A 72089-nucleotide genomic window follows, 5' to 3' on the forward strand; every position below is an offset into this window, starting at 1 on the left:
AAAATGTAACCCCTCTGAATAGTGAACAATATTTCGGTGACCGAGAGTGTTCGCTATTCAGAGGTTTCACTGGTTAGGTGTAATATATACATATACCTATAAAAACCTAATATACCTCGACACCTCGCAAATAATTTAGAATTATGAATATATATATATTTCAGGTTCAAAGCGGATCAACAAATGTATACTATTATTTTACAATAATGATGAGTGTTTTGTTTTTTGTATCTGTCATCGTTTTGGAACAGTAAAAATGCATTCAAATGTAAACGATGAGGGTGGTTTATTATAGTTAATAATTAGATTTAGTTGGTACTTTGTAGAAGTTAGATATGCCAATAGTCAATTCATACTTTTAAAATAATTATTGTAGGTGTATTCTTAGTATTGTAACTAAATAGGTAGCACTATTCGTATTTTCTAGACATAATATCTTAGATTTTCAAATTATTCTAGTCCTTATTAAAAAATGCAATTTTAAACTTGTTTTCAATTTTTATAAATGTCATTTTTTTCCAAGTGAAAAACCTAGACAATTTCATTCAAAGTTTTTTATAAGTTGTTCATATTGCAATATTAAATATATTAAAAATAAATATTCATAGTTTGTTTTTTAAGTGTCGAAACGGATAAAAATAAATAATTTTAACGAATTATTAACGTTTTAATCGAATTATATGTGTTGTTATTATTACATACCTACTACATAATATTGGAAGGCTATATTGACATTTTTAGGAAATTTATTTTTCTTTAGCCACACAACTACACCTATATCAATGAACCACCTTCTGAATTAGATTAAAATAATAAAGTATCCCATAATGTCGAAAAAAAAACAATAATATGATAAAGCATAAAATAATACCATAAAACTATAATAGATCGCTGTAATTACATGTACCTCTAAACTACCTAATATTTGTATAGACACAAACTATATAAAGTGGTTAAAAGAAAAATTGTCAAAACTCACGTTTACGTTTAAGACATACCAAAAATACTAACGCTTGAAAATAACTTCCACCAATATATGAAAAATGTATTACCTACTTAAATAAATGTCAAACATATCCCTTAACATTGACAGAAATAATTCACCATTGAACTAATAGTATTTCTTCAAACTCATGGGATAAAGCATTTGCCAGTCACCAAAAACAATGAAGCTTATGTAATTCAATTTAAAAGACATCAAACATCATGAATTAATTTAAACTCTTATTGTAACGTCCTATGCAACTTTTACTTTATAGTTTTTACTCGTTAATGACCGTAAAAGCATGTCGTAGCTTTATAGTTGTTATGTTCTTAATATGTGTAATATAAAAGAATATAATTAATGTTCTATAATAATATACTTTATTAAGTTTACAACAACTAAGCCAGATTTTAGTATTTTACATGAGGAAACGAGCACTAATACTACATATTATTTTACATATGATGATAATAATAATAATAATCAAGAATGACGATTAGATACAATGTTACCTCACAACAATAGTCATTAATTAAAATATTTACCTATACTATATTATCTAGCAATCATTATGCACTTCGTTACCCATACAAAATGCATCCGTGTTAAATTTTGGCTGCCTAATGCTAACATTTAGCGTAACGCGTGTGGGACGTGTGGGTAAACAATATTTTAAGTTTTCTGATTTGGTTTATATAAATGATATTAATTCCGGTATATCGACTTTACGTATCTGTCCCACCCAACGTTGCTTTTATTGATCATTTATCAGCAGTATTTTTAAAATTTTTTTTTCTTGTTGAACGACTTAAATTTGATCTCTTTTTCATTTTGGACCAAAAACCAAAAACTCATAAAGTTTCAATTATGTAAACCAAAAACAACGAAAAAGTTTTATACTGTTATACTACATTAACTATTCACTAAAATATTAGTACTATAATTAGATATAATAACTAATAATTGGTAACACGGATGAAAGAAAATGTACGTATTTGTCGATTATTTAAAAAAATTAATAACTCGATTTTTTTAAACTTATAATTTATATAGAATCTGAAATATGCTTAAAACAAACCTGGTCAACGATGTAAACTCTTTCAATTGAAAAACATCAAAATAATCGGATGAGTAGGTTATATATATATAAATATATAATATAGATATAGATCATTATTTAATTTATAGTTCATTTCAATCAATAACCGAGAAAACAAAAACTATTGTTCACAACCCTTTTCTCTTTATAATCACGTCTTTCAAGTTTCAGTCATTGGAAAACTGTCAAACAATATAATATAGTATTAATAATGTATATTGCATTATGGGAACAATATTTTATTTGGATTTAGAAACTTTTATCATGCTTCACCTCAACCAATAATATTTTTATTTATCTACGACTATGTCTCGAAGCGATGATGAACATAAATATATAGTTACTTAGTAGGTAGGTATGTTTGGCGGATGTCAAGACGTCGACATTATTGATGCAGGTATTATAGTATTGGCACCAATAACGACCAACGTAACTCACTATAATACATAAGTAATGCGATATTCAGACACCAAGTTTTAATAATAGAAATAGTGTCTTTGTCATATATAGTAATAAACTAATAACAAAATATCGGAATACCTCGTGTAACCTATATAATAAAAAATACGCGTAGTCTTGAAATGAGACGAAATTAATATAATATTCTTGTTATGTACTATGATCACAGAATACCTTAAATTTAATCTATTCTGTGCTATATGGTACCATAATATGTAGGTTCTGATATGGCACATAATAAACATTATTGTTCCAATTATTGCATTGTTGTAATAATGATAACTCATGTTTATTTTGGTATATTATGTTCATTGGCCAGTTACTACGCAGTTACAGGATTCGTTATCTTATTAGTATTGCTAGTATTGGCAACCATATGAATAAATTACAATGACTTTAGGCATTGCCGCAGGCTGCAGTGGCTCTCATGCGCGAACGTGCCACAAAATTATTGAAAATATGAAGGAATAAAACATTCATACATGGTATAGTGTGTGTATACAACACAGCCACGCAGGTAATTTTATAGAACACCCAGAGATTGGGAACCACTACAAACCCTAAGGGTATAGACTATATTGGATTTGAACGTTTTTTTGCATGTAGGTACATTTGATTTGAACAGTATCTACCTAACCCGAAATGCAAAATGGGTTAGGATTTTCATACATATCTGTTTATTTATTTTGATAATTTTCCAAAGTGTATATTCTCAACGAAATAGTTACAAAAAATAGATATTGACTACAGTGGCCTTTTTTTAAATATTAATGTGATGGTGGTAGGTGGGAAATTTAGTGAGTTTCCACTCACTAGAAAATTAATTATATTCTTATTAATTTAAAAAAATATTTGGTTACGTACTTAGATGCGTTTAAAAAATAAAATAAAAACTGTTATGCATAGGTGTCTATCAAATACTTTGAGTTTCTGTTAATTTCGATAGGTATATTCTTTTACGGCAACACAGGTAATTTTACTCGGGCTTATTGGATCATCTGCGTGATCGGTTCTTGTGTGGGTATTTATAATCTCGGTATTAAATACGAGTAGTTTTATTACTCTTATTCACGCGCAATAACCATTAATTATTATTTATTTATTCATTTAAACTAGGTTAATTATAGGTATACATTATTATAGATTTATGAAATAATTTCTTATAAAATTACACGATCCCATCCCTCCGACAACCTAAACAAAATCTTACTTACACCACTGGGTATTGATGTTGAATACTCTGTTTGTATAGGGACTGCCATGCACCTCCGACCATTTCACTATGGACCAGCGACTACTACCCGGAAACAGGTCGACCACACATAATACATTTTGTACATTTTGTTTCTCAGAAATATGGCCAACGCCATCTCTCCAACAGTGTTCTCCAATAACGACGTCGAAACATCTCTACGCGATCACCGTCCGATAGCGCTGTGCGTATTGTCAGACAGCAGCTCTACTATTACTTATTATCAAAGTGGATTCTGTGCTATTGCCCATATTATTCAATCCACTTCTTGAAAACCCGGTCCTTATCAAGCAACAGCAGTGCAGTCGACGTGTGGAATAATTCAGCTGTAAGTGCCAAGTGGTTGTGGCACTAAGTTCGTGGTCGTTGTGGTCCGTCAATTTCATGTTATATAACCTATCCATAACCATACAATAATACGACCATGGTAAGTGTTTAGACTTCCTACAACTTTATTGAACACTGATAATTGATAATGATATCGGGACTGTGATAACATTATTATTAATATTATTTAACATAATAGTGTAATACTATCGGTAGTTGTAACGTTTATATTCCAAATTTTTAAACGATTTGAAATTTCATGTTTTGTTTGAATTCCTAGTTTTCCATTTTGTTTTCTATAGTTGTCTCGATTAGGTAAAGTATTATAACACGTATTTGCTTTTCTCAAAGAAAGTTTCATTGATTATATTTTTTTTTGATCTTCTTCGTTGACAGTGAATAATGTATTATATTTTTATAATCAGTGATGATAATATCTAATATGTCTTGATTAATTATTTTGATTGATAATCATTATGTTTTCAGAGTAATTGCAATGGACTCAGACGATGAAATCCCATCATTAGTGACAGCTATCACATTAGATCCGGTGCCTGTGACAATTATAACCGGTTACTTAGGGTCTGGAAAAACAACTCTTTTAAATTACATACTAACGGAACAACACAGTAAAAAAATTGCTGTCATATTGAACGAATTTGGCGAAGGTAAATCTATCGTTTTGCATTTAACACAATATTAATTGGTATTATTATTTGTCTCCTATATTATCTACTTAACTAAATATTAACACCTATATTTCATATTGCAAAAATACTTTGTACTCATTTTGCTATAGCGTTTTATTGAGGTTATAAAGTTAATTGCCTATTATTATTTTTTTAAAGGCGACACAATGGAAAAATCAATTGCTGTTGGTGAACAAGGAAATCTTTGTGAAGAATGGCTTGAACTACAAAATGGTTGCTTATGTTGTTCTGTAAAAGATAATGGTGTAAAAGCAATTGAAAACCTTATGTCAAAACGTGGAAAATTTGATTATATATTGTTAGAAACTACAGGATTAGCTGATCCTGGTAACTTAGAATATTTTAAATAAATTAGTTGATGTATAAAGTCATAAATAACTTTATTTTTTAATATTTTTAGGACCTATTGCAAAATTATTTTGGGTTGATTCTGAGCTGGGAAGTGATGTTCATTTAGATGGTGGGTAAATCAAATTTTGTACATTTATCTAAAAATCTTATAGTCAAATGAAATTAATAATAGTTATTCATTATTTATATCATAAATTTAATCTATAGATATATATAATTTATTAAAAATTGATTTCATTTAATATCTTTGAAAATAAGTTAGTTAAGAAAATAAAATAAATATTTTGCTGTGAATTTAATTAGCCAAATCAAATAAGTCAGGATTGGCATTTAATAATAATGAGTGTTTTATGCTACTATACAATATTAATATATTGTATCAATACTCAAATTATTATATCAACATAATATATGTTTGTTAAATGTTTAGTTGTTGTATGTATTCATTATATTATAGCATGTAATATTATCAATAATGTTTATTCTTGTAAAAACAAAAAATACTTGAAACTAATGGTATCTGGGTAGTGGTGCCAAATGAAATTGAAACTGGCAGTTCAAATAATTAGACCCACCCACCTCTTCTAATACTCAAATATTTTGTCAAGCATAATTTCTATAAATAAATATACCATTTTAAATAGAAAAAAAATTGTCAAGTAATATAGAAAATGATTAAATTGTTTTTTCTAATGATAATTTTTATTGATTTTTTAATATTAATTAATATTCAAATGAATTTTTTTAAATTTTTATAAATCTTTGTGCAGCTTTGCACATTAATGAAAATTGACCCACTCAGCCAATTTTCTAGGCAGTTGAATTGAATTACTTGAAGTACATGTTCGGTGCCATTGTATCTAGGTGAAACTAAGTTTTAATGGTATTTCTATTACATTTTATTACTACTGCAACATTTAATCAATATTAAAAATTAATCGTTTTAATATATTTATTTTGATGAATAATGAATGCTATTTGTAGCTTATAGTTCTTAAAATAATAAAATAATTTAAATGTATATATTTTCAGGAATAGTCTGTGTCATTGATAGCAAAAACGCCAATAAAGTAAGGTACCTAATTTTATAATTTACCACACTATATGAATACAAAAATTGAAAATTAGGTGTTCAAATTAGGGATTGAAACATATTAATTTGTATTTTGATTTATATGAAAAAAAAATGTTACTTTAATTGTTTATAATGTTATCTAAAAATTTTAATTACATTTTTTATTTTTTATTTAGTTGCAGTATCTCACATTTTTACTTTCTTGTACTACTTAACTTTTATCTATACATATTGATTTATGCAAATGGTATATCTTTAGGGGTTTAACCATATTTATGTCAAGTCATATAATATGCATTACAGAAAACTTCTTAGGCTGTTATTGAATCAACAAAATGTTATTAGTCAATTCATAGAGTGATACAAGAAATAGTAAAATGATACTTATGGGTTGATCATGAAAATCAAAATAATAAATATGTTATATGATACTATCTTTAATTTGCTAAAACCACTTTCAACAACAAATCACTTGATAGAGTATTTTCAATAGATCTTTTTTATACAGAGTACTATTTCTATGAAGAAAATCAATTTTTGTATTTTAACTGCATCTTATATCAAAATGATCATATTATACTCATCACACTGACTATTCATAAAGTCATAATATTGTCAATGCAAATTTTGTATAATAAAAGTTTATTAATTATATTTACTTGTTTACATATGAGTAGAGTAAAATAAATCATAATTTGTATTTTAATTTTGGATACGATGACTAATGATAAATAATTTAAGGATAATTTTTTGTTTATCCGCTGAGGTTCTTGAAGCATAAATAGTGTCAATATCTGCTTCTAGATAATTAAAAAATTAAATTGTAATAAATAAAAGTGTCATCAATGGCTGGCTCCTTTCTTTAACTTGCTTTTTTCTCATATAATCTTTACTTATACCAAATATTCTTATCGATTGATGTATAAAAATTGTATTTAATTAATATTAAAAAATAAATTATATTTAAATTAGTAGATATTAATTTTATAATTTAGTAAATTATATTTAATAAATAAATATATATATATTTTTTTGAGATTTATAATTTGATTTTGATTAGACAAAAATTTTAAATTATTGGTTTATGTCTCATACTTTATAATATTATGACAAGTGAATATAATTATTAAAAAATTTTATTTTTATTAAATTAATTAAAAAATATTTTAAAATATCTTGATATCATCATGTTGCTTAGTTGCTGTGATAAATACGATATGAATTTCTAATTTAATTTTCCGATTAGTTCTTATTTATTGACATTCCAATCTACAGTCTTAATATTTTCAAAGTTATTTATTTTTTCATTATTCCTTTTACTTTTTTTTATTATTATAATTTTTTTTTTTTATATTATATAAATGCAAATCTCGTTTAGAACCCTTCATTGTTTTTCAGCCTTGTCCGCATAGTTTACATAATGAGAAAACAGAAGAATTCCAATTTAGTTTTCATGCTTAAACTTATCCCATGACTTCTTGTCAAAGGTAGTTTTGTTCGTTGTGAATCTTAAAAGTGTTAAATTTTGTTTTTCAGCATCTTGGCAACAGTTTACTTGATGAACCCAACTTGGATATTATAAACCCTTCAACAAGGTTAGTTAATATAATATTCTTTAAGATATTTATATAAATAACCTGTTAATTGTATGTTTGATTTAATTTTTCCTAAATTTGTTATAAAGACTATTTAGACTTAGTTTTGGATATTATAATAATTTATTAATCGTGAATAAAAAGTAAGTAGGTACTATTATCTTTCTATAGATTAATATTATAGTTTACAAGGTAAGATTATTATCTAAGGCATCTCATATGATTTTATTAATATTATAATTCGCTTAAAATTGTAAATATCGTAAAATAACATCAGAAAACACAGGTAATATTTACTTTGAAGTTTGATTGTAGGTCAAATATTCTTTTGCTCAAAAAAATAATATTTTATTATTACACAAAATTGGAAGTATTGAACACAAATTTGTTATGTTGTACATTTGTTAGACAGAGACCACGCGTGTTTTTCACTTAATAAATACAAAATTCACTTGATTAATACATATGTAGTAAATTATATTACTATGAATTTTTCGATATTCCCGACCATTTCCAAGTATTCTCACGAATAATTTCCCGTCAAGTTACATTTCCTGAAATTACCCAACTCTATAGGTACCATCTTTCGAAAGTAATTTATTACGAAAGTTTAATTTAAAAATGATCCTAACAATCTATACTTAATTTCATTTTATTAATATAATAAAATAAATCTAAAAAACATATAAATATTTACTTTGTAAAACGCTGAATACACAGCCACTAGATATAATATAATAACTTTTTATATAGAGCTTATAACTCAATACTAAAAGGGCTTTGTATGTGGTATAATATAGGTACCTATGTATTGCATATATAACATACCTATGTGTATTGCTATATTTTATTCTTATACACTCACCTTGGGGGCTTTTATAGGTAAGTATTATAGTCTATAAGCAAGCATTCTTATTCAATTTTTCTCGGACCCTTTGGCCTTTTTATGTAGTTTCCACATGGCATATCAAAGGGATGGCGATTATTGGGTTTTGCGTGTGCGACAATGCCAATATATAAAGCAGAGTGTAGTTTATATATTACGTAATATATTTTATTAATATCCTGTATGTATAGCATCTGACAGTATAAAATTCCTAAGTTACTGCTACAAATAGAGTAGCCAACATATTTAATGGTTCGATAACGTTCATGGTCTTGATATTTGGTTTTTAAAATTTGATCACATGAACATTTTAAATAGAATAGCTGTCTTATCAATATTTATGTTAAAAAAAAAAATGAAGAGCTTTTGACTGTTTTTCTTGATTAAATCACAGCCATTAAAGTGACCGAACTCACTGTTATGGCTACCTATGTAAAATTTGAATTAAATTATCATTGGCCATGAAAAATGATTCTATGCAGAAACTGTGTATCACTAGATTTACTCGTAATTTATTTATATAATAAATATTTGTAATTAGTAAAATATATATATTGGTTGAACAAATTGTTACTAAAAATATTATATATATTATAAATAGTTTATTTTTGCTATTAACTTATAATTCATTACCTACATTACTGACGTAAGTTATTTATTAAATGTAAATAGGTTTATAATAAAATGTAGCTTGAATTAGTCACAATGCTTAGAAAATTGATTTAGTATAAATATTTATAGTAAATATTATTGGTAATAGTTGTAATACAATATTGTAATGTTTAGATTTTTTACGATTAATATTTTTTCAATCATTTCATATAATCAAAATAACAAAAATCTTTTGATTAGAAATTGTTATTTTGCATTTAAGTCTCAAATTTAATTAAAATTTAAACTTCAAATGCTTATTAAAAATTAGGAATGTACTTAGAAAAAAAAAAACTAAAAAAGTTGACAATTTAAAATGTCAATAAATCGTGGATTCGTAAACTATTTTTTTTCCTATTATTTAAACTCATAAACAACTATAAACTAAGATGTATTATTTAATTTAAGATTAAAAGGATAAAATATATACTCTACGCGTATATATAAAATAACATGCTTGACTAACTGACGGATGCATTATTGCCTAGTCAAAACCATTAAAGCTATGACTATGAAATTTGGTGAGTAATTTATTGATGTTGAAACCAACTTACTACGAAAGGATTTTAAAAAATTAATTCCCTAAAGGTGTAAAAATTAAAAACGTTAGTTTTTGCCGTTTTTGGTCGGACAAAAACTTAGCATTCATATTTTCTAATACAAATAATAAAATATCTTTTGACTTAAAAATATGTTTAGTCGTTCAGTGTATATTTAATTGAGTTTAATGAGAGCTAAATTCACGGGCATATAATTTTTCATGGTCTTTTTTAGTTTATATAATTCTATCAACTTCATTCATCACATACCAAACTATATACTCTAATAAAATAAAAAATGTTATAAGGTATTTTAGAGTTACATAAGTACCTACTTCCTGATAATAATAATTATGAATATAATTTGGAAGTAATATTTTATATTTTACTTTGTTCACTCCTATATTATTTATTTGAACGTTGTTATATATATATCTTTTTTATTGTGGCGGTTTTGTAATTGATAAAAACGGATAAATTCATTCTGATGACAAGCATAAATAGATTACGTACATGCTCTGTTGGGTTTATTATGCAAAAACGACGGGACACAGAATAATATGTCCAAATCGAATCAACGTCATGGAAACGGAGATCCGTCTCGGTATATATAATCAAATCTGCAAACCATCAGCCCTCCTCCAATTTTGTATAAAGTGAAATATCTAAACAACTTATGTTGATGTATACACATTTGTGTGTGTGTGTGTGTATTAGTGTATATTTAAATCCAATGGCAATTGAACAAACGAAACAACGTTATATAGAAGCCTGAAATCCTGGTGTATTTTCAATTTTGTGTGTATACCTATCAATGAAGAAAATAGATGACTAAAAAGAACTTCTTTAGTGCTATAAATAAATTTGTTTGTAATTTTATTTCAGACAAATTGCATTAGCTGATATTATACTCATCAATAAAATTGACTTAGTCGACAGCAGTACTTTAGAAACGTTAAAGATTAAGATTAGGTAATACTTCATTTAATTTTTATTTTAAAGATGTATCTGTATTTATCAACTTGTTTTAACCTAAAATTTAAATATCTATTTATTTTATAGATCGATTAATGGAAGTTCTGAAATTATTGAGACAACAAATAGCAGGTAAATAATCGAATGTTATTAAATAATGTAACAGAGCCCTAATCCCATTCATAAAGTTATAAGATACTGATATAATTGTATTATTTTTTCAGAATTGACCTGAATAAAATTCTTGATTTGAAATCGTATTCTTCATCTAACAGTTTAAGGTATTTAATAATCAAAACATGTATTTAATATTTTAGGATTAGATTATTTTATATAATTATATATTAGCTCTTTAAATACAGATATCATTTAAATAAAAAAGTAAACCTATTTTATTAAATTAAAACTATTGTTATATGTGACCAAAGGTTGTATTATGATTTATAACAGTTATTACTTAGATATATATATATTGATAAAACGATTAATATGATACTATTTGATTAAATATTTATCTTAATATAGTATTAATAATATCTATATATTTTCTAATATACAAGCTTTCTCATTGGCATTCGAAAGTCTCATAAGTCATAACACTGTCCCGTGGTTTTGTGAGGAAGCGTTTTTCTCGTATAATACTAGCTAATGCACTTTTATGGGCAACCATAAGACCACTTGTCCGATTATTAATAACCGTGAAATAAAGCAAGTATAATTTTTCACCCTCACCCGTAGTCCCCTTTAAACACTTCACGGCCATCTGTCAAACTCTACAAATTACCCGTTATTCTTTTTTGGAGTAGTTTTTGGTTTTATATTGATACTTTGTACACATTTTGTTTTTAATTTTTATCAAAAAATATTTATTTATCGGTACCTATATTGGCTATTTATATGTATTTATTATTATAGTTTAAATTCGTTATAAATAATGTTTGAAACTCAATTTATTTTGAATATAATTATAGTATGTGTAACCTGCAAATATATTAAGGGTGGTACTAATAGTTAAATATTTAAAAAAAAATAATTGTGATGTGTCTAAATTAAAATTCAAACGAGTTGTTTTTGAGCTTATAAACTATAAGTATATAAAAGATAATGGTCCGTGTCTATAGCTCGAGCGACAACAATCGGTATGTATTGTTTATATTTACGAAATACAAGTTAAATAAGAGATTCGATAAGACGGCGAGATGATAGATGTCGTTTGATTTGAATTCGATAGTAGCCATACTTAACTATTGGTATTTTATAGTTTCTGTAAAGTTATCTGAAAAGTAACTAATAGGGCCAATACTTAAATATATTAACATAGCATATTTGCCTTGTCCTATATGGCAAGCTAATGGGGCTATTGATTACTATGACCTAGAGTAAGGGCTATAAAAAATAGACACAGATCATTATCCTCTATACTTAAGACTTAATAATTTGGAAACTACTCGTTCAAATTATGACTTAGATATATCAAAAATTAAAAACATACGATATATATAATATATATATACCCAGAAATAAAGCGGGTTCCTATTTGAAAAACAGAATTTTGTTAAACTTTCTTTAGTAGTATAAAAAATCTAAAGTATTCGAAAATATAGTTTTCAAATATATTTAAAAATTTCAAATATCTGATTTTGAATAGCTCTATTATTATAGAAAAAAGGGAGTTGGCATCCTTGGTAAATCGGAGCGATCCTAGTTTTCGCTCATTTACTAAAACTACAACTCTTTTTACAACTCGCTACTCGCTTGCATATAGATTATATTTCCTACCACTAGTCGTTAGGGCTCAAATTAAACACTATACATTCTCAATAACGCTTATGGAAAGCTTTAGTTTCGTTTGTTGTACTAGTTGTTTGTCATTTGGTTTTCAAATACACAGATATGGGTTGAAGTTTTAATTAAGTAAAATATATGACGAAAAAAACATTATCAAAAAAGTCGCATACTCCACAGGTGGAGCAATTATTCATTATTGCTGTGCCTATATTAAATTTACAAAATATTATATTTTTATTTCTTATGTAGTCCCATAATGCAAATCATTTACCTACATAGAATTATTGTTTTTATAATTCCGTCATAAATTAACTACTCATTTTTATTCGATAAAATCAAGATTTTGTATAAAAAGAGACCTTTAAAGTTTAGTCATGAACACACATTTTTCAAAATAAACATGGATTTATTTTACAATAATGTTAGTACATTTTGGAGTATTTCTCACATAGTTGCGTATACATCGAAGTATATAGGTTTATGTTATAACTTATAAGTATCAAAATCTTACTGGAACGTAAAAATAATTGTATAGGTACATTTGAATGATATGCAGCTTAATAATTTCGGGAATTGGGAAAATAATATTTTGCATACTGTATAATGTATGTAGGTACTCAATGTATATTATTTCCCATACCAGTTGTTAATTCTATATTTTAAGCGCAAACGAGTTCCCGATTTTAAATAAGAAATTTCGACGTGTGCGCCAACTAGGTAGTTGTACCTACCTAGCTGGTGAATTACCTTGGATTTATACATTTTCTACCTATTTTAATAGTTATAGTCTTTAGGTAGGTCAGTTATTATATTTTTTTCTACTATTTGCTTTTCAGCAATCAAATATTTGTAGTTCTTCAGAAATATATCATATGTAATAGTGTTTTTGTAGGTTATACAAAATTTCCAGTACGTTTTAAAATAATATGGAAAAAAGGAAAAAAATTAAAATTAACTTCGGAAAAACAAAAATATTAACATCATTCAATTTTTGCCATTTTCCTATAATAGTATAATTGATATGATTTTAAAAATATTTTGGCTCTTTTTGTGGTATTTATTGATATTTGAAATTTCCTACTCTTTTTAAATATTATGTAGCACAATTTGTTTTTATTTATATTTACAATATTAATAATTCTACAAAAAAAAAAATCAATTTAATCATAACTATCCTTATTATTATTACATTAAAGTGTATATTATATACATTGTCAATTATATTACATTTTAGTATAAATGTCACATATTGTGTAATGACATGTAGGTATTTTATTGTTAAATTATGATATGTAATATATTAAAACTTTGTTTCTGGAATTTCAATTTTGTACGATAATATAATGAATGTTTTATTTTCAAAATTAGAATATCATATGTACCTATTCACGTAAATTTTATTTTTAAAAGAGCTGCAAATCAAAATAGTTTTATGAAATAACAAAATATTTCTTTGAGGTGGAATTTCCATTTATTTTCGTCATTTTCTGTGATAATTGATAAATGTATGATCCAGTAAAAAATTCGATACAATAGTATTCATTACAAATAAGTATGATAATATCTAAATAAATCAATATTTGTTAAAACGAATACAAATTTAGATTTTTGATAGTAAAAAAAAAAAAATATATAAATAATTTGGATTTTATCTACATTTTTTATTTACTTTACTAATAAAATTTTTTTTTTTTAAAAAAAACAAGTTTTTCTGCTGTTTTGTAGTTTTTAGTATATAAGCTAATGTACTTCGTTATTATGCAGGTACCTACTAGATATGTTAAATTTGAATTTAATTATAAATAATTGCATACGAAAAACGATTATGAGAAAATAGGGTATGTCGGCCCTTATTTTTAAGGATATTTTATAATTTATTTATATTACCTACTATTAGTAATAATGTATATCCAACTTATATTTTAAAAAAGCATCGCATATTATTACACTTAAATTAATATAAGATTTTATAGTTTTATACCTAACTATAATGTTTTTGTTTTATTGCATCGATACAAAGTAGGTAAATATTATATTATGTATCCGATGTATTTCAATTGGCGTTGATGTTAGGTACACATCTTCATGCCATGCTATATTACCTATATAATACCATACAGCTGTATGTATCAGCTTTAAAACGTATACAATACCACAGGGTGTACAGCAGCGTAACTGGAGAAGGGGGTATAGCCGGTATAGGTCGATAACATAATAAAATATATTTTACACGTAAGCATATCATAATATATATATTATAAATATATATAGGCACAACTGTATTATACATAATAATAATACGCGTGGTGGCGCGGTGCGTACACATAAATGAACTCAAGAGTGCGGAAAAGTGAACGTGGCCGTGCGTTCTCGCGCCCTAGGTTATTAATCCCTTCGCGCAACTCCTCTATACTTATATGAGTATAATTTATATATAGATATACGGGGGTGGAAAATCGCCACCCGCCGCTACCGATCTAATATCGTCACGTTATATTAAACCACCTATATATACATATAATTAACCCTTTACATGGTCTCTCCCAACCACCGTCATAGTCCACAGATCCACAGCATCAATATATATTATATATAATATTTAATACACGTGCGCCGTACATCTGCTTCGACCGAGTTATCGCGCCTTATAAATAATATTATATATAAATCCTATTTCAATATATTCACCACATTATGCATCGTAATATAATAATATATAATATAATACTTAAAATACGGTTGTTTATGTAGTTTTCATATATATATTAATAATAGGTATGTGATATTTTGTATGAATTTGTGACAGACCACGGTAGTTAAAAAATTATGTTAAAATTTCGATTTAATACATTAAAAAGAAATAACATTGTTTTTACCATAAATTTGACAAAGAAATATATTGCTAAAAAATATTTTGTGTACATTTTTGATTTTCCGATTTAGTGTTCAGATAATATTTCCGAAATAAACTTAACATAAATGTCTCTCTCGGCGTTGTTTTTTCCTTTTTTTTGGGGGGGGGGGGGGTTGAACGACCCATTTTTGATTTTCCTTTCATTCTGGACCAAAAACCAACAACTCATAAACTTTCAATAGTATGTGAACCAAATATTCTATTTAATATTTAATGAATTCCATTAATTATAATTTTGTGATTTTGATTAATTATAACAACTGGTGCACGGTTATAAGCGATAATGTGATTTTAGAGAAATGTGTGCGTTATTAATACACAATACTAGTGTGTACAGTATCGAATGGTTTTATTTTGAGAAAACTCTACGGGATTGATGTATAAAAGTGCGTGGGTTTGAATGACGACTTTTTTTGAAAGCGTGCAGTTATGACGATCATTGCTCTTGTTTTTTATTAGCTCAAAAAAATATAAAGGTATTAACTTTTCTGAATTAATTCAATAATGTAAAAAACTAAATATTAATATAGGTATTGTATTATATTATTATCATAAGTAAATCAATCGTGTTATAAACTTCACTATAAATGTATTGCTCTTTAAAAAAATATTATGTTGTGGTAGTTAATAGCGTATATTTTCCTTTTTATTATTAATTAACTTCTATTTATTTACCTTTACGATTCTGATTTAACCTTTTGTTCACATTCAAAATACAAGCATAAAAAATAAAAATATGATAAATTGCTGTCCGCAAAGTTAATTTATATTTTTAGTTACAAAAAGTCTATGACGTGTTTAAGGATATATTTTTAATTTAAAATATTTTAATATCTTTTAAATGTTGTTTAACAAACTAGTAGTTTAAATTAAACACTTTTACAGTTAATTTTAATCACAAATAACTGGTAATAAATATTTAGCTTTTACATTTTAGAAATTGTAAATTACTTTTTGAAATGTATTCAAACGGAAAATACACAGCACTAAATAGCAATCATTTATAATATTAATATTAATATTATACACACTAAAACTGTTTATATGAAATAATAATATTGATGACCCATCTGTCTGTATATCACATAAAATTGTACCAATATTATGAGGCTACCGCGTCGAAACGTGCCATAAGTGCCATAAACCCGCTTATCCCTTTCATTAAGGCATTTACGATTCATTAGATCGCAAACCCAACATTATGACTTCCAAATGTTCACGTGTACATTATTAACGAAAATAATTTATTATTATTATTATTATTATTGAATATCTCGGGCTTCCAAATAGTGAAGACACTCTTCGTAAATACGCATGAAATGTGGTAGCCGCAATAATCGTATACGATAATAAAAACACCCTATTAGTCTGCGGCTTATCTCTGATCCCTCTAAATAGTCGTGGTGGTGGTCGTATGCCCTGTAGCAGGAGGGTCTTGACTTCTCATCGGCCGCTTATTTGACCGAAACTGCCTCCGATAAACCCCATGTCATTCATTACACCGTATTGTTGTTATTCGACAATTATTACTGATTTATTTATTTTTTATGTTAAAACCAATATTGACAATAATATTTATCAATTCAAATTGTCGTTTTGTCAGACCCATCTCCCTAGCGTTCATCATATGAAACAAGAATATTTTATTGACTATGTTTACACGTGGCTTGTTTCAGGGTCGACGAAATGATAAGAAATGTGGAAAGTTTCAGAGGGAAAAGTCATATAAACCAAGTAAACGCATTTATACATGCATATATATATTATATAATAATGCATTATGATTATGTTTGGTGATGTATTTTTAATAGTTTTATGATTTCAGAACGTGTCTACTGTTACACTTGAAGTTCCCGATGGTATTTTAAGAACATCTCTGGACACTTTTGTATGTCAAATTTTATGGGAAAATATGCTAAATGATGGCCGTGGAAATACTTCAGAAATAATCAGAATGAAGGTGAGTGTTATTATGGGTGGTACCTATTTCCACTAATACTCGTTTCCACCAAAACAATTAACAGCATATAATAAATAATAAGTTAAAAGTTTATGAAAAATACTATAAAATAATAAAAAAAGATTATTATAAATATTAATAAAATCATTTTTATATTAATTTTAAAAAATAATTATAAATACCTACACTATTATACATATTAAATGTTAAGCTTTTACTGGCGCAAAGATTATTTTGGTGGAAATGTGTTTTACCCGTTATTATTATTAATATAATATGATGGTAATATTATACGGTGACCAAAATTGTACCATAAATCGTTTTATACCTATTAAAGATTCGCTAATGCTCATTAAATATTATTATAATTGTTTATATTATAATAAATAGATATTATTGAGTTGCTATTAATTCTTATTATTACATTACTATCACATTCATCGTTTCGATCAAAATTCAAAATACTAACTGTGTATACAGAAATTATATCGATATGTTTATTATATATATATAAAGATACTACAAATAGATTGGCCATTTTGAAAAACTGTTTAATCGCATTTCTTAATACACATTGCAACACCCCTCGCTTAGTTCCTATACTGCTTCACGCTTATTGGGCATCGCGCCACTATATACATATTATAGAAACTGCAGTTGCCTCATAACCGGCATTTATTGTACAAAAGAGTTCAAAGTAACAATAATTATTATTGAAACATGTTACGTATTTTTTTTAAGGGGTGTAGATACGGAGAACAATATTTTCGTTTATCGTAATAATTTCAGTCCGTATCCTATTGTACTGCGATTCGTCAACCACACGTATTGAAATGGCCGGCTGTTCTATCCTTCTATCCACGTCCGAAATCCATATCCTGCAGGGGGCTCACCCTTTTGTATACACTAACACACACACGCGCGCGCGCGTACACATATACGGGGCCTTATATTTACTAGAGAATAATGTTTGTTGCCCTTTTTTCTTCTTTATTTTTTTTTTTTTACTATCCAGCTATCTCGTCCCCTCTCTCGGCCAAACGTTTATGCACACGTTTATATTATTATATGTGTGCCCGCGATTTTTTCGTATTTAATTGTTGTAGACAGCTCCCATTGTGTGTACCTATACATATTTTCTCGTTGATAAATCCCTATTTAATTCCATACTGCAGGGCTAATCCTCGCTCCAGATGTAATCAATTGGCCGTGGATCAGGACATCAGGTAACTAGTGTACACACGCACACACATAAATATATCCCTCACCCTTGTATGACTTCATCCCCGTAAACAAATTGAGACCTTATGTATATAAATATATAATACACCGAGTGTATTATACACGCACAGGTATGGGTACCGACAAATCATTTTTCGATTTTTATCTTCCCAGCTCGTATGGCTGCCCATTGTATATCGATTGCATGATTAATATGGCTAAATATTATATTATATGAACAATATGTAATAATATAACAATGATTTCCCCAATGCATCTATCAATCTATATACTTCCAACTTATTTTATTGTTATCTGTACACTATATTATAGTATCGTCGTTATTATAACTTACAAGTACTTATGTACTTATGTGTACAAAATAATATGTAGTTTATAGTCGAAGCCCAAGCCCAAAATGGTTATGTTTTAAATGCAATTAAACAATATTGAGAGTTCTATACCTACTTTGTTTGTTCGTGATATATGTTATAGTTACCATAAAAAGTAAAACTAGCTTATAGTGGCTTATATAATAGTCTATATAAGTAGTATCTATTTTATATTTGATATTTATATTATAAATAAATATAGGATTTAATAATACTAAAAGTTTTCGTTGTCACTGGATAAGTTAAATTAAAAAATCACTAAGGTCGACCCGAATTTTTATATCTCTGAAGTTGCCAAAAAATATTCCAAAAAAAATTATCATGCTACGACCTTAACACATAGTAATATTATACTCGATGCTTTCTCTGTTTTTATTATTTCAATGAAAAATGAAATAATCAGTGAAAACATGATGGGTAATTCTTATAAATAAACCAATAAAGTCGCTCGTACACTTATCATCATGTGATTACCATTCCCTTGCTTTTACTTTTGAAAATCTCGCTGATATTAATCCTCTGATCAACCAATTTTTATTATCACCCTGTTTTCTGACTACATTACCATTAATCAATTTTATCCTTCCGCCAATATCTAATAATCGCTACTAATATATAGTTAGGATGAACATATAAATAACCTAGCTGGTTGGTAAATCAAATGGCACTTCGAAGTTAATGAAACCAAATTTTAATTTTTTAAATGTAACCTTTAATGATATTTAAATACCTAATGCATAAAAAACTAAATATTTAAGAATAACATTCGAAAAATATTTTACCTGGTCTCCACATAATATACGGGGAAAAATAATAGTACTATACAACATAAAATGCTTGCTCCATGATTATGGATAACATTAAATTTACTATCCAAATCTTCTAAACTCACCATTTAGACGGAATTTAATATTTATAAGATCATTTTCAAGCACATATGGATGTAATGGTACAAAGTATGGAATTATACCAAAAAATTCAAACATTCCATTCAAAAATCCTTGGTTTAATAACAAACACTATGTTATAGACTACAATATTTATTAATCTCAATATCATTTAGAGTTCCTATGAAAAGTATGTATCTAACTTTATTTTTTCAATATTTATTATTATTCTATTACTAATTAAAATAATAAAAATGAAAAATAATAATATTTCTTTCGAAGAATTATCTTACAGATAAACAGTTTTAAAATATATTTTATAATTATGGTACTAAAAAATATTTACGGTTTAATGCATAGACTGTTATTGATATAAATTGAATTTTATAATATGTCAATATAATCAAATAAATCATTGTATATTTTATTATATATAATAATCCTTATAACTTTAAATATTTTGACTTATCCAATTTTCTAGAACAATTTAAGAAGTAATATGAACACTGATCAATATAATTTATTCAGTAGCCATAATTATAATAGAGTTCTTAAATATTACGAAATAATATTTAACGATGGACTTAAATCTTAAACATTTTTCAAACTATAAAACGTTTTGATAAATATGTGTCTTATAACATATTATATTATAGTATAAAGACCTTAGCTTATATCTGTATTCTATCATAAATAACAATTTGTGTAGGTAATAAAATGTATTTAAAAAAATTAACAAAAATGTTTGGCGATACTAAATATTAACGTAGGTACACAAATTTGTTTAATTATATACATTGAAACCAAAAACTAATATGTTGGTGAACTATCATTTTAGTATTTTTCACAACATAAGGAACTTATATAATGTACTAAAATTAAACAACACAACGAATCAATAAATATTATGACAATAATTTAATTGATTTATTTATTGTCATCGGTTTAAAGCCTTGTATATTGCAGTTATTATTCAATATTTTATTGGGTTTAAGTTTGCGGATTACGCTGCTCCCCCAATAGCTTTGATGAACCCCACTGGATGAAAATGTCCCTTTCGAAATTGCTTTGACAGCAAAATTGTAAACAGCCATCGGTAAATAGACTTAAGGATATTTCAAAACTGTTCCTTATACTCTCACGCAAACAAATCTTGTCATTCACTCATGTTCTGTGTGCGTTTGTAAACAGATTTTCCAATACAGTATTGGCAAAACTTCAAATCAAAATACACCGACAATCCTAATTTTATATTTACGAATCTTCAGCATAAATAAACATATTATAGTCAATAATTTATTATTTTTAAAAAATGGTAGTTTATCTTTAAAATGATTAGGTATATGAATTATTTTTTAAGTATTAATAGCATATATGTATATGCTCTCTAGGTATATTTTAATAATCCAATTAGTCCAATATTTATTTTAAGAGCACATTTTAAACGAAAATTGTATTAAAATGTTTTGTGTTCAATTTTGAAAAAAAATGGGTAAGATGGATGCTGAAAAAAATATTAAAAATTAAATTCCTTGAATTTAAATTATTTTTTTTAACTATGATACATTGTTAGTTCATTTTTACATGTTTAAATTTCCATACAGCGAAGATAATAGAAATTTCCGAAAATGTTATAAAGAATGTCATAAGAATACGCTATAAATATCCTATGTATTATTATTATTATTATCTGTAGGTATATAAAATAATATAGCTCGTGTAAGCACGTTATATGGAAACGGTGTTAGAACAAGTCAGAATACTCGGGATCCGACTATCGTGTAATAATAATATCGTGTAATAATAATAAAAGGAGTTTCCAGCCAGTATGAGCCTTTGCCATCACGTAGACCCCTCTCCTCTTAATTTTCGGGTGTTACCTACAAAAACCCGTGATGGAATTCTTCCTGCCGCAAATGCCCGCATACCTTGCACTAACGGCCCATCCCTGAGGGCACATCGACATTATCGTCCCGAATTCTAACATGATCGACATTATGCGATAATATCGCGAATAACTCCAACATGGCTGTTATAAATCAACATCTCAATACGTCGAAGTGTACGTGACTCAATATGGCATTATATTTTAATATGTAAATAATTATAACCATTATAATTCGTGTTTAGTTGATATTTTATTGAGTTGATGTATCTAAAAATGATGTCATGTGCCATTAAAAAAAAAAAATTGTTCAAACGAAATTTAAAAAATAAAATTATACAAATATATTAATAACATATTTTAATAAAAGAAAGTTACGAATACGTTAAATTCTATAAATTGTTTTAATTTAATATATTTAGTGCTATAAATTAATCAATCAATAGTTTATACATGATATATAACATGATAATGCGGTTAATTAAAAATATTTATTGATATATCTTTTTAAGACTATATATATATGTGTGTATAATAACTTGTAATCTCCTTAAACAATTTTATGTCCTTAAAATATATTTATAATCTAAAAATCCCTAAGAAAATTAATTTTTTGAATTGTTGATAATAGAATTATTATTTAATAAATATTTTGTATGTATATGTGTATGTATAATATATTATGGGTTAACCAACTTGAAATTATTAATACAATTTACATATGTTGGTAGTCAAATGTTTTTGTTATGTGACATTCCCGGTTATTAATATGAATTCGACACTGTTATTTTAAAACCAGATTAAATAAACAACATGTTATAGTTAAATAATGGATAGAATCTATAATTCTTTACTTAAATATAAGTCAATTTTTTTTATATATATTTCTAGAACATAAAAATAATTAGTTTTTTATCGATTTATCTCAAACGAGTTTATATTTTTTATATAATTACTATCTTTTGAACTATAAGATAAGTGCTTTAATAGTTCAAACTTACATTTTATATCGTATATATTTGAACAAAATTCACATCATCAAATTGTAGATATATTATCGTGTAGCGTGCACAGTTCTAAATATATTATATACGTATATATATATAATAGTGAGATATTATATAACTTGAACCGGAGTAGTAAAGGGTGGTAAGACGACAGACGGCTTTCGATTTGCATTCTCCGAATGTTTTATGGGCAAGTCAGCGACAGGCCTGATAGTAATTTCGCGCCGACCAAATCTAATAAACAGACAATTCAAAGGCTCCGCACTGGTGCCGCGTAAGCCCAACAAGAATGTGCATAGTCCTCTCATAATATTTATATGAGACCCGGTCTGGGTATAGTTGTTTTTTTCCATCCGTCGTTTACGCGTCCTCGTTTTATTTCTATTTATTTTTCATTTTATGTCTTGGCCAGACATAACACACGCGTATATATTAAATTTGGTACGCTAATTTTTCCGGATACCATTGCCAAATATTTTATCATTTTCAACCCGAATGTTATTCCAACTGTCTTCGTCGTTCTGGTTCTCTATATTATTTAAACAGCAGCAGTGGATTACAGCGCTTATGCGCTTATCGTAGAGCTGATTGTGTTGCAGATGTGTGCTGAAATCAACATTATATTATTATAATTTAGTACTCAGTCACTCAGGTCTCAGACTTTGGTCACTTACTGATTTTAGTTTTGCATACATTTTCTATTTTTAACAAACAAATATGTTCTTTTCGAGATTTAGCAGTATTCATATTTTTCATTTTTACTTCGTTAGTAATAATTATTTATTTTAATGCTTATCTAATAAATTGTACGAGTGAATAAATTTCAATAGGTACTTACTTAAAAAATTCAATATACTGTATTACATTATTTTTACGTTTTTCTTCCACAGATTATTTATTTCATGATTTACATATTATATTCGTTCAAATATTATAATCCACGTGTCATTAAATGTTTGACTTCAAAAAAGGTGAATAATTAAAATATCTGTTATACTACTCATGTAAAAAAATGTTTAAAAATTAGTTTACCTAATAATTAATTAATTAAGCAGTAAAAAGAACATGAATCAATTTTAAGGTCATGTGTTCGAAAAATTTAGTGTTATCTTTATTGTTAACTACGTTATGTAGGCATACAGTGCCATATTTACGGAGTCCATAAACAAAAAAATTCTAAAATATTAATGATTATTATTTTCATGAAGAATTTTTGGAGTCAGCGATATATACACATTAATCGACTATGCAGATAAAGTATGTTATAAAAATTAAAAATTCTAACAACTATGAAGAAATAGCTTCTGAATTTGTTATTTTCGGAAACATTTTAAATCTGTTTGGTTTATAGTACATAATTACATAGGTATAAGGTATATGGCGGATTTTACTTGGGTATTGGGTGTATTTATAATTGTGATAATAATTATTAATTTAAATTTAAAATTATTAAATGGTTAATAAAATAAGTCATTACAATTAACTTTCCCCCTCCTATCCACCACAAATAATTTAAAATACACCACTAAGTATATTAAGTATTCCAAAGTTTAACATTTTAACAAATTCAAAAAATGTACCCAGAGTTGTTTTGTCGTTAAGCATGTATTAGTATAGGTATATTACTTATTATATACCGTATTACCTTATTTATCTTCTTATCAATCATTTATAACATTATTATATACGACCTTTGTTTAAAATAGGTACATATAATATATATGTCTATTAAACTATATTGTAGTAAGAATGAAGATTAATATCAGATTTTTGTTTTTGTAACTTATACTAAATAATTAATATACATATGATTTAATTCGGATCTATTCATCTATGTAATTTATTGCGTCAAGAACAGCTGGTTTGGAAAGTATATCATATGTTAACGTTACTCATTAAAAAAATACGTCAACATGACAACATATGTCCCTTATTTATTATAAATAATGTAGTAAAATTAATTTTTGTTTATTTTTTCTTACACTGTAAAATATAATATTGTTGATACTTGTATAAAATAAACAGTAATTGCGATAATACACAATACCAACTCATCGGATATGTAAAATAAAATATATATATAATCTTAATGATTTAACCATACTGATACATATTTTTTATTTAAGGTTAAGTCTTATTAATATTTATGTATTAATATCAAATTTGTCTATAAAACAAAACTAATTTCACATCCTTAATATTCGGCATCTGAAATGAATTGGTATTATTTAACTACATTTGTTACAATGTACCTATATCGTACATATAGAGCAGGTGCTTAGAATTTGCAGGATGTATAATAATATATGTCATATAAACCTATATATTATTATGTATTGTATATTATACGTTATGTACTGTACTCGTATGTATATTTCAACAATGGGTTGTCAGTATAAAAGCTTATCTCGTGTCGACGTTTGTTTTCGGTCTGTACCCGAAGAACTAACGCATATACACGTGACTGCAGCCAGAGGAAATAATAATAATAATAATAATAATAATAATAATAATAGAAGTGGAAGATGAGAAAACGTCTCGGTGCCTGAGGAAACAACAGTATGCACGTATTGCACAAACGTATACATTATAAGAAGGAGAACACACGTCTTATATATATATTATAGTATATGCATAATATATCGTGTATAGCCGCGGCGTGAAGGGATCGGTACGCAAAAAGGAGTGGTGGTGCCGGGTGACTGTTGGTAGTTTTTGAGTGCGTGAAATTCACGCTTTCCGCACGGCCAAGTCCGCTAGTGAAACAGCGGTGGCACGTGCGGACGGAATGCTTTTGTGGGACTCCTACGCCTTCGACGGGCGTCAAAATGTTTTTATTAAATTTTAAATTGCAGACTGACTTGTATGTTTTACATGCGCGCACGCCTTACATAATACGCGGTCAACGCTGCAACTTGGTCCCCAGACGTCGTTGAGCATACGCAGCGTAAAGTATATATACATCAAAATCTTTCGTTTTTTTTTATAAATATATTTTCACGTACCTCGTGGTGAGTCACGCATAAAGTTTTGTTGTTTTAAATATAATTTGGCAATAGCCAATTGTTGCATTATATTAGTAATTATAATTATAATTTATTGTATATAAATAAATAATATTTATTGTATAGGTATATAACATTTCCTTGAACTAGTTATATTTTTACAGTTATTTAACAGTATTGGTTGGTTCAATGGCAAATCCAAAAGAGGAATTATGAAGTAAAAACAGTATTTAAATTATTATATTTTACTTACAAGGTTATATATAGGTTTACTGATATACCCATATAATAATCTTAGTGGGAGAAGGAGAAAAATACAAAATAATAGAAGTACCAATATAACCACTATGTATTGTTTTCAACCCCTTTGGCAAAAATACAACAGTAGAAAATAAAAATTTTAACTATATAAAGTAATGCTTTGCTTGAACCTAAAAGTATAATATAATAACAATTTATCGCCGCTCAAAACTAATGCAGTTATCAGCAGAGATAAAAAAAATATTAATAAATGTACCTGTTTTCTAGAATTGAGAAATACAGCTAGTGATAAGAAAAATCGCCATAATATTGTATACCTATAATACGTATTTATTATAAATAAAGTATGAACAATTTTAGCTGTAGCAGCTCATCGTTGACATCACTTATCGCGTTACGTTATATTATAACGTTGCAAACAACACCCGCCACAAATATTTCTATTGCACCATAATATTATCCTATGTATTTTATGACTGCCGCCGCCGTAATAATGTACTTTTCATAGAACAATATAATATAATAATATGCATATAAATAAATATAGCATGATTTCGTTGGACGTATGTCAGTATAAAGTTACAATAATGATATATTATTCTTATCGGTGATCATTTTGGGGAAAATAAATACCTACACTAATAATAAATGTCTCAACATGACTGGATTTCATAGATAAAAATATCTAAGTAGTTTATTATTAACGACATTTTTATCAATTAATTGCTGAAATCACTTTTCGATGAAAAAATAGTGAAAACAGGATTAAACCAGGACAGTCACGGAAAACAGGACTAAATGCGTCCTGTTTAATTCCGATTTAAAAACAGGACACCAAGCTGAAAAACAGGACAATCCTGTTTAAAACAGGCCGCATGGTCACCCTAACTATAAATACTGCTCGCGCGGCATCTGTGATAATTTATAATAATATAGAAATTTGGAATTTTCTCCTTAAAATGAAACTTGGGAAAGTTCCGTGTAAATATTCTAAGAATATTTTTACAATATAAATACTACACTAAGCCATCTCTACGGTATAATTCAATCTGTTAAGTATTTTTTTTTTTTTTTTAGTCGATCTGGACATAGGACATAGGCTTACATTTGAATTAAATCGAAAACGTGTTTGCTCTAGAGTAAAATCGATTAGGTGCAGACAAAAAATTTCGAACGATCGTTAAACAGTATAATAATAGTGATTTGAAAGAAGAACACTACAAAGCTATTGAAATAATTTTTGCTTGTATATATTTTACTATAACATCATTTAACATTTTCTCGTCGCCGTGGCCGCGCGCACTTAATTTTGATAGTATAAGTCTTTCAATCGCCGCAATAACCATTGACAATTCTGCTTTCGCAGCTACTTCTATAATGTCCGATCGGATAGTTATGTATCATATTAGACCGGTTTACGACAAACCGTGCGCGTGTGCATGTGTGAAATTCATGATGGCATTAATCAAAAGCTGTCCGGGACGGCGGGACTCGCTAAACGGTGGGGCCGGGCCTTAAGCGTTTTATCGGTGTGCAATTCGGTGTTAATAATTCGTCAAAGTTTTCCGACTTGTAACTACAACACGTGGAGGCGTTACCAATCAGCCGCGGCGCCCGCCCGCGTTTCGGAGCGCCTTTGATGTTTTAATTAAACCGTGATTAACGCACGCGCCACCCACCGCCGGCCCGCGAGGCTGCTGCTCCGCGAGGGTCGGTTACACAAACAGCCAGCCGGCCGGCGGACGACTGTAGCGACTGAAACGGCCGGACGACCGGCTGAAGAATTTCAATATCAAACACTTGCTGCGAATTAAAAAACTATCTATACCCGTCGGTGGTGCTGTACAAATACCGACGAAAACAAACTGGTGTAAAACGAATTACAATATAATAATATATGTGTACTTATCGTTTATGTACGCCCGGCGGACTGCAGAGATGCAAAAGCCGCCTCGTATATTATTATTTGACGCTCTTCTATAATCCTTTTTTTTAGTTTTTTAATTTCTCCACGCGTATACATAACAATGTATATATAACACCCGGCAGAAAACCAAATCCCTTTACCCTCGGGTGCGCGAGTACACATAGTAAATTACATTTAGATTGATTTGCCGTCGCGCATTTGATCGTTCGATTTTGGACCGCATCTTTTGTTTGCTTTTTTTAATTTGATACATCGCAAGGGCGTGTGCGACGTGCGTGTTTAATATATATATGAGTTTCTAATTTCTGTATACATCGTGTGTTACAGGGTGTAATCCGATTCGAGGACGGTTCAATAGCTATGATACAAAGTGTCTACGACATGTACGAGTTCCAGGAATTGACCAAAAGTTTATCTGAAGTACCACCGGGCAGTAGAATTATTCTCATAGGTAAGTCATTTATTTCTTTATATTATAATTATTAATTTACATATTACACGATATTTATAGTTAATTTACAGTATTTACGCTACACAAGATGTTTTTATACATATTGTGTCAAACTTTTATTAATATTGAAACTGTGCATTATATATTATTTTAAATTAATTAAACTAAATTTTTATTTAAACTGTATCTATATATATATATGAAAATAAGAAAAAATAATAGTAATCATCACTCTCCTTTATAACGGGTAGTTTAAGTTAAACAAAAACACACGTCATTATAGAATACATTCATTCTCAGCTCTTCTTAAAATCTGAAATGTATACAGAGATGAAGATTCATTAAAATATTGCTATTATAGTATTATTGTATTTTTTTTTTCAGGAACATTTTTGGACAAAGACGAATTGAACTATTTACTTAATAAATGCATAGATTCTGGGAATGAATCACTATCCAGAAAATAAAATTTAAATTACGTGAATCATTGTGATTAGTGGTTGTAATTTTTATTTATACTAATAATATTTGTAAATAAAAATATATTTTGAAAAAAAAATATTAATATTATGTTGTTATTTTTAAGGAAATTATAAATATTGACATTGCACATTATTTTGACGTTCACAAATTTCAATATTACAAAATAATGGACATTTATATTGAAATAATAGTTAAATCTGTTATCATATTTTTTTGGGGTCAAATATACTATAAATAACTATGGTAAAAATGACTAATATTTATAATAAATACAACCGTCAACCAAGTTGTTATGTATTAAATCTTATACTAAATAACAGTACTAGTACCTATAATATTTTAACTATGATACTTTAGTGACAGGTACCACCTAAAATAATTGTATAGTAATTTTTTTCCGTTTAATGAATTAAAGTAGTTTAGTCGTGTGTCCTATGGTAATATATTAAAAATCCCATGTATCTTTTATTATTGGACTGAAATTCGAATGTGTAGTTTCTAAGTTAGTAAATATGCATGTGATAATTTCCATATTATATCATGGACCCTTTTGACTTTATAAGTTTGAATGACTCAAAAACCACATACTCCTTCAAATTTTGATTTGGATACATAAAATGTTCATAATAATCATCTGCCTGACAATTTACTATGTAAAAAATGTTTTTTTATTTGAAAAATAGAAATTATTATCACTACAATAAGACACACTTAAATGGTATTAGTGATCCGAGTGTTTGAAAATACGGCCCTCGTGTGTACTTATAAAACTCCAAAGATCAGGATTTGAATAAATGCACTATCAAAAAGAAAAATGGGGGATGAACATGCTTGGCGAATCGTACGTACGTATATAAATCTACTGGAATACGTCTCCAAAGACGTTGCGGTAAACGATGGAAACCAATTGTTTCGGCGACAAAGGCACTCGATCCCGTGAGAGGCGTAAAAAGCAAATAAATGACTGCGGCCCTGTGGCGTCAACGGGCGCACTATTAGTCTTTCGCGACTGGGCGCCGTTGTACAGCAGCTAATATGCGCACGTCCTTCACGCCTATACTACACGACTGCGGCGAAGGGAAGGACGAGGCGAGGAGGGGGGGGGGTGGAGGGGAAGGATTGGAAACGGCGAGGAGAAAATAGAGGACGAAAAAGAAGAAAAGAAACCGTTTGAACGAGACGTAAATATAACCTATATATTATATTACGTCGTGTAAGTAGTACGCATCACGAGTCTTGTTAACCGGGTGACTTTAACGTTACTATATAATATAATAGGCCCCTCGAGCAAAAGTCCGATTTTAATTAACCGTATTCGGCAGTATGTCAGCGTCGAAATAAATGTTTTCGCCGCCACACCGCTGTTTGAATAATCGCGCACCGATGAAATCGCGATGGCCCCGAGCTGGTCGACAACCATCATCGTTTGTAGTCGTACAACACTCGGGAAATATATAGTGATGTATATAATGTAACGGTGTAACCGCAAAACCGCCCATCTCCGTCTTCTTTTTTTCTGTCGCCGTCTTCGCGCAACGGTATACAGCACTACACGCTTAAATGTACGCGTTATTAGATTTCAAATAATATGTATATAAATGGTTTTCTGTTTCTCTCTTTGCGCGAGATCCACATCAATACTTAGACGATAATATTATTATTTTATTGCATTATTATTGCCTTGTTGTATTGCGTTTCCTATATTGGTCGTGTAATGCACTTGGCGATTTCTCATTGGCCGATATATGTGTATTTAACGAGGTATAGCACGTTCGGATGTATATATAATTCAAATAAATAAAGCCACCACAATAGTTGTTCGAAAAAATCATAAATATCAAGTTATTCATTGTTGTATAATTTTTAAAATTAAATAAAACGTATAGTTAAATTAAATTCGAAGAAAAAGTTATTATATAACTAACAAAAATAAAAAAAAATACTAAACAATGATTGCTAAAACTTTGTTAAAAATCAAGAACGCCTTGCTATGTTATTCTACCTCTACACGTAGGTATATATTATGTAGAATGTAAGGCAGACACCATTTTTTTTTTCACTAATGCTTTCTTCATACTTTACAATCTCTAGACAGTGCTCAAACAGTACCCTAAAACATGTTTGTTTTTCAACATAATATAGAGAATTTCAATCAATTTATGTTATCTGTATATGCTTAGTAGATATACCTACAAATATACATACGCAATGTACCTAGTATTGATACTTATATATTGTACTTATGTATAATTAATATTTCCTAATAGATATAGGTAAGTATGAATACAACAGCCATTATTTTTAATGATTTACAAATACTTACGATAAAAACGAATTCATACATAAACGGACTATTTTTCAGTACCACCTATTGTATAATGTTAATTAATATTTTAGATGAACTATTAGGCAATGAGAGTTGTATAATATTATCACCTCGATTAATTGAAGTACAACCAAGTATATAAAAGTGTTTTTTATTTCATTTGAATAATGATTTTACTTCTTCTAAGATGTGATTAAAACATTTTATTTGATCTTTTATTAGTGAAAATAGTAATAAAAATAATCAAATAAACATAACATTATTATGGAAAATATTACAGATTAAAGTAAACAACGATGAATTAAAATACACAGATTTATTTTTATGTGCTCATATTTTTTATTATTATGTAATGTTTACATTAAAATATTGTTTTCTCAGTTTAATATAATATAAAGAATCACATATTTTCATATGTTGCAGACAACAAACATTAATACCTACCTACCTATAAAGTGTAAAACATAATTTAATGATATCGGTAGTTACCCATTTTTATATTTGTATTATGGAATTGAGAAAAATATTAAAATTAACTGACTTATTATGTCTTTATAAGTGTATCTAATTTTAAACTTAGTAAACTGCCATAATATGTTTTTGAACACGTTTATGCTTCGATTTCATAAAAACATAAAAATGTTTTCAAATTATCGTAGCAAGTGATTCATTTCAAAGAATTTAATGTCAACATGTTATTTTATTATGTATCCTATCTATAATATTATATTTCCAAGAAATTTTAATGGCGAATAACAACTGAAAAGTATACATAATATTATAATTTATTTACATAGAATAGTTCACTGCATTTATAAATCTTAAATATCTGACTTTATTTGCGTGAATTATTTTTGAAAAACTATTAAGACATATCAACTTTGACCTTTTTGTCACACCACCGCAGTTTTTAGTATTTTCTCAACTATATATTTTCTAAAACTATGCAAAACATTTACTGTTTGTAGTACAAACCATTCTTAAATTTTTTTATAGACTTGTTTTACACAAAATCATTATTATAACCACATTCAGCAGCATTATTGCTTCTTAAGTATGTATTTTTTCAAAATTTTTTTACCGAAAAAATAAATTAACTATTATTATCTTAAATTCGATCTTTCTGATTAAATTACAAAATTATAATCACAAGTACCTATATTGTATTTGTTTATTTAACCGATTGTAGGTTTTCGGGTATTTTCAAAAAAATGAATATAGATTTCGTTTTTAGATTAATTAAATCACAGTTGGAAATAATTTATGCGATAAAACCAATTATATTATTTATTCAATGTGTGTTTTATACATTTTGTCCAACACTGTTATTATAATAATTATTATTAGCTTAAAAAAAATATTATTACTTAACCTATAGTAGTAAATAAAATTCTTTTCACGAAACCTTTTATATATTTCTAAAAATTTTTTTTAAATAAGTAAATTTAAATTTAAAATGTATGACCATAATAGTTATTTATTATATTAACAATTCTGATAAAACTTGTCTCTCGGAACTCATAAACCAAAAAAAATCATGTTAAAAAAATATATATATTAATACCTATGTTAGTTATGTTATGAAAGCAACGTAAGGACTAATTTATAGTTATTTAAAAAAATGTAATCAACTATTACTTGCTTAACTTATTAATTATAACTTTAATTTTGTTGAAGTTGTCTATATCTTTTTTTTTTTTTTTGATTAAGTTGACTAAACAAACCGTGCTTATTCAGCAAGACTGCAGTGTAAAATAACCATTGTCCTGAATTATGCAAAATACTGTAATTTATTATACTCATATAGATATCGAGTCGTTCAATAATAAACACGTTGTATAATATTATGTTATGTATATACGTTTTTCGTGGTGTACGGTATCGTTTAACGTGAACGATTTGACGTCGACGATTATGTTGGTGATGATGATAATGATAATAATAATAATAATAATAATAATAATAATAATAAAGTGACAGTTGTTTGCAGAGATTTGAAGTGGTCCCCGGTCGCGGATGTCTTTCCGAGTCCGCAAAAAACTCCCCCGAACCTCTCCTAATAACATTATAATATACGCGCACGCCCGAAAAACACTCGACCAACTGTTCTCTCGTAAAGCATTATTTTTTTCAATCCCTTTTATTTCTTTGCGTTACACACTTTGTAGGTTCTGATCGAATCACGACTATTGGAAATGCGATACCGCCGCCGCAGCGTGTAAACGTCGAGGACTTTGGGGTATATATTTTTATGATATCATTATCGTGCAAAAATAATAAAACAATTAACCCGCGCCGCGGCGGTCCGTCCCGAATTGCCCGAGTGGTTGCCTTTAATACATCATTATTGCATAATACATGCTCAGTAACTCCGGCATGTGTTACGTATAGTGTATATATTATATACGATGACGGCAGTATACTATACAACTTGTAGTGCAAGTTAACAATAGTACAATGCACAGCGATGCAGTTGTCGGTGGGTATATCACGTATATTGCACTGGTAAATATTAGTGTAATAGTGTAGTTTTATTATGTCGATTATGATCCTTGTTATTAAAACCGCAATACAATAAACGTAGTTTCCAAATTAGGTATGTCCCAAATGCTAGCAACAAGGATCAATGGATAAAAACACGTCACTTAACTTTACGTTTCGGTATTATTTCTTTCATTTCTCTACATATACGAAATACGTCTTTACTGCTCGAGGGTTCAAGAACACAAAAATACAATTACATAGATGTGTATTTACAGTTCCTTATTTTACAGTTCTACAGTTCTTTTAGTGCATAATATAATACATGGTAGTTAGTATACATATATGCGTGTATACATATACGTGAAATAAAAAAACGAAAAATATATTTATGTTTCACAGTAACTTAACTTTAATAAAAATGTTTGTCAAGTAGATGTATATATTTTTATTTTCAAGCAAAATTGAAGTGAGCCAACGGCACCCACAAAAATCGTATCTCTGTCGCTTATAGACGATCTCGTAACACGACTTGAAACGCGTCGTATGTACAATAATAACCATCGCCGGGTGTAAGTATAACGTTGTACTATATAGGTACGCCCTATGCACACAAGTGTTATACACAACAATAATAATAATCGTAAGCCCACGTGAAAACGATCGGTTTGTTATTGTAAATTTAACGGGCTGTCGACACTGTTTAGGCGAAAATGATAATAATAGTAATAATAATATTGATGGAAAATAAAAATTCCTTTTTATGTCGGGCCGCCCCGCCGAAAACGTAAACTGTATACGCGCGCGCATTACATATTAATATATGAACCCGTGTTTAAAATCGTTTACACCATATGTATCAGTCTGTTTTCGGACAACTTAAAAACATAAACATCCCGAGACGAAGAGACCGGCTATCCATCCACATGTCTGTACACGCCGCCCCGCGCGAACACGACGCTCTCAAACGTCGTCTCCTCTGCCCGCGCTCGATCGTATATACATTATAATATTGATATGTACGCATGTTATATATTAATATATACGCGTGTGTGCGGCCTCGCGTTATATTTTAACAATGTTGTTTTTGGACCGGTGTGTGAACCGTCGCCGCCATTACACACACACACACACACACACACACACACACACATACATACACACACACAAAATCGTCTTGTAATATCGTCGACTACAACGTGTAAATGTATAATAACTAATATGTGTGTGTGTGAGTGAGTGGGTTAGCTTATATTTATGTGTGTAAGGATGTATTTGTATGCATTAGGATGCGGCCACGGAGGCCGCCGCCGCCGCCGCCGCCGCCAGGATCCTTTGAAGGAGGCGAAAAAATCTCATTATCGACGTGTTTATGTTTTCCGTCGAAAACGAAAACATTGGATTTTTATTGCTTCCCGTGAATGTTTATCGGATATCAAAGGCCCAAGGACGACCGAATCCGTTTGATGTATTTGCCGCGATGATTATTACATTGCACGCTCACACACACACACACACACACCAAAGTTCTTGGACTTTATTATCGTTATTATTATACTTCATACTATTCACGTACCGATGATAACCATATCATATATTTATAGTCTTTGAGACGATTCGTTCGACCAAACGCGTATAATAGTCTGTTCATCCACGACGATCATTGGCATAGCTTTCGGCAATTGCAGTGCTGCAGATATTGCTCCGAACTCGGTGACACACCGCGTTAGTGTCAGTATTATTATTATATCGATTGTGTTTGGTTTACCGTGACCTTATTGTAATGTCCGTATGAAAATAACGCAAACATCGAATGCCCGACGAAATAATATTATGACTTTTATATTAGATATGCGTATGGATGTGTGATATGTGTATGATTCGCGTTGGGCTTACACGCACCACCTGTCCTACGAGGGTCCATCTGTACACGGGCTCATCGCTTTGTCCTTTATCCGCTTTTATTGTTTATTCAGATTTCATATTGTTGTTTTCGTTATGATTGTTATTGTTATTGTTATTGATATTGTCGTTCTTGTTACATTATCTCTTTAGTTAAAATAGATTTTATGCTCTATCAACAACATTAATAATACGATAATACAAAATTATCCGATTCGTGCGTTTATGTCTATGTATATAACTGAACTTATTCCTTGATTAAATTAAATTTAAAGTCATATCACAAAATACATATTATCGTGAACACCCAAATATAAAATATATGAATGACAGACATGCGTTAGCTCATTTTTTTAAATTTCAGTCCCCCGACCCCAATCGTATGTATAACTTATTATATTTCAGAAATCATTGGGTACGGAACTCCGAGCAGATACCTATACAGTTATTCAGTTAAACGGGTCAATGTAAATGGCCATTAGCAGAATGTCTTGTAATGGTATAGTAAAATATTAATTATAGATACATGGTTTATTATAGTTATTATATTAAAATTATAAATAAATGATAAAATAATAGTAATTTTATATTTCATTAAAAAATTTAGTTAAGAACATTTCTTAAAAATATATTATTGACTAAGCCACATTACGTTAGTTTTATTGCATGACTGTAGTAAAAATAAAATAAAAATAAAAAAGACATCTAGTCATATGGATATCATTGTGAATCTGTATTGTTTTTTTTTTTTTTGCAAAACGGGCTTGTCTTGTAAATACGTTGAAAAATGTATTTTGATGGATTTGTATAGACGAACTATAATGATCTATAGGTACGTCAAGCAGCCAGCACAGATAATTTTATTTATGAGATATCTTTAACAGCGGAGTAATAATACAAATTAATGTTTTTTTTTTTTTTTAATAATTCAACGATGCTTGACAAATTATCAAAAAAATTGTAGGTAAAACTTGTATACGAATACACGATATAGCTTTGGAAAAAATACAGATTTTCCACATGGGAAACGATATGTATATTGTGTACTTTCCATATACCTACGTATCTGCGTATATATCACCTATATGTAAAAAGTTATTTATGTGCATATGGTACCTGCAGCTTCCTATTGTATACAATTTTGTGTAGCTATACTATTTCGCGCAAAAACTAAGAACGAACTAAAACCGAGAATAAAATCTGAACGACTGAGCAATATTTACAATATAAAATAATGTCCCGCTGCGTTGCTCCGACACTAACAATATCGCGGAGCCTGTACTATTATTATCGTTGTACACCACACATTATATACCTACTCGTGTACAATATTATATAATATATATACCTACTGCGCGTACGCGAATCTACAAGTTTTCGACGTAATAATTTACAACAATCGCACTCAAATACAATGTACACAATATTCGTCGACGACGTCCTCGTCGTATTGTGGTGTTCACTTATACACAGATAACTGCATGCCGATACGTACATAATGCGTGCGTATACCGTCGATGTGTACCTATATATAGGTATATCACAATATACACGACTATCACACGACGTATGACGTATATTATATATTATGTGTATTTTTGCACAATATATATATATACATATATTCCCTTTTCGCGTGTAGCAATACGTACACATAACAATATATATATATACATGTATATGTGAAACTTGCAAACGCAATAGTTTTTAATTCGTTTCGAACGCTTCTCTTTTGCGAGCGAACAGTGCACACCCAACGAGTGCGGGCTATATACATCTCGCGTGCACAGTGTACCTATATATGTATATGTGTTGTATATATATATATATATATATAAATATATATGTACTGTTTAATACAAAATACACGCATGTGTGCTAAATATATCGTATATACCTATGTAAGGAAAACGTCTTGGGCTCTCATTGTGAACGCCTTATATTATATACATGTATGGATCGTAAAGTTTGAGAGAGATCCGCACCGCGTACACGTAGGGCGCCCGTGAACACGCGTCTCGTCAGAACTTTACCGCCAGGCATTTTACCGAATCCGGTGATTCGTCGCGATGCGGTTAATTCGTCGCTTCCGTTTCCGCCTCGTTGTCATATATACCTATGTACAGGCGGGAAGAAATAAGACGTGTATATATGTATATATATATTACCTTTTGAACGCTGCCGCTCCAAACAAGTTTTTACGCGAACAATCACTCAACTCGACTCGCGGCTGCACGTTAAGTTTTCATACAGATAACTTTTTTTCTGACACCTCCGGCGTGCAATTCGTTATTCGTATAATATTATAAATAATCGCAACGGTAAAATTATACATAAACCGCTGCAATACTCATCAAATGGTAAATACAGTATAAACGTGTACACACTGTACACCGATAGTTTGATAATATACCCGTAAGATACACCAAATATTATTATCATTATCGTGCGACGATATTTGTGCAGAACTATAATGGATATAATGGAAATATAAAATAATATGAATAATGACACGGTATAAATAATTGCAATCCCATTGATTTTATACTAGAGACGTGTACAAAGTTTTTTGAAAACCCATTGTTTCACCGTGGAACAATAATATTTTTCACTGGAAATAACACTTTTAGAATTTAAGTATATCGTGCATGTGTTAAATTGTAGTATAAATACTGTATTATGTTTATATCCACGACCACCACAAATTGTGCGTTAACCGATTTTTTTTACCACTCTTAATGGTTATTTCTTCGGCGTTGTATATGTTATTATAATATAAATTCAATATATACTTTTTTTTTTAACTTTAAGGAAACTCCACACCATAAAAAACACAATACATATTTTGTAATATCGGCAGCGAAACACATTTTATTAATTTACTAAATATCCTTACAGTAGTTGTAAATACAAATTCGTAACCAGGAATCAAATTAAAATTATAATACAATTACGCATAAACTAAATTATTAATAAACCGTTTTCAGAAAAATGTGATTGAAAATTAATTTATGGCAGTTTAAAATAATTACGTAATATACCTATATATCAGATCCCTAATTTAATTATTTCACAGCGTATTTTTATATAAACTAATTAGATTTGACATTGATTAGAGAAAATATAATAAAAAAAAAATATATATGAACGTACATTTATGTATAAATATTGATAGAATAAGGATATACAATTGAATTCGCTTGATTTACAGTTGATCGAAAAATTAAATATATATATACCTATATATTATATTATATTGTATTATATTTATATACTACTATGCAGTTATTAAAAAGGCAGCGGGATCATCGGATTATATTGTATTCTGTAAGTACTTAACATGACGAACAACAAATTACGCTTAAATTAAAGACTCAATAGGTTCTTAGGTTATATAGACAATATTTATAAACATATATAAAATATATATTCGAAAATTAAACAAATAAATTATGAAAGTCTGCAGTATGCTTATACGACTGTAGTTAAGTTTGAAAAACTACTTTAAACAGAGTACTCTAACGTATACCTATACTATACTTAATGACATTTTATTACTGGTTGGTACTCTTCAAAAAAACACTATTGTTTTTTTCCGAATCCGTCCATCTGAGTACTCCATTCTTCAAATAATAATATGAACGCGATTTCAACTGCGGGTACCACAGCACTAGGTCAATATTGAATTTCTAGTAGCGCAACCGTATTAAAAAGGGCAAAACGAGATCCAATAAATGTATAAAAGTTATCGAGGTCTTATCCCACCTCCTGTTCCTCTCGCGTGCGCTATAAGTTGACGGCAATATATAATGTAATATGATGTATTATAATAGTAGTGGTATATATATATATGTGTGTGTATTTTTATATATATATATATATTTATAAGTATGATGGGTATACATCACAAGTGATGGCAGTATAGTGTAATGCTTTCCCGACGTGTGTACTCTTTGCAAACAACCTCTCATAATACACATCGGAGAATATATTATGTATACTACGGGCCACTTTTATTGGATGGTCATATCAAGTGAGGCACTTGAATGAAAACTAGGCCAAAATATTAATAAGCAATATGCAAATTGTTAGTGTTCGACGCACGGGAAAAAGTGCAATACGATCACTTTTCTGTAAAAACGGTATCGTGCTGATAACCCTTGAATCGAACAAAGTAGGCTTTTTTTGTTCACACCATTATGACATGTGCCTTTGTTTTTAATATCAAACCCGACGTGTACGTGTTTACACAAACTTTATTGCCGGGAAAATGATCGTTACGTTAGTACGTTTTCTCGGCGAGAGAATTTTAATAGGTTGGTTACTGGTGATGCACTGCGTTACAATATATAATATTATACTGCACATAGCGTTATTTAAAATATATTATAATTTTATTGTTCCAAGAGTTTACCCAATTTATTATCACGATTCGTGTATATATATATAACTCATGTAAAAGTATAATATATTTTACTACGTACAGGTTAATCTAAAGTGCTTTTAAAATATTCCAGATTTTCGGATTATATTTTTTTACTGATTTCCAATAAACCGACTTCGAATATGAATAATTGTATTTATATTTCACAATATTAATTAAAAATACGCACTTAAATTTCTAAAATAATTATAAGTAATAATTTATTCATAATAATATTATACATGAGTACATGACACATATTATTTTATTACCTGTACAACTGTACAGTGTATTATAAAATGTGTAATATAATAAGTATAGAATAATTAATATTTAGTAGTAATAGTGATTGTATTACCTATAATATATGTGCGTGCTATACGCCCTATAATATGATATGTATATACATTACGTACTTGTGAGCATTCCAAACTATTATTATTTATAAGTTTGTGCATAAATGAGCCGATGCGTGTTTAACACATTAGTGTAATATGGGATTTGCGGTCCTTTTTCGTTTTACACCCGGTAATCGCGAGCTACGACAGTGCAATACGATACGCCGTGTTTGTGTGTGTGTGTGTGTGTGTGTATTTTGTTTTCTTCAAAAGTCTTCGAGGATTTACGATGTACGTCATACACTTCCTGTTTATCATCAGCCGCGAGTTCTCACGTGGATATCGAGGGATATGGCGCAACGTCAAAACACGTCGAGCCGTTATTGCCGTGGGTCTACAATAATATGGCTGCTGCAGATGCATAATAACGTCCGCAGTCGTCTGCAGACTCACGGACGCCTCTGTGATCGGCAGTAGGTCGAATCTCTCGCATTCCATTTCGCCCGATATAATAACTAGTCGTGTAGTGAACAGTACAGGGCAGGGTCTATCGAATTTCGTGCGACATATAAGAACTGTGGAGATTAGGTAAAGTTCTCTCGTGTGGCGATTTGCCGCCAAGTCCGTCACACGACATTCCGATAAAGACCCCGCCGAATACCTTACACGTATTATGCGCCGCGACGGGGACATGCACATAATAGTTTATGCGCACTCGCGCTTTATACAATACTGACACAACGCATAGGCGTACGTATATTATATAAACGAATGCACGTGTTGATGCGAATGTTACTATCTTATATATATGACAATAATAATACTAGTTGCTTGCAGACTGCACGACGTCGCAATAAGGATGGTATGATTATATGTGTTTTAAAACATAAGTGATTATATTATATTATGATAATAATACGTTGTAAGTTATTACGTTACGACAATATCCGGAAGGCTGCGGTGCACGTGTGCCGCAGCAGTGTTATTGGCGCTATAGGGAGACTACTACGGCGGCGAAACGTAAAACAACGTGGTTTAAAATATCACTATATATAGTTACTACGCGAAGCCGTGTATAATATTATAATACATAACCTATAATATGCAAGTAAATATGTATACACAACGATTATTTTAGTACAAACGTGGTTTTAAAAAAAATGATTTGGCACATTATAATATACATAAATTAATATATTGTATAATGTAATGTATGGTGTGAATTTTGATTATTTTGAAGTACTATAATTTAGTTTTTTACTCACATTATGTCCATATTTCAGTATTATTAATAATAACTCATAGTATTCTTTTCATGTTTATATATATATATGGCAAGCGTATAGTGCCATGGTGCGGCACAATAATCGTGGCGTATTCATGCCAAATCGTCAGAATCAAATATAGGCAAAAAAATATAAATAATCTTGAAAATCACTATTATAATTTATAAGAAAAAAATTTTAATTTTAAAATTATAGCACTTAAATCTATGCAAACGTATTTTGGGGGCAACTCCCCCCCCCCAAAAAAAAAATATTCAAGATAATGTTGAGCGTTCACTATGTAAATAGTTACTCTGTGAAATATACTAATATGTATACTCACTGCTGCAGCGGAATATATGATTTATGGTATTATATATATGTATACTTACCTCCCGCGTTATTAGGACCATATTATACCAGTATTTTACGGTTCGGTGAAAACTCACGAATAGAGGGCACCGCCGCCTAACGCTTCGACTAAATACTATTATATACAATATACATACGTGTACATAATAAACTACTCATAATAATAATAATAATAACGTAAATGTGTATACATATATATATATATATATAATATACTGCCGCTATACCTATACCACCAGTATATACAGACTCTCTGGCTGCGGGCTTCCTGTCGGCCCTTTGATGACGAGACCGCGCTCTGACCGGCCCGGCCCGACAGACCGTGTGGAGCCCGCGAATAACTGCCGTGTGCGGTCCTCTCCGGCGGCTGTGTACAATATAATATAACACACTCGCACATACCCACACGCACGATACACACACACATACGTACACTCACACATAATATGTGTTATTGTAGACGAGTATAATATTATTCGTATATATGTGTTGTACACTGCAAGCGTAGGTAGTCGGTGGACGTAAAATATATTATATATTGAAAATCGCGGGTGACCACTCGATATACTTACTAAATATATTATTATTACCTATATATATATATATATGTATATAGTACCCTCGTACGAGTATATTGCAATAATAAGTGGTGTAATTAAAATAACCCTTTTCACGTCACCGAGCCGTTTCGAAATGGCACCGGCGACCGTATAGATTGTTGGCGAGAGAGGGTGGGCGACTGACGTTTTGAACGGGGAAAAAAACAATCGCAGCGCATTAAAATATCCTTCCGCGGCAGTATTGTTGTAGTAGTCTACTCGCGGGTGGACGCACAGGAAAAAAAACACACGCCTATAAAAGACTACTCCCGCGTATAGTATTTATCCGACAACGATATAGGTATACGCCTTATAATATATACATATATACCTAATAATAATAATAATAATAATATAATAATACTGTAGCTGTGGTATTTTTCCCGACGACGTCGACGCACATAAGAAGATTATAGTCGCGTTTCTAAACGGATTACCGTGTGTACAAAGCGGTTTCGCGGCAAGTTCAATGCCATACAATGCGCAATTGTTTGGAACGGATTTTCGGATATTTCCACGTCGCCGTCGTCTTCTTCGTTTTCAACGCCGCTGCCAACCGCTGCCGCTGCGGCCGCCGACTGCGATACACACAACATATTACATTATTATTATTATTATATTATTATTATACAGTATAGTGCACGCGAAATACCGCCAAGCAAATAGTCCGGACGACAGGCGGCAGCTGCGAAACATGTCGATTTTTCAATCGCGGGCTTGCGAATTCGTTCCGACCGAAGAAACAAAAATTATTACATTATTATTATACGCCCCAAATCCGAAAAGATCCAGAAAGAGATGCCGTATAATATTATATTGTATACTTATAATGTTATTATTATCATATTATGCTTTCAGGTTTTGATAATATTATAATATGCTGGCATCCTTCACGTCGTTTTCATACATTATTATTGTTATTAATATTATCGGTGCGACTGTGCAACGCTTGTATATTATATTATATTTATATGATTATTATTATTATTTGAATAATATGCGTTCATTCATCACAACTTACAAACCATTTATAATATTATTTTAAATAAAAACTATTCCATGAATACATTTTTGTAATTTCGTAACAAGGGTATTTTAGATTTTCCCTTGCACCATAAAAAATACCAAAGTAACACACGACAGTCGTCATTATGAACAAATCTGCAAGTTAATTATGTTTTAGGTTTTTTTTTATTTGGGATTTTTAGTTTCATCGTTGATCTATTAGTACACACGTCATGTATATCAATAATAAGTGTCTATCTGTTATCACATATATATATTATATTTTTCAAATTAATTTAACGGTCGTACATGTATATCTAGGGAGTAACGGAAATCTTAAAAGATAGGTTTGTTTATTAAATTAATTCTAATATTTGATGTCACAGCCTAGGTTCCTATACATGACGTATTATTGTACATTTGTACGCTGCTGAATTCTACGATTACTAATCATTTTAAATCCACACATTTACAATATTTAATATCACAATACTAATACTTCAACTAATATATTGAAATATTTTTACAATCTTATATTTTATGAAACATTTCAAAATTTTTAAACACTCATTATGACTAGGTATTTTGCACGTATAGTAATTAATTCAACTAGTATTAACACTATAATTATTAAATATGTTTTTATGATTTTGGACTAAAAAAACATCTTTATATAGTTTGAACTTTTAAAGTATAAAGGTATATAAATACATTTTAACACAAAATTAAACTCTGTTTATTTACTGTTGCAACCATAATGATTTTTTTAGGCTTTTAGATTGTTTTAATGGCAATTTATATATTATATTTTAGTTTCATGATTCGTAAAAAAAAATATTTTTTAATAATTTTGATATATTTACAACCTACCTAATATTTATAAAACAATGTATTGAAAATTGAAAAAAAATATTATTCAAAGTATTAATAATTCGTTAATTATAGGTAAGCATTTAATTTGAAATGAGTGAAATGTTAAATGTTCAATAATATTTTGAGCGCAACAAAACCTTCAACCTCTAAGTACAATTGTACAAAGCTAAAATACTCCAACATTTTATATTTAAATATATTATATAATATTTAAGTTCATAAAGAATTACATTTTTAACAAAATCTCTAATAAAATTAAATTGATTTCAATAATTATATACACCGATGTGGCGGTGTCAGTGTCATATACGTAATTAAAGGACTATCTAACAATATATAAGTACAATTTGCAAATAAATTAGTGTTAACAATTATTATTATATTATCAAAAGTGGCATGCTTTTTATAAACGGTCTGAATAAATTGACTCATCGTATGAGAGTTTACGACGGTGATGATGACAGTATTGGCGTGCAATATTTGTACACCATTTATAGTAACGAATGTATTATGCACCTTATATTGTTGGATTTTTCGACCGCAAACACAGATGTTTATATTTTCTTTAGGATTTTTCCCGTATGGATAAATATTTGGACAGCTATGGATACGCGTATTGGTGTACGGATGCGAGGATGGTGTGCAGTCAGAGAGGGAGTGATGGGAGAGAGAAAGAGATGAAAAGAAATAAGAAGCGGAAATAGGCAATGTGTAAGAGAGAGAGAGAGAGAGAGAGTGAGAGAGAGATAAGGGCAAAAGGTATACAGTATATTATGTACATATATAGCGGCAGCCGACACCGACAATGAACACTGCATCAGCTCTTTATGAATGACCTGATTTATCCGATCCAGGGCACACAGGGTACGGATATAATGGATCGGCGGCGGGATACGGAGAGAAGAGCTGTTAATACACATAATAATAATAATAATGATAATAGTAATAATAATAATAATATACAGTCGCGGGGTAGACACACATAATAAAGAGAAACGACATAATATGGGCTAATATAATATGATGTTTAGCACACACGCACATATCGCAGGTAAATGTTGTTGTGAAAAAAAAAATAATAATAATAATAATAATATACAGAATAAGCGTTTGATTGATGTGCGTGTATAAATGAAAACGGTTTGGGGTCTGACAAAAAAAAAAAAAAAAATAAGGAGAGAGACCCTTTATTACCGGCCGGTCGTTACAGATTGGCCGCAATCACCTGGAAACTAATACTTCCTCTTCTTTTGCTCTCTTGCTCTCACCCCATTTTCGCAGTGTGTGTGCTGCAGTCGTCCCTGTTTACGGTTTAGCGTCTCCACGCGCGTTGTCGCTAAAGAGCCTTTGAAGAATCGAATAAAAGTAAATATACGTTATACGCGTATTATAAATCATAATACATGATATAATATTTTTTTTGTATATATGTTATAATATAATATATAATATATATATATATATTATAATGCTTAAATCTATTGTGTGTACACAACGATTTTACACGTCGTATAACGCCCACGTGGTCGAACTAGACCTCGCTTGTACGTATATACATAATTTATACATTTTCTGCAATGTGTTTTTTAAACATCATTAAATCTATATAGTATCCTTATAAACCTATATAATATTGGACATTTTTTTTTATTATAAGGTGCACAATATATAATAATAAGGAAACGATCGCCGCATGAGGTATTTATTATATATTCATATATTTGGCATATATATATATTAGTGAAGTGAATCGTACGGCTAAAGGATATTATCAATCCAAATTCCAAATCGTTCAATAATCAAACTGTTCTATGGAAAATTGGTAACTAGACCTATCTAGCAGTATACGAAACGCATTATACTATATAAGTAGGTATTGCATAAGCTTTATAAATAGGTACCTATACCACATACCTACATCATATGAATACTTTGCATAGTACAAGTATAATGAAAACACTTTTTTCCCTTGTGGTATCACAGTTCATAACAGCATCATAATAATTATATAATATAGCGTTAGAAATCTGTAGTGTGAAATACCGCGCGTAATAGCATGACATCAAGCTAAATATTATATTATGCGCGACAAGTAAACAATAATAATTATTACACAAGCGGATGTTTTACGTGAAGACACCGGCTCAGTCGTATTCAAAGTCGTCACTGTTGCTATATTATATAGATACATGTGCCCGTGTTCGGGGACCGGCTATATGTGTGGGGTAATGTGGGGTACGTACACACAGAATTACAATATCGTGCTTTATTAGTTCCGGGCCCTTAAACACGCCGCATCGTGTTGTATATTGTTACACATTTCACTCGAAAAGGCTTTCCGATCAATTTTCCGGTGAGGGACATTAAAACGTTTTCGCCCCTCTCTGAATTATATACGCTGCGTGATATAATAATATATTATTCGCATCCGACGAGGAGCCCGGGTGGCAATTGGACGAGGCGATGGGCGATGCTGTATATATGTGTTATACACTATAAATGTTAGGGTGATGGTAAGGTCCAAGGGGTAGTAGGCATATATGGGGTGCAGTCATTTTCACACGTTTTTCCGCTCGCCGTGGGCGAAGAAACACCGCGAATCAATTTCCTACCCCTCACACACGCGCGCACATATCCACAACGATACAAAATGTATTAGGAACAAAACAACGCTACGGAAATTCGATAAACCGCCTTAATTGGTTGGTCCTCTGTAGTTAAACCCCGTATATGTACTATATATATATAATATATGTATACATGTGCTTCGCCATGTTGACACCATTTACAACCGAATCGAATATAATATAATATAGTGTAATGTACCTACTAGAATAAAATAGTCTCGTTTTGATAATTTCGATTTTTCCAAGTTTTGCTAGAATTTTTAGCGATTATTGAAAATAACCAATAGAACAATTTAAACTCTTTTATTATACGGTTCTAAGTTGCCTTGCATGTAACTGGCACACAGGTTAGTGGTGGAAATAAATGTAAGCAGTTTTACAAAATATCTATTGAGAACGAGTTTGGTCTATTAATCATTAACGAGGTCATTATCGAGCTATCAACGTTAATATAAATCATTCATATTAATGTTTGCTATGTATAATCAGTAATCACTATGTTATTAACCATTACTATAATCATTCATAAGTATAAAAAAAAAATGTTCACAATTTCATTGAAATATTTAAATTTAAATCCCTAAAATATAGGGTTACAATAATAAGCTAATAATAAGTTTTTTATGCAAATGAGAACCGCATAGCATCAAATTATATTTGATGCATTGTATTTTCCAATAAAGACCATGAAGGTAGGTAAATTAAAATAAAAAAATTACACAAATGGAGGATCAGTAATTATTAATGGTCTTTGAATGTATGACGCAGGTTTTTTTCTCGCATACGCATGACGGCCGTCTATCACGTTTTTAACGAATCCCAATTAAAGTTGACATATATGCCTGTAAACGTTTAAAGATTGGTGTGCACAGCGTGCGAGGCACATGGTAAAATTCGGATATCAGGTGGACGAAATGAGAGTGAAAAAAAATTATGTAAAAAAAAAAAAGAAGGCATAATATATTAAAACGAAGCTCGCTCGGATGGGTTTGTAAAAAAACAAAACAAAATAAAAAAACACACCAAACGTAAATATCCAGAACAAATTTGTCAGCAATGCGGCGGTCGGTCGGGTGGTTCTTTAGGAGTGTGTGTAGAAAAAAAAAACATTGTCCGCCCGTCCTACTCACATTCACTGCAGTACATTATTATTATTATTATTATATTTATGCGTGTAAATAGGTACTACTACAGGCGACACGCAGTCTGGGCGGCCGGGCTGCATACCGAGGAGTCGCGCACCACGACAACCATACAGACTATAATATACACGTGTCCGTGTTTGTAAACGCCGATGCCGTGCACCGCAACGGAGGGACAGAGAGCTGAGAAAATATAAATATATATATATTAAAAATAATAGTAATAACCAGTCGTCTCACCCTACGACTACAGCCAATTCGTGTCGGTCCTCCTCTTCCGCCACCAACACACACACACATATGTATATATATTACCGTAGTAACCAGATACGTGTTAGCTGGTATTACAAGCGCAATAACAATATCGTAAACTTATGTCAGACACGATGACGACGGCACGCACAAACGTTTCCTTTTTTTTTTTTTTTTTGCAAACACCGCGCCAGACCCGCCGGCACGACACACATATGGCGAAGGCGGCGGCGGCGACACCTTATTAGACGACTTTACCGCGGCGGCAGGAGACCATAACACACATACGTATACAACATTAACACGGCTAATTTCGGGGTTCTTTCTTTCTTTAGAAGTTGTTTTTTTCCTCAATTTTTCTCATTCGCCAAACGTGACGTGTATTTATTAGGGTGGAACTGCTGTGGCAGCGGACGTTGCACACCCACCAACAGAACTAGCTGTTATATTATAAAGACAGACCGACAAATTATTGTACAATTATGCACGTAAGGTGCTGAGGTAGGTATAACCGAAATCAGTGCCCGGTGTTCTGTCAGTCGTGTTTGGTTAGCACCCACCATACTACACGCACAAATATAACTATAAATTATCGTTTTTATTATATACATAATATTATCATAAAATGTTGTACGAGACACGCGTGTCCCCCTACAGACTATATTATACAATTATAAAAGTATCGTATATTATTATTATTATTATTAGATTTTGGTGTCATTATGTAATACACCGTCGCGCCAGTGTTTATAGTAGGGACGTAAATATTATTTAGTAATAATTACTAATTAGTTTTTTTAATTTTCGTAATAATTATAATTATGTATAATGGTATATATTACCGTTATAGTACAGCCGCTGTAGTAATAATATATTCAATTTATAGCATACATCTTGATGACTTAGAAAATTAATTTGTGACCACAACGGAAAAAATCTTCTATTTACGATTCGATATAAATATTATTCTTTAAAAATGATAAATATGTTGAAAAAAAAACAACATTTACGACTATACATCGAATAAAATAATAAATGTACTATTTTATATTTTTATAACGATATTGATTAAAATTAGACTTTTAAATTATAGTTTGGAGAAATGTATAAATAATAGTACAATGCATTATTTAATCGAGAACAATTGTTTTTGTTTTAAGTATTAGTATAAATATTAAATACTACGTAGATACACTGTATGTGCATATTTTTTTAAATATAAAAAATGTAACTCCCTCCATAAATACAAAGTTTGATCAATATAATATTTTACTTGCGATAGTTGTATTTTAAAACTCAAGTACCTATACATCAATAATAGACACTATAACACTACAAGTAAAAGCCGTGTATACACTACAGCGGGAGAAAAATATATTTCTCTTCTTCTTATATCGATTAAATCTACAAACTTAAAAATAAAGCCGTAACTTTCAATGCTGTAAACAGACTAACGTCTTTACAAAAAATTGTATTGTCTTAAACAATATTACAGAATTTATCAAAGTGATTATAATTGTACCTATCTGTGATTTTTACGCGAATAATAATATTGATGATAGTAAAGTTGGTTTGCAGGTGATGTTGTAAACATTGAAGTTTATACTTAAAGTATATAATATCATAATAATTATAATATGTTATTTTAATCCACATTTCCATTATCACACAGTCTCAGTCAGGTTTTTTCGATTTTAAAAATTTAAAAAAATAATAATTCATACCCGTTGTCACCTAACTACAAAATAAAGTTTCTTATAACAAAATTATTATTATATTCGTTAGTGAAAACAATTCACATTCAATAATTATTTTTTCCATAAAATGTTATTAGAAAATTCTTGTAGAACTATCGACTTCTACGAGTTTATAGCATGCAAGAATAATACTGCTATAACAAGGACCTTACGACCATAAAAATAAATATTCTTTTTTTCTATAACAATCAATAATATTTATTATAAACAAAGTGTCCCATCACAAAAAAACTTATACGTAATAATATCAACATTTTAGAAAATATAAAATTATCACGGTGTCAAGTCTGAGATTGACTTACAGCAAAAGTACTCATCGACCAAAATCATAGTGGTGACGATCGCCATCACCAATGCTACTACCACCGTACAAAACGCAAAAAAGTGCCACTGACTCTTAAAATTCCGAACAACTAGCGGTATTTATGTACAAAAAAAGGTGTCAATAAACTTTCTATGACGCGGGAAACTGTTGTTCCGAAAAGTTTTATCGTGACGCAAAGAACTAAGACTTGAGTAAAATATCCATGATGATCAAAACATGTAAATATAGTTTAAATTATCGAAAAATTTTAGAAAATTGAATAAGTCTCCTGCCAAGTCTTTAGAACCTTCTGAAGAAGTCGCGTCATGCAACCGTAACCACAGCTACTCCGGCATCGAGATAAATTCGGAAGATAAAATTGTTTAATTCTCGTTTTTTAGTAAATTCATAATTACCTACGTATTAATTCTGTATTCAAATTTACTTTGTATTCAATATTCATTAAACAATGTTGAACGCTATGATAATTATTATAATGACATGCGTGTGTGTGAATTGCATGCTCGGCCTTTTGGATATTTTGATTCATTAGACATGAACTCATATCATTCTGGTAATGTATAAATAATTAAAATAATAATTTAAGTTTTATAGTATAAAGGTTGATAGAAAATAAAGTTTAAAAAAATTATATTATATACTCAAGCTATTATTAAATTTGTTCAATATATACACTGATTAAAACATTTTATATTAATAAAGAATTTAAAACTTTTCATAAATAAACTTTTAAGTTCAGTTTTACTTGTCAATTACATTTAAATAAAGTATTTTATTTTAAATTGTTTTCATATGAATCACGATTGAAGTATAATTCATAATGAATTACTGCAAATTATGAAGACATTGAATTATTGCTAATAATTAAAGGGTTAGGATATTTATGTACTAAAAAATGTATAAATATGTATGCACTTATGCACTAAAAAACAGTTAAATATGCATGAAAAATTTGAAAAATATGAATTAAAAAATAAAGAAATGTGGAAAAAAGTGTAATAAATGTATTGAAACAAAACTAATTATTAATAAAATTTAAACGAATTGGGTCGGTACTATTTTTGTGTACTCGTTATAATTTTAACTATAATGTCTATTACATTTTTGAACGTTTTACATTTTCTTATTTATTACATAAAAGTTAAAGTTTTATAAAATTGTATAAATAAAAATCATTTTTTTTTTTTATAATATATTATTCTTATAAATATGAATAACTCTTTTGATCTTAAACTTAACTTTATTAAACACATTAAGATTAATATGGTTGAGTCTTTGAATATCATATAATATATACATGCTAAGCCTTTGATGTTTTTATTGTCTTACTTGTATAACTTTGTACTCATTGTATTTGTTTCTGTATGGCGTACAAAAAAACTGTTTGATAGGACTTGACCTTTGTAAATCAAATTATATATATAGGAACAAGATAATAATATAAGCCCTAGCTGTAGTAATAAGTTAATGGTTAAACTATTCATTCTCCAATTAATTTGTATTTATTGTTCAGTCTTAGTTTTAGGTATCATAGCTAGTATTGGAAAACAACAAATTCAAGTGATATATATATTATATTACAATATAATATTATATAGGTATATATCAAAATAGTATAAATTAATATTAAATTATTTAAAACGGCATACCATAGTATATATACGTACATAATATGACATTAAACTTGATTATAATACATTATTTCACATACATTATTTTCCGGCTTGAATTCCTATGTAGGAATTTTAAATACGATTTTATCGTTTACTTAAAAACTAATAATAATACTACTATTATGTATCATATAAATATATTAATTAATTAATATAGATTGTCATATTACATAAAAATTTCACTAACCGTTGGATGAATTTACAATAGATATTGATTTTAAAACATGCATTTGCCCAATATGTAATATTAATGTATTATATATTATATATAATATACTTCTTTTATCGAACAACGCTCACTATTTCAAAAATTATTACCGTTTTTGAAAAAATTTAAAATATTTTTATTACATAATTTCCAGTCAAAATCAAACAATACTGTTTAAAAAAAATTATATTTTTGATATTTTTTGTCATTACCTTTTATTTAATGACATCATACATTTTTAATTTTACAAATTTTGAAACAGAATATTTTTAGGAATATTTTGACTTATAAAAATCGAAATTCGGATAAGCAGTTTATAAGTTATAAGTATTTAAAAAGTCTTTAAAGCTTTGGTTAGCGAAGTGTTAGACAAAAATTTTGAAGGGCACCTATATATAGTATATAATATCTTTCACTAAATACTCCACTTCACTCACCTAAACTTTAAATACTTTTAACTCAAAAACTATTCATTCTAATTTCGATTTTTATGTTTCAAAATACACCAAAAATATTCTGCTTTAGAATATGAAACTAAAAATGTATTTTATCATTATTCGAAAAAATTATAAACTTATAATGATAAAAACAAAGAAAAATGTTGCTTTATTTTGACTGAAATTTATTAAAAAAAAATATTTTCAAAATCTTTATTATATTATATCACTCTGCACATAATATATACATACATAGATATGATAAATTTTTGAGTGATATAACCAGAACGATGTAATGAAATATGTTATGGTATTATATAATATTATATTATACACTATACACAATATATATATATATACGATTTACCTATAGGTACTTCAGTGTGTATGTGTATGTGTTATTAGTTTAGGTCACCGAAACGTACCTACATCATATAATATAATAATCGGCCTTAGTTCCTTTTCTACGACCTTATTATATTTATGTATAAATTTATACAACATAGATGTTATTGTTTACACAATGTATATTATACATATATATATATATATTATGATACAATAAATATATATGTATACATAAATGTTGTGTGTGCGCGCGTGTTAAACAAATGATTGTACATAGTATATACACATGATGATATACTGCCGGGTCCACAGTAGGGGGTCCCTGTCAAGAACTCAAGAAGTGTTAAATCGCATATATATCGGCAAAACGCACCGGCCGGTGAACTATAATGTAAGTATACAATATACATATATAGGTACCAGAAACTCGAACAGCCCACCCTGAGGCAGTGTGTCAGTATATGTAACACTGCGCATCGGATCCCTTTCACATATGAATCATATACCTATATACACAATATATATATATATATATTTAGGCGTATTCTATAGTGTATAATATGTTATATGCCTATTTAATGGGCGAGACTGTATTTATGTGTATATATAGGTATACAGTGGGTGTCTATAACGAATGTCACCATAAAGCATTACCCATCGAAGTGACCCCAAAAAAGAAATATTAAAAATATTTTTCCCGCCTCTAAGACCAATGCATTTTTTAAAAATTCTAAATATCTATTTATATATTTATATATTCTCTGGTATTTTCAGTCTGCATTTGAAAAAAATATAATATTATTTCACAGTTTTTTCTAACTCCATAGATAAATTATTAACGTAAATGTAGGTATCCATATTATACTCGTTTATTTAGGTAGTAAGAAAGTAAAGATAAACTATAACATAACTGTATAACATGATAATATAATTATATAATATGTCGTTATAATTATATTATAGGCTACATTCTTCATAAGACGTATATTATAATCAAACCTATCCAGTAATATTTCTAAAAATAGCATCTACTTAATTAATCATTTACAGTAAAAAAATAGTAAAATAAAAAATATTTGTTTATACAGAATAATTCTCCTAGAAAATTATATAAAAAAAATCAAAGTATTTTTTGAAAATTAAATCTTTATATTGTATCCTATATATTATTATATAATAGGTTGAGCAAGCTTGTGATCAATCATTCTGTATATAAATATATTATTATCGTAGTATATACCTATATAGTATATAGAAATAATTTTTCAACGATAAGAACTCCGTCTTGTATTATAATAAAATGTTTATTGCGAAGAAAAATAATTTTAAGTACATATATTAGATAGCTGTAATAGTGTAATATAATAATATTATAATAGTTTTTGTAGTTATATTACATGCTGTATCCGGTAGTTTTTGGTGATGACTGATGAGTACATATATACAATAAGGTATATATAATATTATTGTATATATACGTATGAATAAAATACTTAACTAATCTTATATGATAACGATAAAAATATACTAAAATGCGTGATTGATAAATATGTTCTCGTTAAGTTTTATTATTTTATTTTATTTCTTTATCGTTATGGGTTTCTTAAGAAAAAAACTTTACGAGTATATAAATAGGTAGTATTATTATTTATTAATTATATAATTATACTATATTATTTTATAAATAATATTTCTAAAATAATTTGCTATATCGATTTATATATAATAGTATACCTACGTAAAATATTACAGTTCAAAAATGTCCGCAATTCATTGCCTATAAAAATTAAAATATAATACAAACACATATAAGGATTTTACCTTTAATAGTGTGATAATTAATAGGTCAAATTATTTTATTACTAAAGGTAATAAGGCAACAACACGAAATTGCAGATTATAAATCACGATAAACGTAAATTGTCTGCGTTGTAAGTTTCAATTATTGTATAGACTGCAGAAACAACGTAACGGATCTATATAGGTTTATTACGTTGTTCATTATTGTTCATGATGAGAATTTACATAAATATAATGATAGTTTTGTACTTGGCGTATCACGGTATATCATAAAGTACCTATAATTTGAAAGCAATATTTTACGAATATAATCGCTGCATGCAGCTGTGGCGTAATACATAAATGATTGTGAAAATAATTTACATAATATAAATAGGTATAATAATAAAATCTAAAATCTAAGTGTAAAATTTTACTATAAATAAAAACACGGGTACCTAAGTTAATATATTTTTGTTTTATAATAATAGTAATCGAATACTAAAAATTTTCCCGCAACATTTTCCGGTGTATAATTGAATAACACTACAAGTTTTACATTAAAAATATTATATTTATTTTCTGCATTTTTGCCGGTTCACACGTTACTATATAATTTTATAGTGCATTATCCGTTTGAAATGCGTTTGTAACGGTGCATTGAAAACAGATACGTCTTACTAGTGTGCGGGTTATTATGGTTGTTTGCCTGTCAGACAGAAGTTTACCAATTGCACTCAAAACATTTTAAGACGATAAACCAATTGCGCTTTTTTTTTTAATCTGACCAATCAATTAAACAACATCCATTGGTGGTAATTTAAATAACTACAGTAAATAAAATATGGAAAACTTATTAGTTAATTAAAAATACTCGTATAATAAATATAGGTATATTATTTTTTCATTTAATCAATAATAATTATTATAGTTTTTATACACTGTAGATACTCTAATACTCTATGGTATAAGAACTAAGAAGTATAACAATGGTATTTATTTTTTTTCATAAAGAGTTTATACACAATGATATTATTGTAACGTTAAAACAACTTAAACTAATAATACACAACTAACAAAATAAAAGTATATTGGCTAATATCAATGTGTTTTATAGGTATAGTTGTTGTACCAATTGCATTATAATACTTATATATATATACACTGTCTATATTATGCAGTTGCAGTATTATATTTTATTAGTCACGAAACAATTAGGCAGATATAAATATCTGAACTATGATGAAAATTCGATTTCGCCTAATACTTAGCACTCGGGTTACAGTGGTTAAACAATCAAAATTGAACACTAGAAAAAGGAGATTTTGTACTGTGCATCATCGTTTTTATTTTTTTGATATCAGAACAACAAAGAAAAGTTACATTTTGAAACAACATGAACTTTTTCCGTACTTGTGATATCAAAAAATTAAAAACGATGTTGCTCATACAATGACTTCCTTCTTACCTATATATTTTGGGTTGTTGGACTACAGTCCTAGTGGTGGTTCTTGCTCTCGTGAAACGGTTTTTACTATTTTGTACGCGTTTATTATTGTATATAAGACGGATGAGACAACCGCAAATTCGGATGTGATGGGTGTGGTGATATTCCTTTTATAAAGACGAATGCTATTGTGAGATTAATGATAATTGATAACAATATTATTCATTATTGATATTGTTATAAACTTATTATAACTTATCAGGCACGTATACAGGGGGGGGGGGTTGTGGTTCAAACCCTCCCCAAAATATTTTCGAGTAACGAGGAGAAAATTGTTTTATTATGTTGCGGCACAATTTGTATTCCTAAATTTTATAACCCCTCCCCCACAGACATTTTTTTTTTGTATATGTGCCTGTAATTTATTATAATATTACATTGAAAACAATGTTGTCAATATATTATTTATACGAATTAAAAATAATAATAATAATAATAATAATATCGTAGCCCGCGTATTACATAATATTATTATTATTATTATCATTACGGTTATCGGGGCCAAGTCGATTTTCCTTGCGCGTCCCCCCGACCCGCCGAAGAGCACCCGAGCGTGTGCGTGTCGGTGTGCGTGCACCCCGCGCTTCCCCCCCCACGACGAACGTTACACGCTGCCGCCGCCAAAACATCCAACAGCGCTGCCGATACAATGTAACCGCCGACCATTGGTTGCCGGTGACCCGCCGGGGGGCGCGGTTTCCACGCGCGCACTGCGACCGTCGCAACTCTGCCCGCAGCTGCCGCGCGGTTAATCAGACGGTCGCGCGGCGCCGGTGATACGAAGAGAAACGATCGGCCGGCCAAGAGGTCATCGCTCGTCGAGACGCACGACGGATTACCGGCGCGAAAACCGCCGCCGCTGCGAATCGTCGTCTTCATCCGTTTATACTTATTATACTCGACCCGCTTCCGGCGGCGATGCATACAGAGCGATTCGCCGAGCGCGATGCTCAACCCCCTTTTTTTTTTTTCCGCCGTCCGATTTTCGAAATCTTTAAATTTAATTAAATACCATCATATAATTTACTTTTAAATTCTTGATGAGTTTTTGCTTTACGCGCGACGACAACGAGTGCGTCCCCCGGAGATTCAGCTAGACTTCTGTTTTTCAAACGATAACCTCATCCCCTCCCTCTCTTTTCCCATCGCAAACCACGTAGTAAATGTTTTTTGGAGAATTACGATGATGTAAACTTATGCTGTATTCACTATTTGTTATGTACCATATATAGTTACTGACGATGATAGGTCCACGATAACTATATATTAGAAGGAAAAAGGATATTTGACAATTTTAGTAATTTATGTTAAGAATTAACCATTATTTATAATCGGTAAAAATATGGTAAAAGTATAATAAATAATATAGATCAGATTACAGGTTATTATATTATATGTATAGATTACCTACATTTATTTTATATTTTCGTATAAACTAGTTTAATAACTTAAAAACTAATTGTTCGAACATTTTTAATTAAATACTTTACAGTATTATTAATTATTATTATTCGCTATTATCCACTAAACAGTTTTTACTTAACAATAAAAAAAGGGGGAGAGGTTCTCATTTTAAAACAATAATTTTGTATCGCCACACAGTATTCTCCTTAGGTAGTAAATAGTAATTAAAACAAATCTATATAATTTCAAATTATGTGATCTTTAAGTATCTATAGGTATATTATGTATTTAAAAATTTCAAAAATCATAATTCGAATAAATTTATTATTAAATGAAAAATGCAAATAATGTTTGGAAAATCACCCTGTATGATGTACGTTAATTTTCACCTTCCCGCAATCAATGTCGATAACTGTAGCCACCATACAAATTTGGCAAGTCTGATATGTATATGATGATGTATATTTATATATATATATATATATAGTTTAGTTATATTATATATAGGCACAACTTTTCCACGCTAAACCCACTGATTGAACTACAGTTTTTGGTCTCTGACGCCCCTCGTTCACCCTTAGTTATACACTCACTCAGCCGCTTTAAGCATATATATTTATAATATATATATATATATATATATATTATATACATATATACGCGCGACGCGTAATCCAAACGCTACTCGCGCGATTGCGCACGATAAACCACGTCGAAGGTCTCCGCTCGCTTGTTGTATAACTGAGGAGGTTCCAGCGGTTATACAAAATGCCACTTAATAAATGGTATACATTTTACTCTATTGTATTGCACGGGCACTCAATATACATAAATATAGTGTAGAAAATCCGAGAATTTCAAATAACGAACTATAATATTGGCAATCAATGAGACGCATTTAATGTTTATAATATATTAACATTTGCTTAACGTATCATAGTTATATATATAAGGGTTGCAATGCGAACTTCTCACCAAATGTAGGTATAGGAATAGAAACACGCAGTTAACTATATACTATCGAGTGTATAGTTACCTTCGCAGTATAGAATTTCAGCAAATAACTTTAGCGAATTATTTAGCTATAATATATAGGTTCATAAAAAAACGCTGCTACCAAACAATGACACCTATGAATACATATGAATTCTTAAATAATAAGTTGTTATATCCTGCATAACAATTAACAGCGATAATACTTACATAGACACTAAATATGCATATACAATATAGCTAGCCCGGAATTGGCTACACGAAGATCTTTGCACTCGATGATCACAATATTCTAGCTATATATATATTTTTTTTCAATGATATTATACATAAATACATATGTATATACTATATATACTACTTATAAACATCAACTGTGAAGTGTTGTATTAATATATATGTATATTAAATAATTTAAATAATATACAAAATATGTGCCTATGAATATTGAATATGGAACAATTTATATAATGCATGCGAACAAAATATAATGTTTTTGAATATGTTTAGTAATCGTAATAGTTATGATCTATATGTCTGGCTGGATTTATTCATACGATATGATGACATATTAAAAGTACGATTATTATTAGAGACGTCTTCTATAATAGTAATTTTATTTTTAATTTGAGAACTAATTACTGTTCTGATCTTAAATTTATTTTAACGATCGTAAATATATATATAAGATTTGATTATCAATATTAAGTTATCGTAATTTTTGTTCAGCAATAACCATCTTTTAACGCGTTAATGCACATAAAAATAAAATATAATTACGTATAATTATCATTATAGCACTTATAGCAAGAGTGTGACAGTGATCGTAAAATTATTTATGTCTAAGTGTAATCAATATAGATAAACTCTTCAATTAATAAACGATATTATTAAAGAAATTAATAATATACACTATACAGTATATATAAATATTACTATTATTATTATAGTTATCTTCATTGACCTGCAATGACTGTTTTGAAATGCATTTTAAATTTTAATTCTATATAATTTTAATTACACAATTTATGTTAGATACCTAAATATATGAATACTGTAATTTTGTTGAAAATAATAAAATGTGGTCGATTAAAATGCGTTATAATTATTAGATTATAAAATTATACTTAGTACGTCATGAAGTTTAATTACTCAGAAGCTGGTCGTTCAAATGTCAATATAATAATATATATAGGTATCTATATAATGTTATTTATGTATGAACATTTTCAACAATAGATATAATATGTTTTCTACAGTTTATATAGTATGAAATCAATGACTATAATAAATTGTGCTTATCTACTATTATGCAGATAAATATGATAATATTTACATCTACATAATTAATTACCATAAACTATTAGTATACTATCCAACAACTATTACACATAGTCAAATATACGGTATTTGTATTAGATATTATTGTTGGCCGCTGTTGTGAGTTGTGACATGCTGCTGTGGACAAGAAATGAGTGAAAAATACGGGCTTACGTGTATTATACTCGTACATATATAGTACTACGAGCAGCCGTCAACGGTGTATATAAATCACAAAATGAATAATATTAGAAACACACCTCCTAAACACTTTTGTAAACGTTTTTGTTTTAAGTCCCTCCTGGTGCGTGTAGAAACACAATTTATATGTATATATTATATCAACTCGTTCCAAACTTAAATAGTTTATACAATATGTATATATATATATTATATTTTTATAGTATTATCGTTTATGTACCCGGCTTATTCCATATTGTCTTCGTCTTAATCGTGTCTACTTAACTTTCTAAACAAGAGAATTGATAATAATAAAGTATAGAATACCTTAGACACTGAAGTAATACTTAAATATAATACCTGTATTTGTATATAATCCATAATTACATTCTCAATTTAGATTTAGGTACATATTATTTTCAATGAATTAATAAATCAAATTAGATGATACTATTTACACTAATACACTATATAATACAATGTTTATATAATAACCTATCATGTATCTACAACAATAATTAATTAATTTGATATAATAAATTAGTTGTGGTTGTTTTTGTACAACGAATTTATTATAATATTATGTTCATCATTGTTATATTATATAAATATTTAAGTATACGAAATATACGCATAAAATATTCTTGTACCTATAAATAGATTTAAATAAAAAATATTTTCTTTCCATAAATGTGGTATCATAAATACTTGAAGTTGAGTATTTATATATATATAAATGGGTGTTCGTCATAACATATTTTGCTTCAATGGTTTTTTGAATCATTGAGCAACTATTGACACTGAATTATTATAGGTATGTGATTTATTTTATTGAATACACCTAGATATCTATATAATATATTTTAAAGAAAACAGTTGTGTTAGGATAGGTAACTTCAACCTAAAGATTCCTACCTTTTTTTATTCGATTATATTGCTCAAAGTGATTTATAAATAAGAATATACCTATTATAATACACTTGTTTATCCTTTATGGCAGTTTACTACTGTGTAAAGTATAGGTATATCGACATATCGTATGTAATAATAATAAGTAGGTACGTTCCAAATTTTAGTAAATTATATATAAAGTTTTATACCTAAATATATATATCCTTATATTGATATACAGGTTGACACAATAATATATCACGATAACCCCTATTTTTCTATTAATTATGCATTTATTCGAATTCTGATTTCTGAATTTTCAAGTATAAACTTAATTTTTTATGACATTTAAAGTATGGTCTTGTGTTGTGGCAATATTTTTACATTAAATTATTAATAATGATGATGCGAATATAGACATTTGTATATTTAGAGGTATAGGTACATATTATATAAATTGAAGAGATAAAAAAATATATATTATTATTACCATCAAGAGTACTATTATTAATTGTTATAAAAAACCAGTATAATATATATTTACAAGTTCTAAAAATAAGAATTTTAATAAATTCATATTGTATCTATACTTATAATATTATACTATAAACAACAGTTATTAGTGGGTATAATTGAATATGCTTGGCGAACCATCACGTGAAAAACAGCGGAGATGATTTATTTATATTTTGACACTATTACACTATATATAGGTATTAATGTATGATGTACCAATGAGTGTTATTATTATAAATACTTAGGCATTTTATAATATATATATATATATACAATATTATTCCAATATTATTAGTTGTAACGCGTGTATATAATAACTCATATATACATATACCACATACGTATGTATTAGATGCAGAAGCTATCTGTATATTAAACGCTTGTTGTTAGTTATACCACCGCAGACCTATAATATACTGCAGCTGTATAATAGGTATATACACCTCTTATGTGTATTTATAAGTCAAGAGACGATTTGACAGAATAGTTTGCGACTTCAAAGCATTGAGGTTTAAGGGCGGCGTGCATAATGTGCAGTGGGTGTGATACATTTATATTATATGTACATATTATATATAGTATAAGGATAATATATATATACACACAACGAGAAAGAGAGAGTGAGTGAGAGACAGAGAGAGAACGAGAGAGAGAAATAGACGGAGAACGAAAGAGAAAAAGAGCATTATATAATTATTTGCGTTTGCATATCATATACATATACTTATATATATATATATATATATATATATGGGTAATCTATGGTGGATATAAATAATGCGAGCGCGGCCACAGTGGTGGTTGGTTACGACGGTGGAGGGGCGGTAGACAGGAGTGTGGGAGGGTGATCGAACAATCCGCATTGAGGTTGCCACCGGTTATACAGTTGGCACAATCGGAAATTCGGAACTGCAGTTTGTCTCGGACCGGAGGGATGAGCGCGTACACAATATTATTACATGTATATAATATAATACAAAGGACGATTTGATCACCTAGCCGTTGCCACCGTTGCCGCCGCCGCCGTTTGTCTTTTACCGCACGCCCATTCGGCGGGATCGTGCCCACACCCATCGAATTCGGGACGGCCACGCCCCCCGCATCGGCGGCCACCGCCGCGCCGCCGCTACCGACGCAGTCGTCGTCGGCTCAGTGATAATATCGCGCGCCACACGTCAACGTGAACCAATTATACATCGCTACCGTCGCAATCGCCGCCGCCGCCGCAACCGTTGTCGCCGTCGGCATCACGTTCGCGCACACGCCTAACCTGCTGTTTACCGATTACGTTTCCTGGGCGTATAATAATACCGTTTGTATTTTTTTTTGTTTTTTCGTTTTTGCACTCGCGAGAGTAGTTTTTATTTTTTATCAGCGACGTTCTCGAATATATACCCGAATATAAGCGGCGACATTATCGATATACGTATACTTGTCGTTTGTTGTTTAATCTGACGAGCCGGTTTCCGTCGTCGTACATGACGTGCGAGACTGTGGCCAAATGTGCTGCGTGGTGATTGGCACCGCCGGCATGCAGGACAACGATCACCATCACCACCACCACCACCACAACCGTCATCAACAGCACCAGCACCACCACCGCAGCAGTAGCACCAGCAGTAGCGGCAGCGGCAGCATCAGCGGAAGTGCTCTGGCCACTACGTCCCCGTCTTCCGCCGCCGCGGCCGCAGCAGCCGCCGTGTTCCTGCCCGTTTACGACTTTAGCCGCCGGTACCAGGCCGCCCTGGACTCGGCGGTCATGCACCAGGTCGTCAGCCCGCTGGACTTGAGAGGCGTCGGCGGCGGTGCGGGCGCCGCGTCCGCCGCGATGGTGCAGGCCGGCTCGACCGCGGCGTCCGTGTCGCCGCCGTGCAGCGTCGGCTCGGCCGAGACGACCGACGTGAACGTGGACTCGGCCGACGACGACGACGATTACGACGCGGCAGTCGTGGCGGCCGGATGCAACGACAACAACAACGGTGGCGGCCGCCGCAGCAAGACGACGTCGCCGGGCGCGCAAGACGGCGGCGCGTGCAGCGAGGACGGCGACAAAGCGTCGGCCGCCGGCAACGGGTCGCCCGTCAAGCCGCCGTACAGTTACATAGCGCTGATCACCATGGCCATACTGCAGTCGCCGCACAAGAAACTCACGCTCAGCGGCATCTGCGAGTTCATCATGTCCCGGTTCCCGTACTACCGCGACAAGTTTCCGGCCTGGCAGAACTCCATCCGGCACAACCTGTCGCTCAACGACTGCTTCATCAAGATACCCCGGGAACCCGGGAACCCGGGAAAGGGCAACTACTGGACGCTGGACCCGATGGCCGAGGACATGTTCGACAACGGCAGCTTTCTGCGCCGGCGTAAGCGGTACAAGCGCATGCAGGCCCCCTCGGACTTTTTCATCCATCGCGGCGACCACCATCACCAACACCACCCGCACCATCACCATCACCACCCGCACCACAATCATTTCGCGGCCGCGGATCCGTACTCGGTGTTGCACCACCACCATCACTACCCTTACCACCATCTCGGACCGCCGCCGCTGCCGCCACATCCTTCGCAGGGCCAGGCACAGCCCCTGCAGGGATCGCAGTCACAGCAACATTCGCCGCAGCCGCCGACCTCGTCCGCGCCCGCCATGCAACCGTTACAGTTACCGGCCGCCGAGCTGGCGCGCATAACGTTCGGTCTGAATCTGCTGCACAACGGACAGGTGGCCGCCGCCGCAGCGGCCGCTGCTGCGGCCGCGGCGTACAAACCGCAACAACTATCGCAGCCTCCGCTGGTGACGCACCAGCACGGCAATCTGATACAGCCGTCGTACGCGACCACCGTAGTGGCCGGCGGCGGTCGGTTGGCGGTCAAACAGCCGTCCACCGGGTTCAGCATCGACTCCATAATGGGCAAGAGGCCGTCGCCCGCGCCGCCGGCCAACGTGTCGCCGGCCCGGCACGGTGGCCGTCACCCACTGCAGCAGCGCGAGCCGGACGACGATGACGACGACGACGACGACCGCAACGGCCACGAACACCGCAGACACCACGACGCCGCGGTCGCCTCGCCGCAGCCGCCGGTCCGGCCGAATTTCGATTCGGCGTTCACGCCGCTCCAGCAGACCACGTGGGCCAGGTGATGAAGCGGCCGCCTCCGCAGTCATGTGTCACTCGACGCATGACATCATAATGTATAATTATAAATTGTATTCTCCGCATATTGTATTATACCGTTTCGTTATGCGGAGGCATTGGTGCCGATCGATCGCGGTACCAACAGTTCGTCAGAGGTAAACAAACATTATCATTTATATAATTAATTTATTGAATTATTGGTCACATTTGATTGTATTTAATTATTGGCAGTAATCAGTATATGGTAATCATCATAAGCTAACAGTATATCATAATGATATAATTCTCTATAATATATAGTAATCGATTAACCTTATATATATATACATGTACCTAACCTACCTATATATTATGCAATTATTATGATAAGTATTAATTAATTTATGTATTCATTATGATCACTGATTAAACAATGATTTTTTCTATTCAAAAATTCATTGTTATGAATATCGAGAAACAAATATAAAATGAGATTAAAAAAAATAAAATCAAAATCGAGTTTACGCTTTTCTCAACAAATTAATCAAACAAGAGTTTTCAGTAAAATGATTATAAAATTCATCACAATAATTAATAAATATCTATAATTTTCGATAACCGGTATGATTCGATACTTAAAAAGCTAATGTATTGCAAAAGAATCAATTTTTTCGACAATTTTCGTTTTGTTGTAATAACATTTGTTTCATTAATGCATATTGTAAAAACTAGTCGTCCGTATAATTACTGACAAATTACAGTCTTACATTATTTATATTTATGTAATTATATTTACTTACTAATAAGTCGAAACGGTAGGTCTTAGGGCTTAGCACTTAATAGATAATTGTATTTAAATCATCAATTAATAGTATTATGTTATTACTCTTATGATAGATTTCGGGTGTAAGTGCGTCGTAACATTTGTCAATATGGTATGGATGTGTCAAATTTTAATTCTGAGTGGAGACACGGATGTTTCAGCTTATATTTATAAACATAATATTTTGTAATTGATTTATATAAATATATACCATATTACATAGTATATGTTGAACTAATTATCGTCAAAAACAATTAATATATTATAATAATATAATAAAAGACATCACCCGGAAAAAAATGAATAAACATATAAAATACAGTGCTATAAACGATGTATTTCGGTTTAAGTATAACACAATCCACCTGGGTAAAAACAATAAATTTAAAACATTTTTCGAGTCTTAGGGAATCTACATCGATACGACTTTTTTGATATCGTTCAGTAGTTTCTGAGATTAGCACGCTCAACAATACGTCATACAAGTATTATAAATTATCATGTTTAGTGTAATATAGGTATAATTGAGGTAAATATTATGATAGTAAATGTAAAATTTTTGTTATTAAATTTCATTTATAACTTATATTACTTACCGTAGATCGAAGTTAATAAGTTTATTGTACCTATAACTAGCTAGTTTATACTCACTCAAAATATTTTAACATTTTAACTATGACGTATGAAAAATTATGATTTAGGTAAAGGCGGAATGTTACAAGTTTTTACGATTAATATTAGTTTATTCTTACAATGTCGTCAATATTTATTTTTTAAACACTTATAAAAAATGATGTGGTTTATGGTTTACGCTAAACTTTTATTTAATTTTCAGTAACAAAAATACTTACAGACCTTATTAGTTATTAAAATTAAAAATATATGAAATTCCAACAACAAAATAATTTGTACATTTGCAGAATATTGATGTCTTGATATTATAAAATCAAAATCTGACGGTTATAAACAAATATTGTAACTATTAATTTTCGATTCCTTTAGAAAAAACTTATGATGATCTTCATTGCAATATATTTTAAAGATTTTTGTTAAAAAAACAAAATGTTATCCGCATAAAATAAATAAAAAAGCCAAACATTTTAATGTCTATAGCTAATAGGTAGGTATAAACTATAAATAGCTTAAGAAGAGTAAAATATTTTGAAATTTTAGCACGACTAGCAGCTAAAATGGATATTTGATAAACATTTCAAGTACAGTTGTTTCTACGGTCATTAATTTTTAAATTATAACAAAGTACTAAATAACATTTACTGTGAAGTTTTAACCCCACATTTTCCACAAAGCGCTAAATATATATCAAGTTTACTTCCAGAAATAATTATAATATAGATGAATATTAAAGCGGATTTTCTTGTAATGCTATTGCTCAAAAAGGTAATGACAGACACATACACAAAAAAAATAAATAAAAATATATACCGTTGTAAAACCAATAGGTACATTTATCGCTTTACTCCGAATATAAAATTACGTAGGTAAATAATATTATTTGTAATAGAAATTCAATTCTACAATCTATAGAACTTTGTTCTAATAAAACTATTGAAAATTCTATTATATATTATGAATTGAGACATGATTGGTTTACTATACTGTACCAAATGTATTATTAATTCATCGGTAGTATGAAAAGACGTGAAGTGTTTAGTATTTGTATAGGTATCCCTGATAATTCTGACATCTGATAATTTGGTTTTTAATATTGGCCATATTTCCAATATTAATCGTCTTATAATATACCGTACCACCTACTTTAATAATTAAAAATGTAATAATTATAAATAGGGAGGTACCTATTTTAAATATAATGTATTGTACATGTTAATATAAGTACAATTGTTGTATTGTGTTATCATAGGTTGCCGATATTTTTTATAACAAATACAATTAATTAGTTTTGTAATGATTTAAACATAACTATAATTCGTGTTAACATTTTATTTTTCAGCATTAGAAAATCGAAGATTTATAAAGCCGACATGCAACGAATTGCACTGATGCATAGCCAGTGTCGATTTCTCATCTAGTCCCAATTTGTCCAACAACCCTTATACAGACGTATAATATATACAATACTTATATAATAAACATATTATACTTATTTATATCTTAAAAATATGATTTAGTATAAATACGATAAAGTAATAATAATAAAAATAATAGTGCAATACATTTTAATTATTATAGAATCTATTGATATTATTATTATTATCATTATTATCTATCAAAAACACTATTATAATATTATTGTACATAGCCTATATCTTATCATATATATTTATATATGATTCTTGTTACCAAATATTCTTATCATATTATTGTTTTATTATTATTATTATTATTTGTATTGTCGTAGTCTTTAGAAGACATGTAGAATACTGTGTAAATACTTATTATTATTATTATTATTATTATTATTATTGAACGTTTGTAGAGAAAAACGGAATGTAAAAATTCTTAAACTTATATAATTATATTAATTTATTAAAGATTCGCCGTTTATATATTACATAATGATATAATGTTATTAAACGTATTCTTTGTACACCTATACATTATATATATATATATTATATATGTATGAATGATGATAAAATATAATTGTATGTTTAGGTACGTCACATGATTATGTTATATATATATATATATACATATTATGTATATTAAACAAAGTGAGTCAGTTAGTGTAATGTATATCTATTTTAAGTGCTGTGTTATTTTAGAACAATAAGAGAAAACGTTTAAAATAAAAACAATAAACGATCGTTTCGTTAAAATAAAATTAGTATATATTTATTCCTCTTTACCAACCACCAACTTGAGTGTCGAGACCGTCCTTCGTCCTGGCCGTTTTCTTCTGGTGCGTACTATACAGACGCACTCACTAAGTCTCTGTCACACACACGCGTAGATACTCATCAACACATACACAACTCCACTAAAAATACATATTACATAACACGGGCGATACGAGACACGTGACGACGTGTTTACAAGTAGGTACTGCGCTACTGTTATTATACTGCTGCAGGACAACCACCCTATAGTTATAGGCCGATGACAATATTATTGTATTATAACTTGAGATTAAGTTTTCCTTATGCATACTACCGTACCCTTGTCCGATGCGCATTTTCAGCTGAATGAAAATCAATATTTCAAAAATTTAATATACCTATTTTTATTTTTTTACAGTATGTTATAGTGCGTTTTACTATATTTGCAATATTAAAAAAATATATAATGTATACGTAGAATAACACTTGTATATAGTTATGCATAATGCAGAACATTATTAACCAATGTTTTAATACATCGAAAAAAATATATAATTTAACTAATTCTATATATTTCGTTGCACGTAATTGAACCACTTTTTCCATTAACTATATAATATTTGCAATGTCTTACATTTTTGTAATTGAATTTTGCTGATTTATATCAGTTATTATTAACAAATGGACTCGCAGATTGTCTGCAAAAATTATTAACTATTACAATTATGTATCTATTACATTTTCAGTTTATCTGTGCATGCTTTATTAAACTGTTTTATTATTAAACTTTATGTGCAGACTGAAAACGGTTTATTTTTGAAGCTGAAAAGTGGAACTAGAATTTGTATAGCACCATTGCTAAAAAGTAGGTAGAGTCGTGGAGAGTACTTATAAGTATAACTACATCTACAAGTATAATGAAAATACACGAAAGTTAGAAATCAGAAATTCCTAATAAATATACAAAAAAATATTTATGATGACTTAAATTATTTGTATAATCAGAATAAAATCTTTAAAAGATTGTGTTCACTATGTAAAAGTGTAAACAACATAACGATTTAAATATTGTATTTTATATTTTAACTACTTAAAACATTATGTAAGATACGTTTCCAACTAAAATTGTATTTTGGATCCACAAATATGCATACTGTTACTGATATGCATAACTTATGAAGTCCTAACGTATGTGTCACTATGATTAGCTCAACGGCCGGTTATACAATGACTTAATAAACATTATTTTATACCTATCATGATATTATTATAATGTTGCTGTAACTCAGTTGCCGTCGCGTCGCGTCAAATCCGTGTAATCTTTTTTGATTATGCCCGCCGCGCGACGTTTTGTTTTTACATTGTCTGACGGCTAAGTTTTATTTTTTCTACATATGTATAGCATGATAGTTTAATAATAAAATTATGCTAGACGGATGGGCACAGTACTTTTTTGTGGAATACAATACCAAAATACTAACGATTATAATAACGGCAAAGAAATATTTTAATAACTTTAATTCACTATAATAACAGTACATTTTATAATTATAATTTTTACAAGATAATAAATAGCTTACTTTATTGAATAAATTTGAAAAAAAAAATTAAACAGGTTAACATTTAATATTAAATACAATTTTATAAGTTGTAAACTTAATTATGCCAAACGATATTTTATATACTTACTATATATTTTAAAATTTAAAATTTAAAATAGTAAAAGAAATATTTATCATGACATATCATTAGCAACGAACTATTTTTTAAATCGTTATAATCAATTATTATCTTAAATTATTTTTTTGTGCCTCGTAAAATAATTATATTAAAGTATTAGACTATTATACCTTGGTTGTTATTAAACCGTTTATTATATTCTCGCTAAATGCACTCACTAGTCACTACCGTGTAAATATATAATTGTTTTGGTTGTTGTTGTTTTGTTTTGTCTATTAACATAATAACTTATTATCAGCTAGTTTTATAATATCACAATAGGGAGTAAACATTATTAAGTAATTTAAATTTGTATGATTTTAGAATTTCATTAAACGTCTAAATTGTTGTTATGTTGCAATAATAATTCAGCTTTATTTACACGCCTCATATTTTCATGAAAATATCATAATCACGTGAGATATTAGATATTTAAAAACATAAAAATATTAGAATATGTCTAAATAATAATAAATAAATGTCTTGAATAATATAATATTAAGCTATTGTACACATTTTTAAATAGAGAAATAGAGAAATTTAGGGGTAAAGTATATTTTATAATTATATAATTTTATTTATAAATAATATCGGTAAAAACATTAAAAACATATGCACTCAATTCTTGTATTTATCATTATTTTTATTTTACCGTAATAAATTTTATAACGTTTAGAAAGAAAGATAATAGAAGTCGGTGTAATTATTTTAATATGTACATAATTTAATAAAATAATTATACGCTATATAATATACAACTTTACTGCCGTTTAAAATACACACAAATGGATATAGTGTACCTATACTATATATCTACCTATTTATACGGCTATAATATATTATATGTTTTATAGTATGACGTCATATATGCGTTTGTGTTAACAGTAAATGAATTACTAAAACATTATTATTGATGCTAATGTTCAATTATTAGTTCGATCAGTAAACGCACTCAAAATTGTTTATTTATTTATATTAATCCTTTTGGAGATACACATAGAGAGAAATACCGTTGATTTGCGAGGGTAGGTATACCATCCCTCTCCATTTGTACACCCATAAATGTATAGATGTCGGCCTAAAGTCGTATATCTGTTGCGTGCAGCGTAAGAGGGTTAATCGTCTGTACCGTTTTATTTTTTTTTCTGTAGGTATATACGAAAACTGTGTGTAAAATTAAGAGCGGACTGTACTGTTCATTTTGCCAATCCAATCGACACAATAGACGCACAAATGCAGCAAAGAATTTTCACATAATTCAATGTCTGCAGCTGCCGCACTGGTCCATTTCTATCATTAAACATTAGGATTGTTTGAAAGAGATTCTTCTTCTCGTTCTATATATAGGTATGCTTACGTCACGTAACGAATCACGATTCATTAATTTTGATTTTTTTTTTATATCTATATCTATACCTTTCTCTGTTGTGCACAGCAAAATCATTTATAATTTAGATTTTAGAAATGCATTTTATTTTATTATTATTTCAACTGTAACTATAATATATTTTAAAACTTAAAATTACAAAAATAAAATGTTTGATATTTATATTAAAACAAATACGTATATTACTGTAAAATAAACCTGTCTCCATTATTAAAAAT

The 72089-nt window shown here is 29.7% G+C and overlaps 2 protein-coding genes across 4 annotated transcripts; both read left to right on the forward strand.

The window, feature by feature from the left end:
• The first annotated feature begins 4104 nt into the window (after window positions 1-4104).
• Window positions 4105-29163, forward strand: LOC132917365 (zinc-regulated GTPase metalloprotein activator 1B-like). Of its 3 annotated transcripts, none has more exons than XM_060978081.1 (13): window positions 4105-4222; window positions 4609-4790; window positions 4971-5159; window positions 5233-5292; window positions 6216-6253; window positions 7795-7853; window positions 10815-10901; window positions 10992-11036; window positions 11129-11185; window positions 17283-17340; window positions 17432-17566; window positions 28479-28602; window positions 28987-29163. In XM_060978081.1, exons 2-13 carry the CDS (start codon window positions 4619-4621, stop codon window positions 29067-29069), a joined length of 1107 nt encoding a protein of 368 aa, XP_060834064.1. In that variant the 5' UTR covers window positions 4105-4222; window positions 4609-4618; the 3' UTR covers window positions 29070-29163. The 3 variants fall into 3 exon arrangements, with proteins under 3 accessions (XP_060834064.1, XP_060834062.1, XP_060834063.1); XM_060978079.1 differs by lacking the exon at window positions 4105-4222 and adding an exon at window positions 4284-4437; XM_060978080.1 differs by lacking the exon at window positions 4105-4222 and adding an exon at window positions 4310-4526.
• Window positions 29164-62968: 33805 nt separating this feature from the next.
• Window positions 62969-68490, forward strand: LOC132917690 (forkhead box protein D3-like). The gene is made up of 2 exons (XM_060978542.1): window positions 62969-65317; window positions 67937-68490. Exon 1 carries the CDS (start codon window positions 63530-63532, stop codon window positions 65165-65167), a length of 1638 nt encoding a protein of 545 aa, XP_060834525.1. The 5' UTR covers window positions 62969-63529; the 3' UTR covers window positions 65168-65317; window positions 67937-68490.
• Window positions 68491-72089: the final 3599 nt, after the last annotated feature.

This window comes from Rhopalosiphum padi, chromosome 1 (assembly GCF_020882245.1).
Source record: "Rhopalosiphum padi isolate XX-2018 chromosome 1, ASM2088224v1, whole genome shotgun sequence".
NCBI lineage: Eukaryota > Metazoa > Arthropoda > Insecta > Hemiptera > Aphididae > Rhopalosiphum > Rhopalosiphum padi.

Excerpts from the sequence above, each read along its gene's own strand:
- LOC132917365 (XM_060978081.1), top strand. The coding sequence starts at position 4,619 with ATGGACTCAGACGATGAAATCCCATCATTAGTGACAGCTATCACATTA. Across the intron at positions 5,293-6,215 it reads AAGTGATGTTCATTTAGATG|GAATAGTCTGTGTCATTGAT; the intron begins GTGGGTAAATCA and ends ATATATTTTCAG. Across the intron at positions 7,854-10,814 it reads ATTATAAACCCTTCAACAAG|ACAAATTGCATTAGCTGATA; the intron begins GTTAGTTAATAT and ends ATTTTATTTCAG.
- LOC132917690 (XM_060978542.1), top strand. The coding sequence starts at position 63,530 with ATGTGCTGCGTGGTGATTGGCACCGCCGGCATGCAGGACAACGATCAC.